A 72,089-nucleotide genomic window follows, 5' to 3' on the forward strand; every position below is an offset into this window, starting at 1 on the left:
AAGCTCTTGTGTCACCCCCCTTCATCCTCATAGACTGTAAGCTCTTGTGTCCCCCCCTTCATCCTCATAGACTGTAAGCTCTTGTGTCCCCCCTTCATCCTCATAGACTGTAAGCTCTTGTGTCCCCCCTTCATCCTCATAGACTGTAAGCTCTTGTGCCCCCCCTTCATCCTCATAGACTGTAAGCTCTTGTGATCAGAACCCTCACTCTTTTTGTTCCATATGACATATAGATTACTATTATTATTTAAAAACAAACCTGGAAATCCCCTTTTACTATGAAGCTAATCCTTCTAGGTGTCTCCCGAAATGTATGCGTTCAGAAACAGATGGACTGAGCTGATGTGCAAATCCATTCGGCAGAAGTCATCAGTGACAATGTAATGACTTAATAACACAACAGAAAAGCATCATCCTAAACAAAAAAAAATACAGAACATGTTTGTTCGCCAAAACAAGATAGAAAACGTATCCTTTTAATGAACTCGGCACACAGATTTAATTGCATTAAATTTACAAAGAACAGAATGTGACAATACAGAAAATTGCTTCTGAGTTCATTCCAGCGCCTGGAGGCAAACTTGTATCTTCTTAAACTTCAAGCCGGATGATTGTGTTGAGTCCTGAGTATCTGTCACTCTGAGATTCCCTCCTAGTAAGAAAGCTCTAATCATATCAGGCAATAGACACTTTAATAAACATTTCACCAACACTCCGAAGATTGTCATCGGCTCTGAAATGTTTACATCGATTTATCACAAAACTTCAGATATTATATCTCATCTTGTCCGTTGTTGTGTCCCTTACAATGTTAGTGGCTGTGTTTACAGGAAAGAAATGCGCAGAAATAGCAAATGAATTAAGGAGATGTCAGGGATATCAAGTTTTTTTTTATTACTGGCCCCAGAGGATGTAAGAATAATATAAACTTCTACTTGGTTCTTACTTCCGATCCAGTGGGGCATCTTCCGTCACTGCCGGGCTCCTGTGAGCTATTGAGCGCGGCAGGTGGTGACAGGAGGCACCACGCTAGACCAGAGGTAAGGACCAAGATGAGTACAGACTCATATTGGCCATCCTTTTATGTCAAGTATCAAAAACTGGTCCTAAATGATAAATAACCCCCATTGGATCAGTGTTTAATGAGACGATTCCAATGATAAATGTAATGTAATGAATTTTTTTGGTTCGGCATGACTAACAATGAAAAATACAAAGTATAAACCTGAAAACATGTGCTGGACATGATACGTAATTTTAGCAACTGAACATTTACTTTCACGCCTCTAAATAGGGATGTTTGTGTAGTACAGGCGGCCCCCTACATAAGAACACCCAACTTACAGACGACCCCTAGTCACAAACGGACCTCTGGATGTTGGTAATTTACTGTACTTTAGCCCTAGGCCAGTGGTGGCGAACCTATGGCACGGGTGCCAGAGGTGGCACTCAGAGCCATTTTTGTGGGCACTCAGACCATCACCCCAGGAAAGAGTTCACCAAATAGGACCAAATCCACCTGCAGTCCCAGGCCACTTAAGCAACACTTCATTGACTGTTTGAAACTGTGGGAAAAGCTTGAAGGTGTTGACAAAACTGCATTACCTTTGGAGCTCATCCTGCTGGATCCATCATTCTTTCTCTACAGAGAGACCCTGGAGAGAAGCTACAACAAGAGTCTGAATTTGCCCTTCTTCTTTTAACTGTATTGGTGGCCTCAGGGGGCGGATACAATTGAAAGATGTGGAAGAACAGGTAGCAATAAATTACTGCTTAAACTGTCATGTTGGCACTTCAGGGTAAATAAGTGGATTTTGGTTGTAGTTTGGGCACTCTGTCTCCAAAAGGTTCGCCATCACGGCCCTAGGCTATAATAATCAGCTGTAGGCGTTATATAAGGTATCTGCAAATAAGCTTTATTGTGGTTATCATGACAAATGAACATTTTTAAAATCCAATTGACACAGAGACCAAAACAAATTCTGTCTGGGATGACAATTATAAACTACACAGTTCCGACTTACATACAAATTCAACTTATGAACAGACCTACGGAACCTATCTTGTACATTACCCGGGGACTTCCTGCATATGTTTTTCTGTGGTGGATTAAAATAAAAGTGTCCCCAGAGAAAGACTCCTTTTTTTTATGTTCGGTACATTTTTAGAAATGTCTGATTCCATGTTATTTTTCATAGTTTTAATTTCCCCTTACCAAAGTCTTTGAATAATTAAACATCTTTTTTACAAAAAAAGTAGACAATGCATTTAAATGGACCATACACTGTACTCGTATATGAGTATAGCATCAATTTCTTGCACTTATCGATCAATTTTTTAGATCAGTTTTAAAGAGGATTGTTATATTGTTATTTGTACTGAGGTGCTATAACTATTACATTCTAATAGAAAAACCTTATCTTACCATGTTGTTTTAACTTTCAAAAGTATGCTAATCAGACAGATGGGCTCTGGAGTGGCCATTACCAGATCTGCCCCATGCTGCAGCTTCACTGATGTTATACTGTCTCCCCTCCTCCTTCTGTTCTCTCAGCAATCCCCCTTCCTCTGCCTGATATAATCTTACTGCAGCAATGACGTTTCAGCATACAATGGGAGGGGGAAGAGCTAATTGCATAGTTTAGCAGCCTCTGAACCTGCAACATAGAGGGGCTCTGGTAACACTGACTTATTAGCATAATTTTAAAAGTTGATATTAGAAGAAAGGAGACCCTGGATAACCAATATAAGAAGATTACCACAGTCGCAGTGCCTGGATCTATGAGTGAATGCCCCTGGTTTATCATTCTTGATTTTTATAGTAGATTTCCTGTAAGATAGCATGGCCTGACAAAGCCCTCTTACCTATTCAAACATCTAAAGCCAATTATAACTTATTGTTGGTAGAAAATATTAGAAAAATATGAAATATTAAACATATTTGAAAAATTAAATCTAAAAATATTGTTTTCTGTACTTTTTTGTAATAAAGTAAAGAGAAAATGTGTCATAATTTCCCTTTTTTGTGAACACCTTGCCCTCAGATCACATGATGCTTGATTGAATACACTATTTATTACGTTATTGCCATTTCTTCAAAATCTTAGGATTTAAAGGGATCTTGTCACCGCATTTTTCACAAATACAGCTAGGGGCAGGTTCCCATAGAGCCCTAATAATTAGCCCTAACCCTGTAACAGACACACTTCTTTTAACTAAAAATGGTTAAACTCCCATTTATTTAAATTGATAATTTTACCTAGTTTCCAAGGATGTCTATAGTGAGTCCAAGTGGGCGTGGTCTCCTCAGGCTGAATCCAGCAGCTCCTCCCTTTGCTTTAGCTGCATGCTGCAGTACTGTCTTGTGACCAGGGTGATCTCATTGCAGCCCATTGGCTTCTAACATTAGCAAACTGCACACCAAGCATATATCTCATAAAATCACACAAAATCATATTACATGAAATCACAGCATCCTGGATGGAGAGGAATAGCAGTCCATGCAAGCAAGCTGTGATTTTTTTATGTGGTCAGATATGTACATGGGGTACAGTTTGCTAAGGGTTAAGAGGCTAAACGACCTGTGATTATGTCACCTTGGTCCCATGACATTAGGCCATGCCCTTAGACTTGCTCTATAGATCGGTAGAAACCAGGAAAGTTTATAACTTTGATTTTATGAGGTTGTGAGGGAATCAACTTTAAGCTAAAAGAAGGGGGTCAGGTAGTTACTAGGGCTCTATATTTGGGAAAAATGTGGTGACAGGTTCCATTTAAAATGTTTCCCCGTTGCAGCATATTGCAAAGTAAATTATGTGCACCCTGCATAATAAATATATACAATAAGTGCTCATAATTTGTTGTGTATATTTTTTCCCCATGTAAGAGAAATTCTACTCTTTTCTCACCTTTACATTACAATCTCATTTATTCCACATTTAATTGGGCTTATTATTTGATTGATGAATGGATACTTATTTTTCAATACATCTCATTTAGGGGTCAATCTAAACCTAATCTTACCAGGACAGAACCTTCTGGGCCTCTAATTCCAACTCCATCTACATAATAATCCTGTAGGAGTCTATTTATGCAAACAATATGCATATAGTGACTATAACCACCAGAAGGGTGAACAGCATGCAAATGACTGGTTAGTCGAGACCTGAATTCATGAAAGTAGCAAAACTGACTAATTGATTAAACATCTCAACAGGTCTCGAAGCAAAAGATTCGATTAGGATAATTTATAGTGATTGTATCTTTTGTCATCATTTGTCTTCGAAAACACAGAACAGAAATGAGTGTAGAGCTGTCAGCGTGAACTATAGCGAGCACTAGATCATCCGTAAGATCACAACGCCTAATTCCAGGCCGCATCCTGCAGCATAAACAATATAAAAAAAAAAATTTAAAAAACCCCTTTAAAATATATTTGTACTAACTTGTCGATATCAGCTTATTAATATAGTTCATGTTCCTCATGTCGTTGCCTTCTCTACCAAAAACATTTATTTAAATGTGGATGTCTTGGCTGTAATGAAGAATGAAGGCAAAACAATGGTCTGAGTTTGACAAATTAACTTGTGATTTGGAGAGTCAGTGAAGCGGAGAACAGACAATCCTAACTATACTAATTAAATGAGCTTGCAACATTTATTTTAATGCAATGGAGCCAGCCATATGAAGATGAACATTTTAATTTATTTCACGTTGACACTATGAAAAATTTCTTTTCTGACGATTATCTTCAAGAACAAATCTCATCAGCCTCCAGCCTGTGCATGAAATTTACATGTTTAATACAGTTTGAGCTTCCCAGGAGAAAGCCAGGAGCTTTGTTTTTTAGAGATTGTAATAAGGATGTATTGGGGAAGTCTTGAATACAACTATTTATAGCTGTATGGAGGATTTGGTACGTCCATGTAGATGCGATCGGTATAAGATTTAGAGGTCATTGGTAGAGAACAGTTAACACCAGGGAGGCTGATCATAAGATTGGAATCACTGATGGCTAAACTATCAGTTATTTCTGATGAGACTCAACATAGAGGAGGAAATTGGCTTTCACTAGAACCTTTTCTCATGGGAACAAGGAAATGGAAATTTTAAAATTCAAGGAAGGATCATGAATAGTAGGACACTGCAATGGAGTCACGTGCTGAGTAAGTAAGGTGCAATGGGATGACCTACCAGATTGTAGGGTAGCCATATGAATGAAAATGAAAAGTTGGATCCCAACAACATCAGTAAAATCCAAAATGTCTTCACTGAATTCAAAATCATTGCAAGAAGTGGTATACAATGGGCCTATGCATTTCGAGCAATAAGGCTCTTAGCCATGGCAGCAATGTACAGACCCAAAATTTAACACTCCTTGCAATGATTTTAACCCCTTTTTCGTTTTTTGCGTTTTCATTTTTCACTCCCCAAATTCAAAAATTCGTAACTTTTTTATTTTTCCATATACAGAGCTGTGTGATGGCTTATTTTCTGCGTAACAAATTACACTTCATAATGATGGTATTTAATATTCCATGCCGTGTACTGGGAAGCGTGAAAAATATTCCAAATGCAGTGAAATTGGTAAAAAAACGCATTTGTGCCGTATTCTTGTGGGCTTGGATTTTACGGCTTTCACTGTGCGCCCCAAATGACATCTCTACTTTATTCTTTGGGTCGGTACGATTACGAGGATACCAAATTTGTATAGGTTTTATAATGTTTTCATACATTTAAAAAAATTAAATTTTTGCTGATTTTGATGACATTTACAATGTTATCATTTTTAGGATTGTATGACCTTTTGACCTTTTGACCTTTTTTATAGAATTTTAAATTTTTTTAAAAATGGCAAAAAAGTGCCATATTCGATTTTCCGTTAAACGCAGTTAAAAACTGTTATCATATTTTGATAGACCGGGCTTTTGCGAACGCAGCGATACCTAATGTGCTTATGATTTTTACAGTTTATTTATATTTATATCAGTTATATCAGTTTTATTTTTACTATTTTTCAGACTCCCTAGGGTACTTTAACCCTAGGGTGTCTGTACGATCCTATCATATACAGCCATACTACAGTATGGCAGTATATGTGTATTTTACTACTCATACACTACAATGTGCTGATAGAACATTGTAATTAATGGGTTAACCCGAAGTAGCTTCGGTAGCTACCATGGCTACGGATCGCTGCTCCACGATGACGTCACGGGGAGCGACGATCCTCAGAAAGATGGCAGCGCCTTTGCCGGCGGTGATCTGCAGGAAAACAATATGCAGCAAAGAATTACAAGCTATGGAGAGGGCTCGGCCAGCGAGCCCTCTCCATGCACCGGGACCCGACATGTGACGTACTATCACGTGTGACATACTATTACATGTGACATACTATTACTATTTATTGATTTTCAATAAAGACATATTAGATTTTACTTATAATACAAGAATCAATAGTCAAATTTATCTGATCCTGGTGAAATTGGCTAGATTTTGCCTTATTGTATGGTGTTAGGCACTTATCATAATGTTTTAAAAGTACTTTAGCACTAGAGATAACATTCACAGAAGCCTAGCAAATTTGGTCAAAAGATTCCATTTGGGTCTGAATCGATGTTGCTCCAGTTATCCTAGAAGTTGTTATATATCAACTTCTTGTCCTCTTTTTCATAAAATGCTCCTATACTGCTTCATAAATTTTTGGTAAATTTTTCATTTTTACGTGTTCCAAGCTTTGAGATGAAGCTTTTTGAAGGATTCCTCATTCATCATTCTGATTCGGTGCCTGAAAAATGCCAGATTTATTCTAAAAGATGATCTGTCAATACAATTTGGGACCCTAAACCAGCTACAGGTCCGTATGGCTTAACTGCACAAGTGCCGTACCTACAGTGCTTGAACAGTGATGCCGGGGTGTACAATGTACGCAACGCACAGACGCTGGGAGCTCTGGACAGAGGAAAGTATAAATGTAAATATATTCTCTTTCTTGTTAAGTGGCAATTTGCATACTTTTACCCCGAAATTATTGGGGCACATTTACTAAGAATATTGCAAACTGCACTAAATGCAGTTTTCCTGTGTATAGTGCAGATTGTTTTGGTGCACTTCTAACATAGGGCTAGCGACACAAATCTGTCAGACTTTGCATGTTAAATCTGGTGCATTGTCCAACTGAGCACCGGAACGCCCCCTAATTTGTTTTGCGTGGAGAATAGTGGCATGAGCCTGCTGAAACTGTAACTTCAATAACCATGAAATTGTGGCATTTTGCTGAAATTAATATTTAAAAAATATATAAATTGGGCTCAGGGGTTACTGTGTATGTCAGTGGTGGTACGTTTTCTTGGTAGCTTGTTGTTTATTGATTTTGTGGTGAGCATGAGTTACTGGAAAACTGAATCCATCCCACAAGGCTTTATACTTTTTCACTTATTCGCCTTGGCCAACAGATTTCCTTTAATTGTGACCCAGGAGATTTACTATGACCCATTAGGATTTGGTATGGTCCAGACTAGTTTACCAACCTAACAACTAAAAAGATATCAAGAATAACAATAATGTCCATCCAACTGATTAAAATTTGAAAGATAAATTGACTAACAAATTTTACCTGTCCTTACACTGAAAACTCAAAATTAGTTTTTTGTGCCCCTTTTGCAACTGTGTCAGTAACAGTGGCCCTGTTATACATTGAGCCACGATGATAAAAAAAAAAGTGGCAGCCACAGTGGTCCAGTGTGAGCCTCTGTCCAAAAAACAACGTCAGGAACAATGGTTTTGTGTCAACCACACTTCCCCATAACATAAGGGAATGATTTTGAATGGCCAAGGGTTGTTGTATAATATAGTAACAAAACAAAATGGGCAGAATTCATAAATTTTAGGCAGAAATGTTTTTTGGTGCATGACTTAGTGTGGTTTTTCAGTATGTTTTTATATTGTGGTGCGCTCAGCCATTATTTATTTGGTGCACCACAAGTAAAATAAATGAGCATCAAAAATGAAACTCCAAATTCAGGATGAGGAGTTGAAGTTTATAGAACTGCTTTTTAATGGTTTCAATAAGCACCAAAAATTAGGCCCAAAAAAAATCCAGTAAAACAGTAATGAAGCTGTCGGTAAACCAAAGCCTTGCCCAGACTAGAAGCCAAAACGTGTGAGAGTTGGGTAATCAAGCTTATTCTGTCCATCAGTAAATCCGCCAAAACGGATGTAACAATAATTCCTTCATTTATATAAAGCACACAGATTACGCAGCTCTGCACAGATTGCCAAATTTGCCAAATTGGTCCCTGTCCCCAATGGGGCTCATAATCTAATCAACCTACCAGTATGTTTAAGTCCAGAGGACCCGGTAGAAACCCACCCAAACACGGAGACAACATACAAACTCTTTACAGATGTTGACCCCGGGACTTGAGTGCTGCAAGGCCGTAATGCTAGCCACTAAGCCACTGTGCCACCCCCTAACAAAAAAAAGATATAAAAGTGGGGTCACCCACCAAAATACAGGCACTAAAGCAATAATACATTCCCCTAATATCTTTTAACCTATCTGGAAAGTTCATAGAGTAAATATATATAAGAAAACACTAGCTGGCACAGGACCACATGTTACCAGCTCATACATTAGCCAGTCTCGGCACGTCTAGCGCTACATATTTAATCCCTATTTGTCTGCAGTAATATAAACTAGAGGCAATGAGAAGAAAGTAGTGACATATTAAAGTTGTGTATGACTGACCTATTTGTGTCATGTCATATGGTTAATAGGAGAATTATCTACTTGGACTTCTCCAGAGCCACATACCCAAAGAAGTGGTGATAAATGAGAATATTGATCAGGGAACTATAACATTGTGCTACATGGTGCTCGATAAAGTAACAGCTATGGAGACGAGATATGTCACTGGGATTTTTTCAGTTCTTAAAAGTCTGTCTGTGGTGCTTTTATTAGGCTATGATTATCGATATTGAGGTTCTGCTGTGTATGTCGTGTATCAGCCATTGACAGATGAGACTAAAGAATTATTCTTAAATCAATAAAGTGAACGTTGAAAAGAAATCAGGTTGCAGACACATGTAGACAACTATGTGCACAGTGGTGAAAAATAAAATGTGAAAATTATTTTTTCACTTAAATATGCTTTTAAAAAATATTAAATGAAATCTACCATCAAAATCAAGCTTAGATAAACCAGGGACACTTACTCATAGATCCAGGCACCGTGACTTTGGTAATTTTCTTAAATTTTTTATCCATGACCTCCTTTCTTCTAAAATAAACTTTTCCAATTATGCTAATGAGCCGCTTTGGTAGGTGTATCCAGAGCCCCTCAGTGCTTCAGCGTCACAGAGTGTTACATTAAGCAGAACATGTCTCTCCCTCCTTCCTCTGCCTTTGTGATCCAGCAGCAGCAGGGAGTGCAGGGGGAGGGGAGACCTGCTCTGCTTATTGTAAGAACCAGTGAAAATACATCACTGGTTCATTAGCATAATTTTAAAAGTTTATTTTAGCAGGAAGGAGGCCATAGATAACAGTTATAAGGAGATTACCGCTGTCACGGTGCCTGGATCTATGAGTAAGTAGTTTATCATGATGGATTTTGATGGCAGTAGAAAACTATGCAAATATTCTTGCCTCAAAATCTTTTAAAACACAACTGATGTGTTTGCCGCCACTATGTAACTCTATGTTACTCCATTTTTATAGGCTATGGTGATTGAATCCCTTTTACTATTACTATCAGTGTTTGTTACACATGATTATCTATGGGATTGGTGGAGGGTACTGGGGTCTGTACTATTTTCAGCCCATAGTTCCATAGAAGCATGTGGTAGTGCTGATGTGACAGCAGCTGCTCTATTCATTTGTGATCGGTGGAGGTCCAATCTGTGTGGCCACCACCAATCTATAGAATAGGGAATAAATTACAATAACTGGATTAATTCTGTTGTTTGTGTGACAATGTGAATGTCAACACACTATAAATGCAGACTATTGCAATACCACCATAATATGGCCTGCCCTTGAGGATAGTGGTCAATTTTTCAGGGCTATCCTTTTGTGTCAAGTTGCAAAAACTCATCCTAAATGATAAATAATCCCCATTGGATCAGTGTTTAATGAGACGATTCCAAAGATAAATGTAATGTAATTAATTTACATTGAACATGGTTGGGCATGAATAACAATGAAAAATACAAAGTATAAAGCTGAAAACATGTGCTGGACGTGAAACATAATTTTAGCAACTGAACATTTACGTTAACGCCTCTAAGGAATGTTTTAGCAGTACAGGGGGTCCCCTACTTAAGAACACCCGACTTACAGAGGACCCCTAGTTACAAACAGACCTCTGGATGTTGGTAATTTACTGTACTTTAGCCCTAGGCTACAACGATCAGCTGTAAGAGTTATCAGAGGCGTCTGCAATTAAATATATAGTTCTGACTTACATACAAATTCAACTTAAGAACGAACCTATCCTGTATGTAACCAAGGATTAACCAACTTCAGTTGAATAAGAGTCATAGAAATTTCTGTAACAAATCTTTCACATATGAATCTGACCCAAGGCACACGTCAGTTATCTATCCTTCTATGTTCCGGCGTTCCCTAATAGTGAGATGTGTCTTGGAGGAATCACCCGGCTGGAGTTTTAGAGCCATTGGCAGTCATCTTTGATTACCATAAGCTCATAAATGACTCTTAATATGCTTTTAAATTGAGATGAAGCGCATAGAATTTCTCCCCTTGGTCAACGGCATTTTGCCGAAACGAAATATTCAAACATTTACATTTCTGACGCCGTTTGTGATCCCTAATGTGAGCGCTCCTGGGTCTACGCCTGCAGGACAATTGCAGAAATGTCATCTGAATGGCACTTCCAAATCCATCAATCCTACTATATTTAATAGGTATATAATATGACCATTAGTGCGCTCATCTATACATTCCCTTCATTCTATTCCAGGAAAATCATCCTGCTGTTCCATTTAAATAACGTTGGGAATGGTCATAGTTGTCCTCTATAACTTATATTATATATATATATATTTTTCTGTCACCATCACGTGGAACTTGGTGCTTCCTTTACGCAACTTTTCTTGTGCAACTTATCAAGTTACCTGACCTGATTAATGATGTGTACAGATCTGTGGGAAAAAAAATCCTACTTTTTTGGAGTATTTTCTCTCCATTCATTCCCTGCCTTCACACCCTGCGGGAAGATGGTTCTGACGTGATGAATGTAAAGTTTGTATAAGCCATGTAACAGCAGGACAGCCTATTATCACCGTACATTTTCCATGACTGCGAAACCCTCGGTAGGCTCTTTTATTGCTAATAGATCCATGGAGAAACAAGTAGCAATTTTATGAGTCTTTTTAAAATGGAAATTCATGTTTGAAAAATGCAACTGGGAGAAAACAGATGTAGAGCACTTAAGCCTTTGCAGAACATTGAGATGCACAGCCTTATTTACAGAGCTACAAAGCCTCTCTCCGTTTCTCTGGTTTTAAAATTAAAGCTAGTAATCCCTTTACCATGGGAAAAAACCAGCAAATTGCTATCTATGTGTCCAAAGGCAGGAAAGAAATGGAACAGCATCTGCCTTACTGCAAGGCTTTAATTGTCCTAATGGAAAAATGAGGAAGATTCCGGAGAGTTTATTTCTCGGAATGTGGGGAAATCTATTCATGGTTCCCATAGGGAAAAGAATTTGAATAGACACATGAAATAATTCGTTATAATTTACCTATTTTACTAATTTATTTATTACATACATATTCCACTGTGTTGTACAGAGATTACTCACATAAGTTTCAAATCCAAATTCCAAATTAGTTTGTGATCATGTTACTGGAGTGTGGGAGAAAATCCACATGAATATAAGTTTAATGTTCAAAATGTCTATGTTTTCTCGATGGTCAGATTTGCCCTGGACTGCAGGGCAGCTGTATAAAGCAATGATAATTGTATTGTAAATTATTAATTCATTTCTTCTAGTCACCTCAACTTTTTCTATTCTATATTTACAGTATATTTGGTTTTTTGTCCTTAATCAAAATAAATTTTACAAATTTTGTTCTAGTGAATTTCCTGTTTATATGTAGACTCGATCATTTATTAGGGATGATGACTGGTGTGAATCTACAGAGCAAGTTCAAAGCTCCTGCTCTGACAATCTAGCAGGAACAGGTTGGGTGCCCAGCTGTCAGAGATAACCGGGGACCCGGAGGAGAAGACAGAAGCAGTGTATGTTGTAGCTGCTTCTGTCTTCTATTTCCAGCCTGCATAACGATCAATAGATGGAGTTTATGAAGACAGACATCATATTCCACACAAAGTACACCCAAATAAAATTTATACCTGATTCTGCCAGGAATAGGTTACAGCTATAGCCTCCGGCAGTATCCTGGTGCAGGCTATAGTAAATTTCGCAGTTTGTGGTGCCCCCCAAACCACTCGCTGTGCCCTGCCCTGCAACACCCACTTTTCAAAAAAAGTGGCATGAGGATGGCAAAAGGGGAAAAAGTGTTAGTTACCTGTTTGTGTGTCAGGAATTGTGACTTTTTAATGTCCTCCATGCTAGAAAACTAGCATAAAAGGCATGATAAATTCCCCCTAATGAGCCCTGTGAAAGGTATAGAAAAGGTTAAATTGTTGTTGCCTCTACTGATGCCAATAATCATGTGACCCTGATCAGCTCTGCCCATGACCATTGTCAGAATATGGGTCTGCCAAAAAAATTAAATATTAGTATTCCTAAGGTTCTTTTATGACCTAATGAAAGACAAATTATGCAACAAAAATGTCTACAAATACAAGTATAAAATTGATAAAAAAAGAACCATTTTTACATATGTAACACCCCTTCAGGCCTACCTCTGCAGGAAGGGTGTATGGTGACTTCAAACTCAATATGGCGCAGAGCCTCTTGCTTGAAGCTCTGTAGGTAAGCAGGAGGGCTTTCCTCTTCTGCCAGGGGTTGACTCGGGAAACCCCTGCCTAAGCTTAGCACACACTCACAATAGGTAAGGGTAAAACAACTTGGCAGGTTTATTGTGAGGGAAGGAATTAGGGATGAGCCAAGTGCAATGAATGCAAACAGGGAAAAACATAAACAGGAATAAAATATTTACAGTGGCAGATTTTCTACTAAAATGTACTGTTAGTGGCAATAAAGGGTAACTGCACTCCCCAGGCCTGGGAGGGATAATGGTGCAGACGGGTCCCTTTAACTAATGAGCTTTGTGAGCAACAGAGGGGATAAATCAGAACACAACACAAATGACACGTGTCACTATCACACACTCTGCAGATGACAACACACTCTCTCTACCTGCACAGGTTACACTATTATGCTGCAGCTATGCACATTACACAGTCCAATCGTTGGGGCCCAGTTGCCGCGGACGTTGGCGCGCTTTGTGTAACGTTGGTGCACTTAATACTTTCAGTACTCTTGGAAATTATTTCCCTGCAAACTCCTTACTAACAATAAAGTCTACTCACAACTCTGAGTAACTGCACCCAGGCTTCTGCTTGTGGCTGCAGGGTTCAGGCACCTGGATGGTAATGGAGGGGCAGTCAGGAACCTCCTGTGTGGTGGATGTGGAGACCTCGTGGGGATCAGGCTGTGGTGCAGAGGTGGAGCTTCTCCAGCAGGTCTTCTCCTCTGGGGCTGAGCTGCTGGGCTGTCTCTAGTCCTCTGCTGTGTCACTCTCAGCGCAGGACTCTCTACACTCTGCCATGTGCTGTCAGTCCTCTCTGCTGCACATGAGGTCTCTCTCCCTTCTCCTCCCCACAATCCCTTGTTTTTCCCATCAGCCCTTTCTCCAGCAACTCCTCCTATCAGTGTCAGTGGCACAGAGCAGCAGTGATTGCTGGGAGATGTAGTCCAGTCTGCTCCTGAGGAGTAGGTGCTGCTAGCTGCTGGTCTTAACCCCTGCTGCCCAGCAATTACATTGTCCTGTTCACGTGTTGTGCTCTTAGCAGGGGTTACACATAAAACCTATACTTTTACCCAAACTTTTTTGTACTTATCTCAGTGCTACTATGCATAAACCTGATTGTCCTTAAAACACTGCAATTTTAACATCTGTGTTGGCATCATCCTCTTTCTATAAAAGTATGGCTTTGGATTCCCTAATTTGGAGACTAGCCCTCTTAATTTGTATTTACTTGTCTTTGACTCTGTGTTTTTGCTTTTACGCAGGAACGGAACGTCAAATAGTTAACTACCAACCATCTTGGGTGGGCCTGGCAATTAGGCAGGGACAACTGAGAAGGATTGCTGTCTATCACTGGCCTGGTCCCTGGCCCTTCATAAAAACAATGCTTCTGTATTGTAGTGATCTTGGATGGCATCCTCTGGTAGTGTCCAATAGCTGTTGAAAATACAGAAGCCCTGGAGGCCATTGGTAGGATCATGGATGCTCTAGTAGCTCTCCAGTAGCCTGCTCTTGCATTGGGTATGTGGGAGAGGAAGTTTCATTTACCACCTAAGGAATCAGCTTTGGTACAGCTTCCTCTGCGCTGCCTACAGATATTCCCCTGTGTGTATGAGAATGTGTGGCCAAACCTCTAACCTCCAACACCAGCAACCAGTATAAAAAACAAGCACACAAACTATACAAAAAGCATTATGAAAATTCTTAGGCCTCAGTACAAGCCTTTGTATACCACAATCAACAATGATATCATAAAGGCCCATAGACATTCACAGCACATAAAATTGTTCTTACCTTGCTTTATTTCATTGTGAATTTTTTAATAAAATTTTGCATTATTGATTTGAAAAGTAAGGACTATGTGGTATTATGACTAATCCAATTGCACCGCTGAAGCCATACTAAATTCCTCTGATGAATTGTAAAGTTGCTTAGTATAGAAAATATATTCTGCTTCTATGGATATAAAGCAAAAAAAAAGCAAGTAGCTAATCAATAACTTTCATTAAATGTAAAGTCAGCTGAGAGGGGATGGGACGAAATAATAAGCCAATAAATTTGAAATGTTCTCAGCTTTGAAATTCATTCCGGTTCTGAACCGAAAGCTAATCACAGTGTAGTCTCCGTAAATCATATTGTGCATATTCATTGACAAATTATCTAGAACACGATTGAAGATATAGGATTGTGCTGGCCAGAAAATCTTTCCTCGCTTCTGTATTATTTATGTGGCAGGCAGCACAAGATCTCTTTTACTTTAACAAAGACAAGAAGGTAAATAATAGAATAGGGGGGTATCATGGACAGTACCTCCAGTTTATGGGGGTTTTCTGAGCTAAAATATCAATAATATATTCATAGATTATATCCTCAATATCGGATTGTTAGGAGGGCAACACCCAGCACCCCCACAGATTCACTGTTCTCAAAAGCTAAAACATGGGAGCTGATCTGCAGTTACTTGTTTCAGCCACTATCCTATGAACTGCGCTGTCTGCTTCCTGTTTAGATGTTTAGAAGCCATGTGGGTGGCATGAGTGTGAATACATATATCTGTCTATCAGTAAGGAGGAACAGACACATGATTCTGAAGTCCAGCAAACAAAGAAGTTATATGGAATTAATACAGTAAATAATTCTAGACTTAAGAATTTTCATTGCAACAAAACTATATTTCGATCTACTCAGCTCCTCCTTTTCCATAGAACACTGTGTACGGATAGGAGACTATGTAGAATCTAACACATACTGCCAGCTGATTGTGTACAATCTGCTCAGCTCCTACTGCTCTATAACATGCTGCCTGCAGATAGGTCACTATGTACAATGCACTCAGCTTCTCCTGCTCTATACCATGCTGACTGTAGATAGGACACTATGTACAAACCACTCAGCTTCTCCTGCTCTATACCATGCTGACTGTAGATAGGACACTATGTACAAACCAATCAGCTTCTCCTGCTCTATACCATGCTGACTGTAGATAAAATACTTTGTGCAATCCACTCAGTTTCTCCTCCTCCATAACATGCTGTCTGCAGATAGGTCACTATGTACAATGCACTCAGCCTCTCCTGCTCTATAACATGCCAAAGATTGAAAGGAAATTATGTACAATTTGCTTAGATCTGCCTTCTCTACAACATACCACCTACTGAGAATATGTAAAGTATATTCAGATCCTCCTGCTGTATAACATGCTGTCTACGCGTAGGACATTGTGTACATTTTGCTCAGGTGCTCCTATATTGCTTAAATGGAGATGAGGTGGCACTACGATGCACTATGGGATACAGATTAGATCACAAAGTTTCTTGTAGTGATTTGATATATGCAAAGTTTGATGAAAAGTCAGTGATCACTTCACATCTTGGTGCCAGATAACAGAGAACATTCCTTTTAACCATTTCTTTGTTAACAGTGCAGCACCTGTCAAAGCCTTTGTGGTATGTGTCACTTTGAATATAGAATTTGGCACATACCTGAAATATTTACAAGCATCCAGATTAGTAACAAATAGAAAAAAATAATAAAAAAAAAATTGAATAAAATACCATAGAAATAGAAAAAAACAACAAAGTCCCTAAGGGCTATTATGATAAGACATCACACAGCTAGTTCTTGGGCACTTATCGTGCCCCCCTTCAGGGCCAGTGCATACAAAATGCTCAACAGGTGCACTGCAATAAGGCATCTGGGGTATGCAACAGAATAACAATGCTCTTCAGGGGCTTCTTGGTTGATGGTACCCATGGAGCCCCTGCGGCCATAACTAGCATTTGGTATTGAGGAGCGCACATTTCTATAAACTATTTGATTGGAACTTAGTACAACAACACTTAAACACTAAAGTCAATTATGGAGTGTTCCCGATCTTAATGAATTTTTATCTACTTTGTGTTCTTTGTGCCAATTCTTCCTGGTTATTCATAGCGGGATCTACATCTGAGTCTCTTGTGCCTCACATAGTAAATGACTGTTTGCTCTTCTTAATTACTAGATGACAGTGGGATGGCAAAATAGTTTCTTCTCACGAACTGCTCATTTTCCTAAATGTTTTTTCCTCAATGTAATTATATGGACTGAAAATAGCGGGTAAAGCATTTACCCATGAATATTCAACTTACCTACAGGTGTCATAAAAGAACTTTACCTAACATAGTAATTCAATTATCCTTTGTCAGAAACATGGGAATAGACCATCTGGGCATCTCTGGAGTGTTCAAAGAAATTAAGTTGTAATGTTTAAATATAGGATGTGACAGTATGTAGAAAAAAAAGTCCTTAAAATATTATAAGATTTTTTAAATTAGAGCTAAACAGTAGGTTATAACCAAACAGAAGATCTCATTAGCAGAAGTTAGAATATATATAAATCTTAAAAGGGGTTGTCACTCTTTTACATAAGTTGCCCATGTGCTGCCTTAATAATAATCCCTAAATGTTCATCAAGTGATTCAGCATTCCTGCTACTTACTTTACTTCTCTGTGCAAACTCTCCATGGAGATTTATTTACACATCTGAGTTCTGATGAATAGGATGAGCTGTAGTGGTAAACTATGACCCATCCTGCTCTACTTACTCCTCTCTCCCTGTGTTTGTCAGTGAGATGTACTAAGAGAGAAAAAGGCACATTGGGTGACACCATTAAGACAGAATAGAGTGAGAAACATGAAGTTGTGTATATATGCAGAGGCCGGCATGGTGACAACAGGGAAAGACTGAAGCCCTCAAAGGAGTAAAAGGTACAAGTACATATACCTCAAGAGACATTTCTAATGGAACAGATTTATTGAAAAGTGGTCAACCCCTTTTACCAGTGCTATTAGTGGTGTGAATCATACTGTACACCTTCATGGGTAACATTGTGGGTGAACTGTGGCATTTAAAAAAGGAGTTGTATGTCCCTACCGGCTTAACTATATCAGGATCTTTACAAAGAACATCATTATTTAAAGAATGTGTTACTTAATTTGGTTCTTAAACTGTCGAGAGAAGCAGCTAAATGGATTTTCCATGGTTAATATTATTAGCATATCTATAGAATATGACCTAAGTAGTAGATCGGTCGGGGGCCAACACCTAGCACCCCAGTCGCTTGGCACCAACGGATGAAAACCAAAGGGAAAAGGACCACTATGGGGCCAGCAGGCCTTATAGGTATGGCCTATAAAAAATACATACCTGGCAAAAATCCATTGGCAGATTCTTTCTTGAAAAAAAAATGAATAGGATCGGCATAGAATTTTTCTGTGTGTGCCCTCAGCACAGGCAGCACAGTGATGTCAACATTCCACATTTGACCTTCCTCAAAGGAAAGGGTAGAAGAGGCAGTCTATAGTACACCATGGGATCGCTGGGAGGAAAGTAACTTTTTATCACATTGTCATAAGTATTCAACCACTTTGCTCATTATTGAGTAGAAGCACCTGGATTTGGGGATCCTCTGCCTCTTACTTGCCAATCCTCTCCAACTCCTTCAGGTTGGATGGTGAATGTTGGTGGAAGCCATTTTCAAGTCTCTCCACAAATGATCAATTGGGTTTACATCAGGGCTCTGGCTGGGCCAGTCAAGAATGGTGAGAGAGTTGTTCTGAAGCCTCTGCTTTGTTATTTTAGCTGTGTGCTTAGTGTCATTGTCTTGTTGGAAGGTAAACCTTTGGCCCAGTCTGAGGTCCAGAGCATTCTGAAAGAGGTTTTTATCCAGGATATCTCTGTACTTGACCGCATTCATCTTCTCCCACAATTGCTTAGTTTGGGTCGAAGAAGAGTTGCAGTCTTCTTAAACTTCTTCCATCTAAGGTTTATGGAGGCCATTGTGCTCTTAGGAACCTTGAGTGCTGCAGAAATTCTTTTGTAACGTTGGCCAGATCTGTGCGTGTAGACAGGCGTGTGACTTTCCCAATTAAGTGCAGTCAGTTTAAATACACAGCTGGACTCCAATGAAGGAGTAGAACTATCTCAAGGAGGATCAGAAGGAAATGGACATCATGTGAGTTAAACATGAGTGTCCCAGCAAAGGGTCTGAATACTTATAACTATCTGATATTTCAGTTTTTCTTTTTTTCTTGTTGAATAAATTAGCAAAAATATCTCTGTTTGTGTCGAGAAAGGGTACAGAATGTACATTAATTAGCAAAAAAAAGAACGTTTTGGATTTTACCAATTGGCTGCTTTAAAACAAAGAGTAAAAAATTTAAAGGGGTCTGAATACTTTCCATACTCATTGTATATGAGTATACACACAGAATCCTGACTTAGGTCAGGAGGCTAAATCTTGCAGATGCAAGTTGATTGTGGAGCTGGCGTCCGCCAAGATGTCATTATTCATCAAAAATGGTAAAAGAACAGAAGAAACATTACAGAGAACATTTCTTAATGTCCTAATACATTGGGCAAAATGACAAATTCCAGTCGCTCTTAGCATTAAAATTATTATGCTGATTATTATTAATGTAATTACGTAGATAAAACAATCACAATACTGAGGTGAAAACTTTAATGATAACTTTAAACAAAGTGAAATCCATAGAGTTACAATATCTGTAATCCAATCAATCATCAGACAACGGCCATCAGTCCTGTCTTCTCCATAAATATCTTCTAAACGTCTTCTCCTACATCACTTATATTGGAAAAACAATAGGATAAGAAGGTTTCCCTTGACAGGTGAAATTCAAGGACCATAAGACATTAAATTGTCAGTGGAGAAAACTATCTGGCCTATGAGCTGACATTTTGGGGGGATTTTCATATTCGTCTCTGCAAAGGAAGCAGAAAACATTAGGCACCTAGTAAAAGTAACTATATAATCTTGCTATCTTGTATCTAATCATTATTAATTGTCCTTATCGGTGGACATTAATTTCCCCATTGCAGAAACATGCTTCATGCATTTGGGCATATCCTAATACATCAAGCAGGACAGGTGATATAATTCAGATGGTCACAGCGGGATAGAAGACAGCCACCCACATACAAGCCGTCTGTCACTATTAGTCACTCTTCAATAAAAGTACTGTGCTCTTACTTCAACACTTAATGCAAAAGAAAACATTTTACATCCGTCAAATCACCGCTGGTCACTTCACACAAACCAATGGCTTTCCCTGCAGAATATCATTCCTCCGCTCAATGTACTGGAAAAAAATGGTTGACTCAAATAAAACTACGAACAGACATACTCATAATGTGTACGAATAGGTTCAACACAACACATTTTAATGTCTATAGGATAATGATGTAACATGTTTCTTATGGAAATAATACCATATACAGTACCATATAAAAATCATTGCTATACAATGGCCACACAGTACAATCATACACGTGTGCCATAAAGTCACTTACAGTGACTGAATAATACCGCAATACAATAACTATATAATACATTTATATGCTAAGTATCCCATACATTAACAGACTACAAAAAAATATTATCACCATGGGTCCGGGCTGTATGAATATTATAGCCCCTACAAGTCTGGAATTCACTTCGTACATATGGTACTAGAATAATGATTCTTGGGGAATAGAGAATGTATTCCTTCTGTCTGCTTTCATCCTGTGGCTTCAGGACTGTTGGAGGATCTTCAAAGGTCCTGAAATGGCTCTTGTGAACATATGTATGGGAATTTCCTTCTTGGTATAAAATTTGGTGGGTGGTTTGGGTGACCATGGGTGACCATTGAAGGCCTGGGCCCTGGTCTACTGCCCAAACCACCTATATTATAATCCACTGCTGCTTACCACCATATATTGATCAAATAATAGAATAGGTACGGTGGCTGAGTGGGTATCACTTCTGCCTTGCAGCGCTGGAGTCCTGAGTTCTAGTCCCACCCAGGTCAACATCTGCAAAGAGTTTGTATGTTCTCTTCGTGTTTGCGTGGGTTTCCTCTGAGTCCTCCGGTTTCCTCCCACACTCCAAAACATACTGGTAGGTTGTTTAGATTGTGAGCCCCATGGGGACAGGGACCAATTTGGCATGCATTGTGCAGCGCTGCGTAATCTGTAGGCGCTATATAAACAAAGAATTATTATTATTGATAATACTACCATGAAGTGAACAAGATTATTCAACCTTAAAGGGGACAATAAGAGTCATAGGCTTGTGTAAGCCCAGACTCTGAATATACTATCTGTCAGTACCTGTCCAGCAAACCGCGCAACCACAACCAGGCTTGGCACTAGCTGTCAGACTAGGTAGGTGGTGGCGAACTCACCCGGTGATGTCCCTGCGGGCTAAGCCCCTGCCTAAAGCAGATAAACCGCCCTGGAAAGGGTGAACCCACTATAAGGAACCTAACTGATGGTCCCTGAGTGACCCTACAAGATGACGGGAAAACCTACTTCGTCTGGCAGCTGCTGGATGGTGGAACGGACAGTTAACCGGAATACAGATATAGGACAGTGTTCACACTGGTAACAGAAACTGACACAAGACAGACAGGAAGGTGGGGGTCACACTAGGAGATAAACAATACTGAGGGACAAACAACAGATACAGACAGACAAGCGGAGTCAAACAAACCAGGTCAAAACCAAGATGGCGGTAAAGGTACAGAATCATATAGCAAACAGAATGGTCAGTAGGCAAAGCAGAAGTCAATACACAGAGAAGCAAGAAACGCAATGACAAGAGCACTAGATACACAGATAGACTGCAATAACCAGCACCAAATGAAGGGGCAGGGCAGAATATAAGGCAGTAATGGACACTGCCTCCAGCTCTGACTGGCTCAGCCATCCATCACTCAAACCGCAGCTGCAGGCAAAACGAGTACAAAGACACACCCAGCTTTCCCAGGATCAGAAATGCAGCTGTCAATCACAGACAGCACTGGGTGTGGATTTCCAGCAAGAAGCCTGAAACCTGATCCCATCAGTACAATTTGCGAGTTCTGACACTATCGATCAAGCTCTTAGACCCCATAAATAACAATTATTTCAACCAACTTACTATAATTCCACTCTATGAGGCCCAAACAAATAAAGAAAACATTTTTTTTACTGAAGATTTGGTCACCATTTTATACTTTATTTCCCACCAGATTATTTGCCCTTTATAGCAAAACAACTCCACCTCCTTGACACATTATGCCATTCCTTTGCCGAGGACCCATATTAACTTCCTTTCATGCAAATATAACGATCCACTTACTTTCTCTTGTAATTCTGGCAATTGGACAGCAGCCAATCAATGATTAGCTTTAGGCCACTCCCTTCTTCTTGATGCATCCTGTGACTGGGCGATCCATATGATCATAGGTCCCCTAACAGAGTAGGTATAATTAAAGGCACTTGTTATAATGAGATCGCAGGGACTCAAGGCATTCAAGACCCCAATAAATTCTAAAATACAGAATAAATGTAAAACATATTGTTTATTTCAGTGTAAAAAATGATCATTTCAAGTCTTATACAGTTACTTCTACCTTTCTCTCCTGGCCAGACTAAAGCTCATAGTTGGACGTGAGGACTTCAATATAAACATTCAGATCTTGATAAATGGAGATGTCAGCCAGCCCGCTGAGCTGTGGATGATTATTAAAGACAGTAAAAATGCTTATGTTGTAAAAGTTTTACAAGTCCCTGAGTAAAGTACTAAACATTAGACTCACAGATTAAAAGGAAAATGTATCTGAAAATCTTCTACTAAAATGTCAAAGTGATATGTCAAAAAGGCAAGGAAAATCTGTGAATCGGGGCCCCATGAGTCCACAATTGTAAGGGCTACAGAACTTTATATGGTTGTCAACCACCAGTATTATAATATTTTCTTCGTTTTTTATGACCAGGTATCAATCGCTTACATAATGAAAATGGCAATTCCTGCTCTTCCTCTACTACAGGTATGAAGTACCAGTCTCAGGTCGGTCCAACGCTTGTACATATATAAGGTGGCTCCTCTCTCGACAAGCAAGAGAAAGTAGCCTGAGGCCATACGAGGGATGGAAAGTGCAGTGACTAGGCCTCTGGGTCCCATGATAACAGTTCCCAAATAATAAGGGTTTATTTTTATATTTTTTTTATCTTGGACTCATTTCTTTGAAATATGGCTCTGACACATTCCAACATGATTGAAGGTTTCTGGAACACTAAATAAATGATTCTACTGTGTAGATCACCAAACTGGATGGTCGATAAAAATAAAGATTTATTATTATTATACTATTTCCTTCTTACACAATAATGAAATATCCACAAGGAAAACTGGGGTCCTTGGACACAGATTGCCAATTATATTATCACTGTATAATGTAAAGAACTCTATGGTCTATGTATGTTATGTAACCATATTTATAAATCCACTGTTAGACTACACCTTGAAGATGATATTACATTTGGGATTTGATATTTTAAAAATAATATACTATGTAGGAAGAAAGACCTATCTTATAATGAGAGTCTGGAAAATTGGGCTTTTTCACCTTGAAATAAAGAAACCTTAAAGGGGTTTTCCAAGGCCTTAAGAAAATGATAAGTGGACAGGAGGGAGCTGCTCAAAAAAACCATTTACTTACTTTTGCGGTTCCTCTGTTTTGATTCCATGGGAATGGAACCTGTGCCGTGAACGGCTTCCGGCTTGCCACTCCCACCCATCCCAATATCTCAGTGCTGTATCATGCGCTGAGATATGGGGACAGGTGGGTGTGGCTGACCACCTTTGCTGTCCAGAAGCATAACTCAACAGTTTATTTACAAGGGCACAGACCCGCAAGGGGAACCAGGAGGGACAGCCGAGGTAAATACACTTTTTTTTAAGCAGCCCCATTCCAGCCACTTATGATTTTTTGTGCATTTACTGTCTCAATGATAATCCCTGAATGTTCATCAAATGATACTTACTCCTGATACTTACTTTTGTGCTGTGTGCAGACCCGCTGTGATTCTTTGTTTGCATATTTGAACCCCTCTTCCTGTGTCAGTGAAAAGAGAGACACAATGAGTGACACCATGAGGATGGCCTAGATCAGCGAGAGAGAGGAAAATGTGTATAAATGCAGAGGGAGCATGGTGAAAACATGGAAAGGATCAAGATATCAAATGAAGTAAAGTCACAGGTACATATACATATATATATGCAGAGACATGTCAAATGGAAGTGATTTATTGGAAAGTGGGCAACCCCTTTAAGGGCTGTGGGTCTACATATACAAATAAATGCAAAAATTGGGTGGACTGGGTGTGCTGAGCGGTTGGGAATAGGAATTAGCATGAGGATGCCATTTTGCATATGTGGGCGGAGCATAAGGGGTAATTTGCAAGGTTCCCTGGCATAAGTGCACCCTGTGATTGGACTGTGGTGCGCACGGGGGGGGGCTTTTCATGACAGATTTGTTCATCTCTAGTGAAATCATACACCATGCCAGCTCATGACCTTATTCTTCTGAAGCCCCTCTGCTGGTTACCTCCTTCCCACATGGGGCAGGACTTGCCAGTAAAAACAACTCATGTGATCAAGTATAAGAATATTTGACATCATAGGAGCCTCGACCTTGTTTTTGTTAAGGGGCAGAAGAACACAGCACAGCCAAATATTTAAATATACTCCTATGAACATATACTTTGTTTCTATTTTTTTTTTTTTGTAGATAACCAATTGAAGTTGTCACTCTGTTGGGGCTCCTACTGTTTAAAACCAGCATTCCCCTGGTGGCTCCTTTATGAGAGGTGTGGTCTCATTGGAGAAATAAAACTAATATTGTTAACCATTGGAAAACATCTGTCTATTTGAGAAAATAAGACCATTGGTGGACCAAGGCAGTTTGACTAAAACATATGGAGTCTTTTTGAAAAGACTAGTGTTTGACCATCTTGGCTTCTGTTTACATAGAGGAAATTCCTCTCTTCATGGGCCGCTCTTATTTTGGCAGCTAGATAATTCATGCCCTGAATGCTTAACCTATCTTGAGTTCCAACTGATTTGCCTAAGTGCTAAATGATAATCCAGACTTTTACAAGTCATCTCTCCTCGACCTATGGCCAGAAAGGTCTGGCTCTCTGAATGTATTGTATTTTTATTTTATTCTCAAGAGTTTGCGATTTATTACCTGCCACTCATACAAAGGCTGAACTCTTCTTCGAGGGAAATGCTTCCAGGGGATAAAAACAATTACTGGTTGGCTGGAATGTTGTCAGGAGATTTTACAAGACGTTATCTTTAAGTCTAGGAGAATGTTTAGGTTAAGTGCCACCACGTTACAGATTTCTTGTCGGGTCCTTGATAAAGACCTAGGCAGACAGTTTTTCCTAAATGGCCGAGGTTTGAATAAAAGTTTCTTTATCAACGCTACACAAATAATCTCTTTGTTAGATGAATTCATTGTATACAGTACATAGTAATGACCGCCACTTAAGTTCATTGAAATAACTAATGTTTTTCTTGTATTTAGTTGTAAGAAAAGTAATCTATTAATATTTTCCAGCTTTATATTTCACTCGTAATATTCGGTACATTTTCTGTATTTAATGGACATTTAGTATATGAGAACACAAAGCAAAGCAACTAGAAAAGAAAGTACCGTAATATGTAAGCATTTTCCTTATTAATCATTTACATTATAAGTATTTTAGTTCCTTCCAACAATTTTTTCCATTTTAAATACACACTTTGATTTTTAGTTTAAACAAATAGTTGAACAAATGTTGTGTATTTTGTACCCTCTTTGTTGTAAAAGTATTTTCATATATTTTTTAGTTTTGTATATTTTGTACCCTTTGTGTTATAACAGTATTTTCTTACTTTTTCTGTAAAAACGGTATATAGGTAGAATGCTGCATGAACAACCCGCCAACCCCTATCCCCATTGCGTCTACTTTTGGAGAGAATGCAACTTGAGTTGGGAAAGTGACAAACGGTCCTAACTCCTGGCCATGAGTCAGGAATTGTGACTTTTTTAATGTCTTGTGCATCAAAAATTGTCGGACAAGGCATAATAAATGTCCTCCTTATGTTCACTTCTAGTAGCTCCCGTAAATTAGATTTTTCTAGAAACACAGACAGAAGCTCAATGAGATTACAAAAAAATTATGCAGAGGAGCAAAAACATAGTCACGGCAGTTAGGTCTCCACCCAGCGGCTAAAAGTAACTGCAAATTACAGATAGAAGCTACAGAGGTGAAAGTATAGAAAATGCAGAATACAAGTTACATACTGAGCAAAAAGATAACAGTGTTATTTCTCATGTATGCACATTCCACTTTCAAAGTTTGTTGCAAGGTAAAGTACACCTAAAACTATACATTGTAGAGCTGTGTTTCCCTAGAGGGGTGGTCTGGGAAAATGTTTACTAATAAAGCAGCTTGCTGCTACATAAACATGTTGCTTAGAGCAGTGATTTTCAACCTGTGTGCCGCGGCACACTAGTGTGCCGCAACACAAGGTTGAGTGTGCCGCTGGGAAAGTTCCCCGAACTACGCTGCCCCTGTGTAGAGCTGCCCCGTATTTCTGTGCCCATACTTACCTCCAAGCCCCGCGTCGGTGATCCGCCCATCTTCTGTAGCTCCTGCACCGCGCGGCCCATGTCACGTGACTGACGCGACCTGACGTCAGGTCGCGTAAGTCATGTGACCAGAGGCGCACGGTGCAGGAGCTACAGAAGGTGGGCGGATCGCCATTAGGAGTGAAGGTACGTGGAAGAAGACATCAAGGGTAAGTATATAGGGTTATTATTTGTATAGGGAAGGCAGCTAGGGTCTTTTTTTTTATTAGTAAAGGTAGGCTGGGGCTTTTTATTTAGAAAAGGGAGGCCTCTGGGGCCTTTTAATTAGTAAAGGGGGGCTCTAGGACCTTTTAATTAGTAAAGGGGGGGCTCTAGGGCCTTTTAACTAGTAAAGAGAGGCCGCTACGGGCTCTTAATTTGTAAAGGGAGGCCTCTAGGGGCTCTTTATTAGTAAAGGGAGGCCGCTAGGGTCTTTTAATTAGTAAAGGGAGGCCGCTAGAGGTTTTTATTAGTAAAGGGAGGCAGCTAGGGCCTTTTTATTAGTAAAGGGGGGCCGCTAGGGGCTTTTTATTAGTAAAGGGAGGCAGCTAGGGCCTTTTTATTAGTAAAGGGAGGCCGCTAGGGCCTTTTTATTAGTAAAGGGAGGCCGCTAGGGCCTTTTTATTAGTAAAGGCAGGCCGCTAGGGGCTTTTTATTAGTAAAGGGAGGCCGCTAGGGGCTTTTTATTAGTAAAGTGAGGCAGCTAGGGACTTTTTATTAGTAAAGGGAGGTCGCTAGGGTCTCTTAATTAGTAAAGGGAGGCCGCTAGGGTCTCTTAATTAGTAAAGGGAGGCCGCTAGGGGCTCTTAATTAGTAAAGGGAGGCCGCTAGGGTCTTTTAATTAGTAAAGGGAGGCCGCTCGGGTCTTTTAATTAGTAAAGGGAGGCCGCTAGAGGTTTTTATTAGTAAAGGGAGGCCGCTAGGGGTTTTTTATTAGTAAAGGGAGGCCTTTTATGACTGTTTTAGTGTAATTTTGTGCTATTTTAGTTGGTGGTGTGCCCCAGGATTTTCTAAGTATAAAAAGTGTGCCGCAGCTCAAAAAAGGTTTAAAATCACTGGCTTAAGAGTGTTTATTTGGCGTCTTTGTCATTGGTGTTTTAACCCAAACACTGGACAAGCCCTTTAATTTTCATAAAGACATAAATGATTGTCCATGTTCTTGCTTTTTCTCTGGAATGATCTTCCCAGGACTATCTCACTAATACCCAACCTCCTAAGTTTCAAGCATGCTCTTAAAACCTATCTCGATTTGCCATGCTTTGTGCAACGCTGCGTAATCTGTGTGCGCAATATAAATAAAGAATTATTATTATCTCTATAGAAAAGCCGCACTCACACTCTAACCCATCCTGTGTCCTCCTCCTGTCTGTTATCCGGCAACACCAGGTACCAAGCTCCAGGCTTCTCTGCAGTCCCATTTACCTTGGACTCTGTATATAAGATGGCGGCTGATGGCTGGTTCAAGCAGCAGCATTTTTATTTATTAAATTCTTTTTTTCTGTTCTCTTATTTAATGGCTGGACCATTATACAAGCTCTTATACCTCATGTCACCCCCTCATCCTCCCAGACTGTAAGCTCTTGTGTCCCCCCCTCATCCTCATAGACTGTAAGCTCTTGTGTCACCTCCTCATCCTCACAGAATGTAAGCTTTTGCATCACCCTTTCATCCTCATAGACTGTAAGCTCTTGTGTCACCCCCCTCATCCTCATAGACTGTAACCTCTTGTGTCACCCCCTCATCCTCACAGACTGTAAGCTCCTGTGTCACCCCCTCATCCTCATAGACTGTAAACTCTTGTGTCACCCCCTCATCCTCATAGTCTGTAAGCTCTTGTGTCATCCCCTCATCCTCCTAGACTTTAAGCTGTAATGTAATATTATATTTCTATATGTGTTCTATATTTGTAAAGCTCTATGGAATATGATGGCGCAATATAAAAAAAGATTATTATTATTATTATATATGGGGACCAGAATCCACAATATTTGGCACAGATTGCATATGTGCAAGTAACACTTTAAATTTGCATCAGAAGTAGAGTGTCCTCCTGCTGTGATAAGCCTTTAATTTCCCTGCAGTGCCCCCACAGGAAGAATGTACCATTACACGGTATAAAAGAAAAGTGATCATCTGGATCATCACACCTTATAGCCAATCTTTATTGTCGCTGATACATGAGTATCCGGAAAAGAGCAATCCACCTTTATTAGTCCCCAAATCCCCAGAAGGTTATGGGTTTTCTAAATTAGACAACATTTAATGATGAAAAGCAATTACACAAGAAAAGTATCATTCTCAACTAAGTTCAACTAAGTAGAAAAATAATTGAAAATATAGCTTTCTCTAATAACTGACCTTACCGTGGCTGAAATATTCCCTCTTCTCCGTAAAGTACTATCTTCTCTTGTTTTCATAGTTTATCTCAATTCTGTCAAACTGGGAAGAAATGATATTGAAGAAGCCTTTTCCCTCCTACACATATATCTTCTTATTTCTCAGGAGTAACTTAAATCATGTCTCCTAGATCACTGTTCACTAAGACTTTTATTTGAACTTGTGTAAACTGAGTCTCACATAAATCACAGGCCTCAGGAAAATTCCTTCATTTACTGTTCCAGGAACCCAGGGGCTGCCAAGAATTCCAGTGCTCACATAACAGAAGTAGTTTGTAAAATAAAGATTTCACCATTGTTTTTGTAAATCCTGATAATGAGCATATGACAGTAGCGAAAACTAGTGAAACGCGTGACCTACGATCGGAATCCTCTGTAATACATAGCGGCTTTTGTGGACTAAAAGTCTTTTTGTCTCTTCCTTTAATGTACTTAGTAGTAATGTGTTTATTAAGGGGATCAGTCATGCCCCACAAATCCACAAAACAAGAAGACAATATAATGAAAAACCTTCTGTTATACCAGATCTCCTGCACCAGTCATGAATACATTCCTTAGTCTGGGATTTCGGACCATCACTTTTTCTGTTTTGCACTATGACTATATCCAATTCCAGAAAGGCTGCGGCTGCTTTGTTTTTAATTTTCACTGGAGAAGTGAAAAATTATTGAGAAAATGTGCAGGGCGATACACATCTTTAAGGTTGAACAAATTCTTTCACTTAGAGCGCTGTGCTAATTATGGGTAGCATTTATCACTATTTTTGGCTTGTTCAGTGCTTTATTTTGAGTGCACTTCACTGAAATGTCAGATAAATACCTGCAAAAACCCCCAAAATACATCAGTAAACCAGCTGATAAATTCCCTTCCCATGTCTGATCAATGTGTGTTTGATTGTTATAAACCCCCGGAGAACAGGAACTGCCTGGTGGTCTATGGAGCCATAGCAGATGGCTATCCTGAAAGGTCTAACCATTGAGCTTTGGATAAGGGTAAATTAACATAGGCCCAAATTTTTTAATGCGTTTTTGCCGTTGAGTTTGCACCAAAAAGAACATGCAAACTGCTGGCACATGTATTTATGAAGTGTTTGCACCAGTATTGCGTCGTGGCTGCACTTTGTGCCACAAAATTCTGTGCCTAATGGGGCGTTCGGGTGCAGAGTAGGAACGTGCACCACATTTCTTATAGCAACTCACTCTGCACATTAGCGAGACAAACTGCACCAAGTGCAGTTAGCACTACTTTTGTGAATCTGGGCCATTCACAGTGTCTGTCAATAGCTGATGCTCACACAATATTGGCAAAGTTGGAATTTTTTTCTCTATCCCTACCACTAGTCCTAAACAATATGGCCACATTTATCAAATGTAGTGCAAACTGTACTATGTGCAGTTTGCCTCACTAATGTGGCAGATAATTGCGCACAGGTCTTCATTAATCTGGCACCCCCTGCACTGCTCGGGAAGTTTTCACCAACTTTTTTTGGGTGCACCATTAACATAGAGCGTGTGACACAATTTTGTCATGTCGCAGTAATAAATGTTACAAATGGTCTGACCAAAACGTCCCTTTATGTGCAGAATTGTGTGGCGTAGTGGACACAGTGCAGCCGCGACACAAAACTGGAGCAAAGAATTCTTAAATACATGTACAAGCAGTTTGCAGGTTTTTATCAGTGCACAGTCAAACAGAAAACTGTCACTTTAATAAATGTGGGCCAATGTGTCTTTAGTTTTACACCTAATGTTTCAATTTCACCCTTTATTGTCAGTTGAATGGTCCAGGAGACAACCTGGTACGGCATGGTACGGCCCACCTGACCATAGACAGATATTAGCATATAGGTTGACAAATCTATTGGTTCTCCGGAACAATGGAGACTAGATTTAAAGAGAACCTACCATCAGGAATCTACCTAATATTAAATAATGAATAAGGAAAGTGTTTTCCGAAACGCGTAGGCAATTGTGGTCTCCTCGCTACTCTATGCTCATACCTTTGTCCAAACTATGTGTCACAAGCTGTTTTTAGCTGTTCCAATAGCCGAGGATTGTCTGTGCTCGCTGCATACACGTGAACGCACTAAGTCCTCTACGTCGAGGTGAGCTGACTATTTTATCTATATTGTAAGGTAGATCTGATGGTAGGTTCCTCCTAACATTCTGAGCCCTCTACTAACTTTGTCTAATGCTTTAATATTAACTAACATGATCTAAACTAATTATCCAATTAATATGCAAAATTCAGCAGAGATTACTTGGGTGGTGAGTAGCCTCTCTGGGCTGTGGGAAAAAAGGATATTTCATGCCCCAGTAGCCTCTGCCGAAAATGTGCATATTAGTTGGATAGAGTTTAGATCAGGCTAGGAAGTTTTAAAGAATTAGACAAAGGTAGTTTATGTCTTAGGATGTCAGGAGGAACATTCAATAGGATCTACCTTAATAGGTAGATTCCCAATGGTAGGTTTCCTTTAAATGTTAGTGAAGTGCCACATGTTAAAAAGAGTTATAGTAGGTGAAGGAAGTGAAAGCTCATTGTTATGCCCACAATTAAAGTACATAGGTCCCACAATACTGGAAAACTCGTGCAAAATACTAAGGAGGGTGAGAAATTACTGTCAGAAGATGCATCAAAAAGTTCCTCATAGCATATCTATAAATACCCCTCTAAATAGACGTAATTGTTTTTATGATGTTTGATTGTTCATGAAACCCTTGGACCACAGCCCAGTCTCCATCTCTTCAGAGTTTACTTTCTGAGAGGGCACTTGGAGAATAGACACGCTACACTCAGTCCAGAACCTTCTGTGTATAATAATAGATGGGTACACATGTATGTAACCTCTAGCTCTGTTTATGTGTGGCCTCGCTGAGATGAAGGTGTTTCCTTTTTTATTGTCATGTTCTGTGAGTTAGGGAAATACAACTAGAAGTAGAGGGTCAGTATCGGGACACAAGTGTCAAAATTATACAACAATAGATGCTTTTATGGCCAAATACTGTACCTCATTGTGCTCAAATTATCTCATTGTGCAAATCTTCTTACTGGAAGTTTATATACCTTCTCACTGTATTTATGTGCTGCTATGCCTAAAATAGGCCCCTCAGTATCAGAGCTTTGTAATGGAATTTGTTACATTGGAATAGTTTGGATGTTAAAGATTGTTAATAATAGGTAACTTAACCAAGTTACTATGTTATAGCTTAATTTGTAAAAAAAATACTATGTACTGTATCTGCTGTATCATATATCTACTTACCCATCAAACCCAGTAAGATAGTATTGAGAATTAAGAAGACTCTTAGAGGAAACTTTGCCATTTAAAGCTTCCTCTACAGGTGAGTGGAGACTTACACACTTTGCACTTGCACATGTTGGTTTGGACACTGGGGGGGGGGAGCCTAGTCATGTGAACAGCCCACTACCCATGGACACTTAATCCGCCACTGATCAGCCCAAAATGCAAAAAATATAACAAGTTTTGTTAGATTAGTAAATAAGAACTCTAACAAATACAGCTCTTCATGCAAATAACAAGTCCTCATTCAGTGTCAAAGGGAAAAAAAGAGTCAGCCAATTGAAAAAAACTCCTGTGCATGAAGAAGTTTGAAAAATATCAGTAATCCTTGATTGCACTATATTTATCTTTGTATTTCGCCTCCTGAAAAGTATTTCACACCTGAAAAGTTGCAAAAAAGGTGTAGGTCCCCTCTTTGTGTAGGCTAACAATAATCTGCAAAAGAAGTCGCAAATACACTACAGATGATATGCAAAATGATATATATTAAGAATTGTATGCCTGTATGATTAATCTGACATACTAAAAGCTCCCAAGACAGGAACAAGAACCCCACTTAGTGATATTGTATAATATTGTCAACCAAAATAAGCAGAGCAAGTATGTTTTCCATAGCTGGTTTCTTCTTTGCTTTATGGTTGGAAGTTCCAATCAGTAGTGACACCCATATGAGGGGATCTAGATATGGCTTATCCTGAGAATACAACTCCATTAACGTAAGGTGGCTCCAACTAATGCACTTCTGAAATTGGACAACCCCAACTTAAAGGGGCTGTCCATTGTCAGAAATTCTACAATTTTTCAATAACATTTCTGTATCAATTGCTCAAGCTTTTCTAGGCCTGCGCTTGCTGTCATTTAACAGGAAGCTTTATTGTTTTAGTGTGGACAAAAGGCGATCCCTGGTCATATGATGTCACACAGATGCACAACTCATTATTCAAGAGCCGGTTTTTATCCACAGGAAGTAAACAACGAGGCTTCCTGTTGAATGACACCAAACAGAGATCTTGAAAAACCATGAGGAATTGATACAGAAAGTATATTGGAAAATTGTATAAATTTATGCAAACAATATCAATTATTGGATGAAAATGGACGACCTGTTTAAGGAACTTGAAAAAAAGATTAACTGTTCAAACTTAATATTAAAATTAAGATAAAAACACAAATTATGGGGACAAAAACTTCTCCAAAGTCCTACAAATCAACTTATTTTTCCTTCTTGCACATTTTCAGTCAACATGTTTGTCCAATCTCAGCTACAATATTGTATAATGAAACAATCCCATTAAATCAATGAAGCACAGCTAGAGAAGCAATAGCTATGAATATCAAAATACCTGACAGAGATTTTTTATTTTTTTTACTTTGTCTGTAACCATTTTTTTCCTATACCTCTCAAACCCCTTCTATTTTATGAAACCTCTTATGTTTGAAAATGTAGCCATCAATTATATTTAATGTACTCGTCATTTCCTCAGAACTCAGAGCAAGCAAAAGATATATCACAAAGTTTTCTTGGAAAAGCAAGGTGCAAAATCAATATGTGATTATATAACCCCTGCACAGAGGAAGTGTAACGCTGCATTAATTTTCTAACACCGCAAACTAACTACTGTCAAATCAAATATTGTATCTGCTGTCCTTTCAGGAGTCCATAATTTAACCAGATGAAGAATTACTGCCATGACAGTTGCCATATGGTTTCATATTTTAACAAGCAAAATAAAAAAGAAGCTTCAACTATAAAGGGCAGTGAATGATATAAAAGGAATAAAATCTCCAGCCGTGCACAGAGCGGAGGGATATGCTGAGATTGTATGGAGGTTTAACGATTTTTATCGGTAATCCAATCATATTGTTACCGAGGTGATATGTTATCAATATTAATAACATTACATGTACTATAATTGAATTATAGGATTGTAAATTATTGGATCATTCCAATTACAGGTGGTCCCCGACTTAAGAACACTCGACTTACATACGACCCCTAATTACAAATGGACCTCTGGATGTTGGTAATTTACTGTACTTTAGCCTTAGGCTACAATAAACAGCTATAACAGCTATTAAAGGTGTCTGCAATTAAACTTTATTGTTAATCCTGGTTTTTATGACAACCCAAAATTTTTTAAATCCAATTGTCACTGAGACCAAAAAAATTTTGGCTGAGGGTTACAATGATAAAATATACTGTTCCAACTTACATACAAAAACAACTTAAGAACAAACCTCCAGAACCTATCTTGTACGTAACCTGGGGACTTCCTGTATACAGATGAACAATTTGGCCCATTTGTATTTTTGAATACTGGGAATTATTTATTTTAATTTATTTTAAAAAATGTTTTCTATTTCACTTATTTTTTGTCTGCTGTGTATTTACAGTGGGCAGTCGAGGTCCCTAAAACCTGTGGTTATTTATGGGTCTGGCTTTATGCGGCTGCCCAAGCGATTTGGCAGCTAATCATTGGGTCCCCCACTACCAACATCTGCATGGAACCCGCAAAAAGAAGAAAGAAGCGGTAGAAGAGGTAGCAACTGGAGCATTGCCTCTATATGACCCAGCGTTCACATGACTGAACAGGGGATCACCGGGATCCTGGTACTGAAACACTGCTGCTGAGTCTAGACCCAGCAAACCCCAAATACTCACAATTAAAAATGTTAGGTCATCACAAAACACATGGTAGGCAACATATGTTATGGGTTTTTTTACTACTGCTGGTGCATCATGACTAAATAACATTATGTGGCAATACTGAAGCAACATCTCAAGAAATCAGCCAGGAAGTTAAAGCTTCGGCACAAATGGGTTTCACATGAATCAAATGACCCAAAACTACTGCCAAACTGGTTACAAAGCGGCTTCAGGATAACAAATTGAATGTTTTGGAGTGGCCATCACAAAGCCCTAATATCAATCCTATTGAACATTTATGGCCAAAGCTGTAAAGGCTGGTGCAAGCAAGGCGGCTACAAACGTGGCTCGGTTACACCTGTTTTGTCAGGAAGAATTGGCCCAAAATCCTACCAACTATTGCTAGAAGTGTGTGCAGGGGGGCGCCAGATTCATGCAGAACAGCCAACACAATTCATAAATCGGTCTCACAATTGACCCACATTTACTAAAACCAGTGCAAACCGCACTATGTACGGTTTGCCTGTGCAGGGTGCATAAGACTCTGCCCCCAGCACTGCTCCGACAGTTTGTACCAACTTTTTTAGGTGCACCTTTAACACTATTCTGACTTCTGTTGCATGTTAAATGTGGCACATGGTCCAACTGAGCACTGGAACGCCCATTTCAGTGCAGACATTTGTGTCACGTCAGGTATAGTGCAGCTGTGACACAAAAATGGGACGAGTGCGACACATAAAAAATCAGGCAAAGTCCGAAAGACGAAAGTCAGACTTTCCAATGTTTTCGGGTTTTGTATGGCTGTGACAGGTACTGAACAATATGACACAATATGATTGTGTCATATGTGATCGGATTGTGGCACAGCTGCGCAGGCTTTCATGCGACAGAAATCAGGGGATGGGCGCAGCGAACGGTCCGACGGATTTGGACTGAGCGCGAGATTTAACTTTCAAATTGCGTCACAAGATCAAGCACTTACATGCACCAGGAAGAAGGTGGACTCTTTCGGACCTGAGTGGGGAAGCGACACATGCAGGATATCGGGCGCACGATCTTAGTGCATGATCATTGGATAACGCACTTTCTGTGAACTCCTCCGGACGGGTAAGTAAATGTGCCCCCCTGTCTCTACAATCTTTTGTTGAATTATGTTAGCAAGCTTGTTTTTTTGTATGTATAGAATTTTATTCCTGTATAATACAAATCGCTAACTTCATTTACAACATAAAAAAGGACAGTCCCCCCCAACAGTTTCCCACATCAGGTCATTTTAGGGAAGAGCGGTAAGAAACATAAAAATAACCAATTTTTACATTTTATTTTATGACTTTTAACATGTGAACTAAACATTGTGCTAAACATGTAGGGCAGGCTTTAACCAACGTGGCAATAACCAAAATGTTTTCATAACATTCAAAAGTTCTTATAGTAGATAACTAGGCAGTGCATTAGAAAGAGCAAGTGTATTAGCTTCCGGTGGCCGCTGTTACATGAAGAGAGAATATGGATTATTCTGTCCATTAAAACCTCTGCATCCCACAATTGTAAGGACAATGTTAAGGCATTCTATTGATACATAATACAGAAATTAAAGTTTTCCACCAACATCATAAATTACGCATACATTATATAAATAATAATATACTGTGATGTAAGTATATTGTACAACCACATAATAAGTGTTTTTTATACTGTTCATTTTCTCTCTTCTCCAGTCTCTACCAGGAGAGCTTTACAAGCAGGCACCAGGTATTCTCTGCTATCATTATGTATGAGACTTGCTATTTAAATTCATAACATCCCTCAATGTTTGACATGTAATACCCACGTTTTGCATTAAGATATGAAATAGGAGATTTTTGTATCTTGTTCAACAAATTTAATGCATGTCCATGAACATGCCGAATTCGGCGGATAGCTCGTGTGCTTTATCTCTGGCCTACAGCACTTTCCCTGAATTCAATACTGCAGGCACAATTTAATGCAAACCCAATTTATGACTTAATGCTCCAGGGACCATACTGTGAGATTGTTACATTATTCTTTTCTAATCCTATTTGTGTTTTAATTTGCAAAGCCTGTAATGAAGTACATGCCCTGAATAGATTCAAGATCTTTCACTTTGTCTGTGGCTCTGTTTAATATAATGTGTTATACAGTTCTCATTCCATACCCCGGTGGTCAGGTCGGGATTAGATCTTCAATTCAACAAGTGGAGTCATTCAGATTGCACTATTATAAGAAATGTTTCATTGCCAATTTCACAACACAGTTTTTAAGTCACTTGAGTTTGGATTCTAAATATATTGCACTGTGGATAAAAATGAAATACATACTAGAGGTCCTATGAGTATATTCACAACTGACTGACAATGAATGATTTCTGCTATAAAACATTCAGATTACATCGATAGGTAGATAGACAGATATTACTAGATACATGGATAAATAAATAGATATTACTAGATAGATAGATAGATAGATAGATAGATAGATAGGGGATAGATAAGGAGATGGTAAGCAGCTCCTGGAGCCGTTTTTTTGAGGGTGACAGGTCTTCTTTAAGAAAAGCTCACACAGTTGTCCCCCCCTATTTGCTCATCCTACCCTAAGCGCTACATGAGCAGATGCCATGAACCGCTAATATTCCCTTACTGCACTGAAGTGAAAACACAGAGACAAAAACATGGCAATACAAATACGGAACAGTTGTACAGATACAAGTCAAAACCAAGAAGATAATGCTGTACAAAATGAAGAGGCAAACTGACGGTCAGAAAACAGGCAAAGGGTAAAAGAAATGAAAATACAGAAGTCCAGGAAATGTTAGTAGTCTCAAAAAAATACTTATAGCAAGCACTGCAATGTGGACAGACAAACCTCTTATCAGATATCAGAGTACTTGGATGAGGCATCTGTCCAGGAGAAGTGAAAAGAGGAGACATTTGTCTATCACAGCTAACTTAACTGTCTGCAGCCCAGAGCAAAGTCAACAGGATTCAGATGATGGAAATCAATTATAGGGGTTGTCCACTTTCAGCAAATAATTGATATACTAAACATGTGTAAGGAAAAGCTATGCAATTTTTCAATATACATTCTGTATCAATTCCTTACAGTTTTCCAGATCTCTGCTTTCTGTCCTGCTGTAGAAAGCTTCTTTGTTTACTTCCAGTGGATAGAAACCTGTCCATGGTCTTGAGATGGAGACACAGGTGCACGGCTCATTATAACTCACAGCACTGTTTACTCTCTTTAATACTAAAGGCTCATGTGCCTGTGTGACATCACATGACCATGGACAGGTTTCAATCCACTGGAAGTAAACAGCTTTCTATAGCAGGACAACAAGCAGAGATCTAGAAAACCATGTGGAATTGATACATAAAGCAGATTGGATTGTATTGAATTGTATAACTTTTCCTTACATAAACCATATCAATTATTTGCTAATAGTGGACAACCCCTTTAAGACAGCCAGGAATAAGGCAGTGTTCAGGCTAGCGCAGGACAGATTGAAAAAGAAGTACAAAAATAGAGCAGCACACTGCATCTTCTGCTGTACGTTAGAAGGAGAGGATGATTCTGTAGCCCAAATGGGCACACATGTTATAGATAGATAGATGGATACATTTTTCATAGATAAATAGACAAATATCCATTTTTCTAATAGCAAATAAGCTATTTTGTTTTTTCTTTTACTCTCTGTCGGTAAGAGGGAGGGGGGATAAGGGGATTGGGGGGAAAGGGGAGAAACGGTGATAAATTGATGGTAACGGGGATTAATCCATTGAAAGAGGATTTGTAAAAGGAATAAGAAGGGCAAGAGAAAGTAAATGGTGAAAGGAAGTTAGAAAAGAAAAGGGAAAGAAAAAAGAAAGAAAAGAAATAAAGGAAATACGTAATTGTAATTGTTACTGTTGCCATGGATATTAATACAAGGATATATAACAAAAATCGAAGAAGAAGGGGAAGGGAAAAGAGAGGGGGTGGGTTATACAGGCGGTCCCCTACTTAAGAACACTCGACTTGAATATGACCCCTAGTTACAAACGGACCTTTGGATATTGGTAATTTATTGTACTTTAGTCCTAGGCTACAATGATCAACTGTAACAGTTATCACTGGTGTCTGTAATGAAGCTTTAGTGTTACTCCTGATTCTTATGACAACCCAACATTTTTAAAATCCAATTGTCACAGAGACCAAAAAAGTTCTGGCTGGGATTACAATGATAAAATATACAGTTCCGACTTACATACAAATTCAACTTAAGAACAAACCTACAGACCCTATCTTGTATGTAACCCGGGGACTGCCTGTATACTGAAGGTTGTGCACTTATATGTATTGTATATGTATTATTGGAATTATTCTATTCTGTGATTTTATGTGCAAATAAAAATTTTCTAATCTAAAAAAAAAAAACATTCTGCTCGTTTGTTTCCTTCCTAAAATGAAATTTTCACTCTGATTATTAAAAAGGCCTAAAATAAATAATTACAAGTACATATTGCTCCATTTTAGTACAATACGATATCATAAAGATATCACTATCTAATGCAGTGCTTCCCAAACCTGGGCAAGTGTTTTCTTTATTTTGGTAATGGCATATGAATCACAACTTGGACAACAAAGACAAGTAAATGGACTGAAATATTGCTATGTGTGCTAAACAATATTCTGAAATTTCCTAAAGGACCTGAATTAATACAAAAATTAATGGGGGAGATTTGTCATTTGTCTCTTAGGGCATAACTATTCTAGTTGCCCATGGCAACCAATCAGAGCTCAGTTTTCATTTTCCCACAGCTGTTTATAAAATTAAAGCTGTCCTCTGATTGGTTTCCATGGTTAAGTAGAACTTTACCTCAGAAGCTTGATGATAAATCTCCCCCAATGACTTTTTCATCAAGAACATATGAATGTTTAAAGAGAACCTGTCACCAGATTTTACCCCACTAACCTACAACCCCCTAAAGTAGGGTATGAAATGTCCTTTCTAAAATTCTCTCTTTTATGTGAAAACTCAAGCGTTTACCTATGATAAATCTCTTCATTTTCACTTAAGTTTAGTGAAGTTTCATGGTTGAGAGATTACAGTTCTGCCAGCAGAAGAACTGGACATACAGGCAGTTAAAACTGGATCTTTATCTGCAGCTTGTATTTCCAACTATGTTTTTAGCTGCCTGTATCTTTGGATCTGTATCTGTGGATGACAAAGCCATAAGCCTGATGTGATCCGAAAGATGAGTTCTTCTTCTTTATCTTTAATGTGACACAAAAAGTGTTTCAAGTTGTTATAGAACAGAAGATAAGGGCCTCTGAAGTGGCACTACCGCTGCAACCAATAAACGGAAAATGAGGTGAGAAGAGTCACATTTGCCTGACTTTGGGGGAGAATTTTTGGGGGAGAATTTTTGGGGGAGAATTTTTTCTGTGAAATTGGCAGAGATTTTACATAAAAGAGGGAATTCTAGAAAGGACATTTCATACCCTACCTGAAGGGGATGGTAATTTAACAGGGTAAAACCTGGTGTCGGGTTCTCTTTAACATAAAGGCATTGGGGCACATTTACTTACCCAGTCCTGTCGCAATCCCCAATCCGGATCCTACGACAAAGATGAAGTCCGGTGCGATTCACCAACATGGTGCACCCGAGATCCTGTATCTGTCGCTTCCTCGCTGAGGTCCGCCGGAGCTTCTTCCCTGTGCTTGTAGGTGCATGTCTTGCAACACAATTTACGATGTTAAATTCTGCGCGTTGTCTGAATCCGTCGGATCGTCCGACAACCACGCCCTCCGATTTGTGGCACGTGAAAGCCGGCGCCGATGCGCCAAAATACGATCGCGTGCGCCGAAAACCCCTGTTAAATGTCGCACTAATCGGAAATCATGGGGAAACCCGAGGAAAATGCGGTCTGCGGACCCTTAGTAAATGAGCCCTATTGCATCATTTATTTCGATTCTTACTGATACAGATGAGTGAATCTCCTGTATGTTCAGCTCTGCAGAAGTGTTGGGTCTTATAAACCATGAACACCTAATTAGGAATTCTGGTAAAATTATATGAGGCAATGGGTAGAAGTAATTCTTTTGCTTGGTGTCAACGCCAGATCCAATAGACGTATTAAAAACTTATGGTATTATATTTTTAAATATTATTAAAAATCTATATTCAATAAAAAATACCTCACAAACGCATTTCAAGCCTGCACAGGACTCTTCATCAGTTACATAAGTATATGTATATCCATATTCCTAGAAGGAAATATTGTATGTTTGTAGCACATTTTGGAAGGCAGCTCTGTATAAATCAACACCAGACTTTGAAGAAGCCTTGTCCCATAATTTTTATTGTCATTGAGTCAAACCAAATTTTTTTCTCAATATTCGTATCAGAGCATGCCTGGCCAAGGAGACGCCACCTGTAAAGGTTGCCTCTTGGACAAACACCCCCTCCAGAGTTAGCTGCACATAGTATGGGGTTAATAAAGTTAGAATTTGAGAACCCCATCCACTACAGGTTGATAAAGGTTGGCAAAACATGATGACCCACTTATAGGGGTAAGCAAAGTCCTTTCCATTTCTGATCCGCCACTAAACTTTCTTTTACTGTCTTGTCCTTTCCGTAAGTTAATTACCAAAACTGTTTGAGCCTTCCTGGGATTAAACCTTTTCGGTTGATTTGAGGTGAATTGCATTTTAATTTTGGCTACTAAATTACTGTGACTGCACTATTAAATGTGCTCTTAAAAACGTTTCTGCGTGTTTCTCAATTACCCACCTACCACATTTGCCTTCCGGTGATTAGGTTTTTTAAGAGCCTGTTTTCTAATGAATTACAAGGTCTTCAATGGCCTAATAAGTAACAAATCTAGCTCAAGAAGTGACTTTGGCCTACAGCGTGTTTTAGAAGTTTAAAGGTGCCTCCATCATGTTCAGTTTATTATCAAGTCTATTTTTACATGTGGAGAATTAAGGGTATGTTTAAAAAGGTAAAAAACTCTCTTAAGCATTAAGTAATCCAAGAAGGGCATGTGTATGAGGTTTATATGCCGGGCTCCTGGATTTCTCTCAATACTCCGGAGAAATCAGAACTTCATAGTAATTCTGAGGTGTGGAGCACCATGTGTGCCCATTATTAAGAGTTGTGCACAATTCCCCAGCCTTCAATTTGCAATCTGCTCCTCCCCTTCTATAACATTGTCTCCAGATAGGATTCTATGTACAGTGTGCACAGTTCATCCTGCTCTGTAACATGCTGTCTGTAGGTTACACTGCATTTTATGGTGACAGTTTCACCATGTGCAGCCATGGCTCTTCAAGGAACGGCCTGCACTGCCTGTTTGCTTCGACAACTGGGAAGCCTAAGTCTTCACCAATGGCTCCATGTACAATGCATTATCTGTAGTAACCAGCCATCAGTCAAGCTGGGTATCTTTGGAGATATCTACATTGTCTGTATATCAAGGTGTTTTTACTGGATCCTGACCTTAATCTTGCTTTTGTTTCCCCATTAAACTCCTGTCACTCCAATTGGATTTGTTGCCTCCCATTGGATTTGGTACCTCCTGATCTTTGCCTAGCCTGGCCCTTGTCCTCCAGTTTTCTACTTTGTTATTTATGTTGGCAATATTTTGCTCCATTGTTGACTATGCTACAACTTCCCTTCCTGCACCTTAAAATTAGCGACTATTATTGTTTAAAGCAGGGAATCGCACCTCTAAAGCCAACACCTTCAAAGAGTTGGATGGTGAAGAATCAAGAGATTCCTTAGACTCTGAACAACTACAACAGGATGGAGTACAAAAAAATGTATTTTTGTTAGTTGTCCCGTTTGGTGGTCACTGTACTGTATGTTTTGTTTCCAATTTATGGCAATGGTACTGTATAGCATAACTATTTAAAAAAAACTTTATTGAAGTGTTATTTAGGATGAGGTATTGTTTTATAGAATTATTTGTACATCACATATAACAGTAATTATAATAATTCCTTTATATAGCGCAAACAGATTCCACAGTGCTGCACAGAGCTTTGCACATCAGTCCCTGTTCCCAATGGGGCTCACAATCTAATCAACCTACCAGTATGTTTTGGAGTGTCGGAGGAAACCGGAGGACCTGGAGGAAACCCACGCAAACATGGAGAGAACATACAAGTTTTTTGCAGATGTTGACCTGGATACACTATGGGGCTGCTATATTAGGCTGGCAAATTGTGTGCAACTCTCAATAATGGGCACACATGGTGCTCAACATCGCAGAATTACTATGAAGCTCTGACTTCTTAGTAATTCCAGTACAGCACTTGCGCTCCGTGATTAAAATCTATACTATTGTTTTGAAACAGATTATAGTAAATTTGGTTGGCCATAGTGACCCTTTTCCCCGCCTTGCCACATCCAAGCAATTTTTTAAGTGGCGCACAGCATACAATGGAACTACACAGCAGCAAACGCCATGACGTTGCATGATAAGTCAGCCCTCATATCAGGAGGCCAACAGGTAGACTTTCTACAGCAGACACAGTTTGTGGGCAAGCACTGGCATCCAAGTGCCTAGGTAAACCCAAAATGTAATATTGACCAAAAAATGTAATTTAGGTAATGAGGTTCATAAATTTTACAAAGCCAAAAATATTGATAAAAACTAATATGCAATAAGAGAACATTTGGAAGGGTAAATTTGTTGGATACTTTTTCTCAAAACTAAAAAGAGTGCATTGAGTTATGTTTCCTCTCCATCAAAGAAGATGTAACTGGGGTTAATGGTTACAACAATTCATAGCTCAGATTAAGAAATACACTGGAAAGTCTTTTAATCTTGGTTTTTGGGTGCATTATGTATGCGTCTCAAGCCGCAGCCTGGTCATTACTTATTCTGACAGTAAATAGGGGCAGCTGTATATGCAAAGTACTTGCTCGAAACAGGTGCAGCTATAAAAGTTACAGATGGCATCAGTGAAGATGACTAACCTTTAGCTGTGATGACAGCGTATCTCTTGTTTTTTATGCAGGAGACGTACAGGAGAGGTGACAGTACAACAACACAGGCAATGTCAAATCTGCAGAGCCCATACTTCACATAACCCAAGAATTAGAAGACCTTTTTACCTTAGCCAGGAAGCTGAAGAACATTTTCGGAGACATTTCTTTTGGAATCTATTTATCTGGATTTATCTATCCAATCCGACACAGTATATTTTTAACTATATTTTTAGCATTGTAACTTGTTGCTTAGAAATATGTAGAGATCAATAGACATGGATAATGGTAATAATGCAAATCTACACCCAGCAAGAGGGGTCGGGCTTTCATCATCCCCCTCCTTAACAGCCACAATCATGTTTCTTACAGGCAAAGGATGTCAAACCGTATGTCTAGGTCACTACTATGCTCCTTCACCTAGTGCTTCCATCTACCCTCCCATATAGATTGTGAGGCCTCACTGCTGGGTTCTCCTTCCGCCTGTGCCATTTCAATCTTTTGTACTTCTACCTTTTCTTATCTTATGTAAAGTATGTAAACCCCTAACTGAATGTGCAGCACCATGGACTTAAAGGGAAATTATCACCACATTTTCACATATACAGCTAGTGACAAGTTCCTATCGATCCCTATTAACTAACTGACACCCTTCTTTTAGCAAAACATTGTTTTTGCTCAAATCCCCATAAATAAAAGTTATCTTATATTACCTGGCATTAGAGGGGGCATGTCCTGCTCAACTGGCCCCTCTTATCTTCTCCTCCCCATGCCTTATGCCTCCTTACTATGCAGCAGATCATGTCATTTGACCAGGGTGATATCATCTAAGGTCCTATACCCTTTATATTTGCAAATAGTACCACATGTATGTATCTGATCACATTAAATCACAGCAAGCCTGTATGGACTTCTGCTCCTCCCCATCCTCCATGGAGGTTGGTGGGATTTTATGTGATCAGATACATACATGGGGTACAGTTTGCTAATGTTAGGAGGCTAAAGGACCATAGATGATGTCACCCTGGTCACATGACAAGAATGTAACACAATGCACTGTGTAAAAAAAATTACACAATATTTCCCAACTTGAGAATATTTCCCTTGATGATTAATCTATCTGCAGAAAGGATATGATTGGACTTAACACAACTTTAAATCATAACTAAAACTCTGAAGCTGAGACTTTGTGCAGAAAACAATAATAATCTTTGTGGTATACCTCATTAACATCTGCATGATGCTGTGTACAGGACATCAGATTTACTGCTCACTTCAGTAGAAAGAAGGAGGTAAACTAAATGTTCAGACAAGCAGGCAAAAACTAAAGGGCTTGTCTTCTTGATAAAACATCTAGGACACGGGCTTGAGAGGTCTTGTTTAAAAAGTAAACATGTACTACTCCACGCTCCACGGTCTATCAGGGCCCACCCTTTACCATGTCCCAGTGCCTGTTACATCGCTGGCACAGGGGACAGGTGGGCGTGACCAGCCTCACAGAAGTAGTCGGAGCGAAGCTTTCGTGGCCCTGTAAGCACACAGGTACACAGCTCCAATGGACCGTGGCATGGGACACCAGGAGCGCCGGTTGAGTCTAGTACATGCTTGTTTTTTCACAAGCCCTCCCCAGCCCTACATTTTTTTTTAACAACGGACAACTTCTTTAATTCTTTCCATACCTAAAGAACATTTACCTTGATGTTTAAACTCTGTAAGGATTTTGGATATCCTGTCTGTCTGTAAAGAGATAAGTTATTAGACACTTTATCAGGTTCCATTATCTCTCAGCTCTCAGTGGATAAAGGTCAGAAAGCTGATTTCCACAAACTGCTTAAATAAGGAAGAAAGGCTGGGGGGAAAAAAGGACATAGAAACAGATGTCTTTAATAAAGTATATTACAAAGTTTTCTATTACCATTAGCACTATTTATTCATGCAATCTTGTCAAAAATTTAATTACGCTTTAAAGCAAGGGGAACATTGAATTAGGTTGACTTGTTGTAAAAGGAACTTACTGCAGTAAATGACTAAAACATATGTACCACAACTACCAGCAGGTATAGAGAGTTGTAATAAAGCAAGCTGGGTTACAACAACTCTACCAAGAATGGAAAAAATATCAGAGGAAAATAATAATTCGGGAGTTTTAGGAAAAGCTTTTGGAATGGTGATTTCTTCTGTAAAATATGGTTTATATCGCATGTATATAAACTATAAGACCTCAAAGTGATAAGATTTTATGACTCATTTAAATATCAAAAGACATTGGGTTATGCATTGGGTAACATAGGATGGTATTATCAGACAAAGAAAACTATATAAGTGGCTTATTCACACTACAAGCACATTTCTAAATTGTGGATGAGTTCAACATTCGGTCATCGCATCCCAATTTACAATGCACTACAAGAAACTTCCAGGGGTCATTTAACCTCCCTGCAGGAAAAGTCCCTACACTGATAACAGAACATCCATGGCATTTTCAAATGATGGAAAATTGTTATATTTTTAGCTGAGGGAAGGGACACACTGAAATGGTAAATCTGAACAATATAAGGAACAATAATGTATTTCAACTACAGGTACAAAATCCCATCTAGTGAGAATGTGGCTATATAATATATTTATAAGATGTCTATGTTGCCCCAGGCAAACAATCAAAGCGCAGCTTTCACTTCATATGCTTCTCTTAAAATATTAAAGAAGTGCTATGATTGGATGGAAGGTACAACAAGACAGATTTGAGACATTTTCAGAGGGAAAAGATGAAGGTAAGACCAAGACCAAGATATCATCAGTTATTACACATGGTCATTAAAGAACATTAGCATATACCAAGCCGTTCTCTCGCTGGGGGAGATTTTGGAAGCATTCTTAGGAAGAGGTTTCCATATAACAGATTGTCATTCTTTGGGGAACCCTAGAAGATAGATTCATCGTTTATTTCAGCTTTCCCACGCAGCCGAAGTTCATTTAAATTCACTTTTCTATCCATTTTATTTTTATCAAACTGGAATTTTTGTATTTTATGTATATATCTGTTTATTTTGTTACCCTTTTTATAACTCCTTTGTCTGTACACACTGTCCTCTTTAATATTAAAACTTTTTTGTGTTCTAACAATTCCAATTCCAAGTTAAGTAATTGCTTAACTTGTTAATGTTATAGTGTAATAATTTGTCTTGCCAGCCTCATATATGACAAGTGGTGGCAGCTAGATTCACTCAGGTTCTGGAGAGCGGAGAGCTGTCAGAGCACGGTCCAGTGTGACCCAGTAGACTCCCTTCCTGAACCTAAATCTGTGATCCTGACATCGCCTAATCTAAAATTTTTGTTAAATTCTTTCTTGATAGCAAGACAAACAGATGTTCACTTTGAAATGAGTTCTAAGGGGAGTTGGCGCTGTAGGTCTCGGCAGCTAGGTCTCCACTTAGTAGTTCAGAGATAACTACAAACTAAAGATAAAGGTTGCAAAGTTAAAAAGAACAAGCTTACAGATCACATAATAACATAATGATAGTAATGCATACACCATGCACTACTGATTTCTACAAAGTTGATATACTGTTTAACAACATAAATGCTAAATATGGCACTTGAACTGTATACCTGACAGGTACCTTATATAAGTCCTTCAATTTTTGTATTCAAGATTAATTAATGGATGTTTAGTTACTGTATAATGAATTACAATGGGGCATTCTAAGGGGTTGTCCAGGGAATCAAAAACATGGCATGGTATTGTAACTAAGCTCCATTCATCTCTTTACGACTGAGTTGCAGCACATACCATGGTCAGGTGTCAGCCATGTTTTCATCAGGGAAAGCCCCTTTAAAGGAGTTACTCAGGCTCAAAAAGTTAGTCTGTAACCACAGAACGGGCCACAAGAAGAGCAGTTTGTTGTACCCCATATGATCTGAGGGGCAAGTTGAGTATGCACACTGTTGCTCCATTCACTGTCTATGCCACTAACAGAAGTAGCTGAAGACTACGCTCAGCAATCTCGTTCACGAATAACTGGTTGTGACTGAACAACCCCTGTAATTGCAAACCAAGATATCCACTCTGTCTCCTCATGCTCACTTATTCCTCATCATACACAGAAGCCCCTGTAGATCTTTTATTTTATATAAAAGTAAAAAAACATAATAATATAGAACACAAACCAAACATAATATACAACATATACATTAACTTACCTGCTGGTCCAGCCCCATTCACACCTAGCAAAAACAATAACTTAAAATACACCAAAATAAATAAACACTAAATACCACAACCCCCACCCAACCGATTATCACATCCTAAACCAAACCAATAAACAAAGACAAGCCACACCCACAAATAAACATAAATGACCATAAATAGACATAAACCCACCCCCTCCAATAACAAACCACCCCACACAGATCACATCCTAAACCAAACCAATAAACAAAGACAAGCCACACCCACAAATAAACATAAATAACCATAAAGTTGGAACTGTATACTTGGTTTCTGTGACAATTGGATTTAAAAAATGTTGGGTTGTCATAAGAACCAGGATTAACAATAAAGCTTCATTACAGACACCTGTGATAACTGTTATAGCTGTTTATTGTAGCCTAGGCTAAAGTACAATAAATTACCAACATCCAGAGGTTCGTTTGTAACTTAGGGTTGTCTGTAAATCGGGTGTCCTTAAGTAGGGAACTGCCTGTATATATATATATATATATATATATATATATATATATATATGTATTGTACCTATACATCCAAGAAATCTAACCATAGGCAAGCGCTTAGCAATGCTTTATAGAGACTCCCGTCTAAATGAGGTGACATCTACAGCTTTAAAGAATGATAATTGTTTCATCATAAATATTTTAATGTATTCAGGAGCTCGTAGCATTCAATGACCGTGTTAAATGACAGTAATTACCGCAGTTTTATTACAGTAGTAATTCAGCAGCTTCTCTTTGCTTTTTCTTCTCTTATTATACACACTTTGCTACTTTCAAGGACATTTATGGCTCTAATATTTTAGAAGGGCTTGTTTATTTGTGTAGGAACGGTTCCAGAGAACGTCAACAAAATGGGAAGGGGTGGGAATAAATGGGCTGCTTTCCTATTAAATGAGGAATATTACCCTCTTAACTAAAGCAAACAGAAAATATCCATTATACGTCACCTCTTCACTGGAAACGTTCTGAAAATGCTGGGAGCGATGGAGTATTTATGGGAAAACACTTGTTATATACCAGCGTCTCTTATATGCCGGAGCATCATACATTTACCTCATGTCAATATTAGCTGGAAAATAGTAGCATTTGTCACTTCACTTAGTTTGTAGTGATATAATATACTTATTTCTATGACAAATGTTGAAGCAATAGGTTACATAAGTCGTGTAAAGGGAAATTTAGTCACATTATTGTAATAGCTGAGTCTGTTCAGGCTGCAATGATCTGTAAAGTACAGCTGAGGAGGTGCCAATGATTGTGATTTGGTTCTTAGGTTAAGTTATATCCTTACTAGTCTGACCACTGCTTTACTCTTTCCTGGCTTTCTTAACTCCTTAACAGCCAAGCCCTTTTTCATTTTGGGTTTTTATTTTTCACTCCCCACCATCACAAATCTATCACTTTTTTATTTATCCATGTAAAGAGCTATGTGATGACTTGTATTGTGTGAGGAAAGTATTGGAAGGTTGGGGACAGAATGACACATTTTGGTAGAGAGTACCTAAATATGGGGGTGCACGGGGGGAAATCCAGTATACGGTTGTGAAAAGAGCCGATAGTAACAGAGGTTACAAACTGAAGATCCTGTGAGGAATGGAGATTACTTAGGGGACGGTATTGGCTGATCAGAGATATATGGAGGGGACAGGTTGTGGGTGGCTTTATAAGTCATGGTAAGTATTTTAGATTGAGTTCGCTGTGTAAAGGGTAACAAGTGGAGAGAGCGGCAGAAAGGATAGGCAGAGGAGAAGCAACAATGCAGATAGATGAGCCGGGCAGCAGAGTTAAGGATACATTGGTCGGGTGTTAGAGAGTTAGCTGGGAGACTACAGAGAAGAATCTTGGAATAGTCCAAGAGGAATATGATTCGGATATGGATTAGTAATTAGGTAGATTCAGATCTGAGAGATGTTCTTGAGATGGAGGCGACAGGTTTTAGAAGGGCTTGTATGTGAGGATAAAAGGATAAGGCATAGTCAAAGATGACTCCAAGGCAGTGGACTTTAGGAACCGGGAAGAGTGTGGAGCTATGAATTGTGATGGTTAGGTCAAGAAGGGGTCTGGAGGAAAAAGTATGAGTTCTGTTTTTTCCATTTTAAGTTTTAGAAAACGTGAAGAAAAGAGGGTATGGCTGATAGACACTCTGGAATTCTGGGCCAAAAATATAGATCTGTGTGTCATAGGAGTGGTATTGAAAGCCATGGGACTTAATGAGCTGTCCTAGGCCAGAGGTGTGGATGGAAAAGAGTAGGGGTCCCAGGATAGAACCTTGCGGGATGCCAACAGAGAGGAGACGAGATAAAAGGTGGTATGAGAGTGATAGACACTGAATTTCAGGTCAGTGATGCCAAGAGAATGTAGTGTTTGTCGAAGGAGAGAATAGTAGACAGCGTCAAAGGAAGCGGACAGATGAAGGAGGAGGAGAATAGAGTAGCGGTGTTTTGCCTTGGCAGACAAGAGGTCATTGAATACTTTGGTCAGGGCAGTTGCAGTGGAGTGATTTGGTCAGAAAGCAGATTGTAGTTTGTCAAAGAGGGAGTTGGAGGAAAGGTAGGAGGATAGTTCCAGATGGACATGTTGTTCCAGAAATAATCGCAAATGCTATCTTTTGCGATTATTTGCCACGATCCGCCACCTTAATGCCAGTGGGGGGTGAAGGGGGTGAAGGGCGTGAAGGGGGGGCGCGGCCGGCCGAGCGGAGGGCTCGGCCGGAGTGGGCGTTACTGTCCCCGCGCCTGCGCACTTGCTGCTGCCGGCGACTTTTCATATGTGAAAAGTAGCCGGCTGCGCTTTTTTCTACGCCAGGCCCTGCTTCGCAGCCTCCCACCCCGATACATCAAGAGGCAGAAGCCTCTTGATGTATAGGGCTGCGAATTTGCAGCGCACGAGCGCCAGCGTATGATAAATATCCCCCTATACATGTATTTTGCATGGTTTAGTACGAATACAGGATTTTACTTATACAAATTAGAATCACATTTTCCTATTGTTTTGTCCCTGCAGCTATAGAAGAACAAGGTTAATTAATAGCTCAGGGAGATCCAACATATTGCAGTACTTACCTTATTTGCATTATAATAATGAGATGTAAAATGTCTTATTCATATGATTACATTGTAAAGTGCTTAAGCCTTTGATTTATAAAGTTAAAAATATAAAATAATGTTGTATAATCACACAAGACACCAATTAATTGCTATAAAGTAAATGATTATCAATTCAGCTAAATATCCGGCTCTGCTGAGTCAGGACGATGCTCTGTTCTGTTCATCTGGGGCTTATTCTCTGCTGTCTCCTGACAACACATAGCCTTGAACATAAGGTAAATTTTGCTTTTGCATCTGAAAATTGCGAATGTTCCTGACTACAAGAAAAAAAAGATATAATTTGCCACAAGAGGCCATGCAATGCTTATGATGTTAAAATATATAATGATTGAACTTTACACTGATGATGAATACAACAAAATAGTTATTATTGTTGGTCTTTCTCGAAGTCGTGTGCATTGGTGCTGTGTGGTCATGACTTGTTGGCAAACATAACTACCGTATATCACTGTGCAATGCCAAGAACTTCAGGGTTACACATCGAATGGAACACGGCACAATTACATATAAATACAGCAAATAATTTTAAAAATTGGCGCAGGAAGGGAATGTGGAAAGGAAATGTCTAGGGAGGCGATGATTGTGTTTGGGCTTAGACTTATATTTGTTTTTGTTCTATCAATACCCTAAACTATGTATTCAGCCTGCAAGGTGCTGAGGCAATGGTACATGGGAACTGCTCATAGCTAAAGATATAGCGGTCTATTCCCTCCTAGGGTTTAAAAACTGCAGTCAATAGGCTTTCACTTTCCTTGCTCTACTATTTTATTCCCAACTATGTATTGTTCCTCCTGGTATCTTCTATTTTTTGGAACCAATCTCTTTGCACCAATGCTACAAATTAATCTATTTTACTTGAACTTATAGAGCTGTTTTCAACGTAGACAAGAAAACCTAAACTAATAATATTACAGCATATTATAGAACATTTCTGGCCATTAAATGACGTGCATTGAACATTTTGCAGTATCTATCTATCTAACTATCTCTATTTCTCAGCTTTCTCAGAGCCTTTCAGGGGGAACCTAGTTGCTCTAACAGCTACTGCTCACTCCTCTCCTTTCTGCTGAGCTACTTTTCTATACTTTTCTTTTTAATCCAGAGTTGAAAATACATCTCACAACTGCACTGACCTCCTTTGGACTTGTTTGAACATCTTAAAGGGGTTGTCCAACTATTAGAAAAAAAAGAAGGGTTGGGGGGGGCTTTTAAAAAATAAAGCTTTACTCACCTCCACCGGCACTCCCGGTGTCCTGGGCTTTGGTTTGTTTACAGGGGCATGAAGCTCTGCTCCGGAAACTGCCAGGGCCCAAAAGCAGTCGGAGCGGAACTCCCATGCCCCTGTAAACAAACAGGGCCTGGCTCCAACGGACCATGACGCGGGACACAAGGAGCGCTGGAGGAGGTGATTAAAGCTTTTTTTTCTAAAAAAACAAAGCCCTCCCAGTTCGTCTGCTAAATTTTTCTAATAGTCGGACAATCCCTTTAGGAAAAAAAATCTGAGTTTATGTTATTATTTAGCAGAAATAAAAGAATAAAGAAATATTACATAGGGCAGGACTCAAAGGAGTCAATTAGACACCTTGTCCTATGTGAATACCCAAGTATGATAAATCACATGTTATGGTTAAGGGCTCTCTATAGATGGCACAGGTTAGTCAATAGGGAAGATTTACCATTGGTTTTGATGGTCTTTTTTGGCGTACAAAAAAACACAAGAAAGTTGTATAGTCATGCCAGTCCCCTGATGGACTATGTGCTGTGTGTGCTTTTTATGCATTTTGCGCCTTATTGCACCTTTTGAAAGAAAAATCCCAGACACAAGTAGAGCAAAAGAACATTTATTAAAGGGCCAAAGCCACTTTAATGAATCTGACGGCCAACGAAGCTTCAAAGACAGAGATAGAACAGTCCCAAGGAGCCGCCTAATGATAAATCTCCCCAATGTGTTGGATACTTTTTCATGGCTTTAACTTTTGCTGATTTGATTCCATTTGATTAAAGTAGTCACAAAATATGACCTTGATATAAAATTAACAAACCATGATCTGTATTATAGGTTATCGGTTCCTTACCATTAGTTTCTATACATTGCAGGGAACATCCTTGGTAGATTAAGCCCCAGGGAATAAGCAGCAGCGAAATATGATACAAAACAAATTCCCCTTCATTATGCATTCTTGTGGCACGTACCCAACAAGTAATCTAATTGTCCAAAGTTGAAGTTGCGCGCTGTCACTGGCTGACCTTTAAACAATACTGTTCATTAATCCTGCCTTTGATATTCATCCAATGAATTAATATACATTACTGCAGCTGAGTTACGGGCTCAATGGAATATTGCTACTTCTTACAGAAATCAGAAAGGATTAGTAAAGCAGAGGGTCATCCATTGTAGAAGCATTTTATAAAAGATATTAACAATAGACAGTCCAAAAATTATATATTTCCAGTAGCAATAATAAAAAGACAGAGATTTATTAGACAAAGGGATATAACATAAATCTGAAAAATCATACAATGATCAGAGTACTCAAAAATTTTACATTTTAGGGTTGATTCAATGACAGAACACGGGTTAACGGGCTCGGTAAGATTCCAGTCACCCCCTTCTTTCTCTTCTTTCTGATTTTTTGAAGTTGGGGCTTTCCAGGTGATTTTTTATAACTAATGATAGCTATATTGATTCTCTGGTCCTGCATTGTTTTCTTCCTGTTTCGCATTGGTTCTGTTTGTATACAGATCAATAGTGACAACTAGAGATGAGCGGATTCAACTTTCAGGGTTCGGTTTGGCCAAATGACCCAGACATATTGCCTGATTGGCAGCTAAAAAGTCAATCCATTAAATTGACCTCCCTAGCAACAAACTATGGCTACAATGGCCCAGGGGTGTCCGCTCATCTTTAGTGACAACCTGTTGATAAATAAAAATGAAAAAATCCCTGACAACCCCTTTAATCCCAGTGTCCTCCCTAGAAAAATTTAAAAATGTTGTCTTCACAAAGGTAATGAAAGTTTATGTCGATCAAATTCCTGAGCCCGAACTGTGATTGGCTTCTGCTGAGTAACATAACTGTTGTTATATGGACAGTTACAGTGACTACAGAAAGTATTTAGACCCTTCATTAATGTACACTCTGCACCCCATCTTGAGAGAAAAAAATTGAAATGTAGATAATTTAGCTAATTTATTAAACAAAAGAAAACTGACATATCACATGGAAAAGGTATTCAAACCCTTTGCTCAGTATTGAGTAGATTCATCTATTGAGCTAGTACAGACATGAGTCTCCTTTGGCGTGATGCAACCCCTGGATTTAGGGATCCTCTGCCAATCTTCCTTGCAGATCCTCTTCAGTTCCCTCAAGTTGGATGGTGAACATTGGTGGAGGCCATTTTCAAGTCTCTCCAGAGATGCTCGGGTTTAGGCCAGGGTTCTGACTGGGTCAGTCAAGAATGGCCACTTAGTTGTTCTGAAGCCGCTGCTTTGTTATTTTAGCTGCGTGATTTCCATTGTGCAATTGTCTTGTTGGATGGTGAACCTTTGGCCCAATCTGAGGTCTAGAGCACTCTGGAAGAGGTTTTCATCAAGGATATCTGTGTACTTGGCCCCATTCATCTTTTCTGTTCCTGTAGCTGAAAAACACTACCATAGCATGATGCCACCACCATATTTTACTGTTAGGATTGTATTTGGCAGGTGATGAGCAGTGCATGGTTTGCTCCGCTTAGAGTTAACACTTAAAAGTTATTTATCATAGTCTCAAAGTCCTTCATGTGTTTTTGCACCGAGGAGAGCTTCGGTTCGCACACTCTGCCATGCAGCCCCGACTGGTGGAGGGCTGCAGTTATAGTTGACTTTGTGGAACTTTCTCCCATCTTCTGACTGCATTCCTGGAGCTGAGCCACAATGATCTTGGGGTTCTTCTCTACCTCTTCCACCAGGGTTTTTCTCCCACAATTGCTTGGCTGGATGGCCAGGTCCTGAACCTCTTCCATTTTAGAATTATGGAAGCCACTGTGCTCTTAGGAACCTTGAGTGCTGCAGAAATTATTTTGTAATTTTGGCCAGATCTGTACCTTGCCACAATTCTGTCTGTGAGCATCCTGGGCAGTTCATTAGATTTCATGATTCTTTTGTGCTCTGACATGCACTGTGAGGTCTTATATAGACTGTTGTGTTCCTTTCCTAATCATGTCCAATCAGTTTAATTAAACCAAACTGGACTCCAATATATCGTAGAACTATCTCAAGGAGGATTAGAAGGAAATGGACAGCATGTGAGTTAAATATGAGTTTCGTGGCAAATGGTCTGAATACTTATGACCATGTGATATTTCAGCTTTTCTTGTTTAGTAAATAAGCAAAAATATCTACATTTTTTGCTTTATTCTGTCCAGATGGGGTGCAGAGTGTACGTTAATGAACAAAAAAAAACTTTTTTGATCTTACCAATTGCCTGCAATGAAACAAAGAGTGGAAAATTTAAAGGGATCTGAAAACATTCTGTACCCACTGTACATCTCTAGCAACTTCCCTGAGGGGATGCTCAGCGGAGGCCAGGGATTGATGTAATACTATTGCATCTGTCACCCATAGGCGGAACCATGACATCATGTGTTCCCCAAGCTATACACACTGGGGGGATTGATTTCACCTCCTATTGGCTGTGATTGGCTTTTTCTGGGCAGCCATATTGTTGACACTGTTGATATCCTAGCAATGCCAGGACGGGACAAGGCATTGTCCGGATATTTTTGTTAGACCTGCTCACATAATTCTAATCCCCCAGTAGTGTTAGTTATGTTAAAACAAATACAGGTAGAGGGAGGGAGTGGTCCACGGCCAGGACAGGGGGTCCAAGATAGGATCGATGAGCACATTTGATTTATAAAGTATATTAAAAATTAATTTTATGTTACATTTCAATAAAACAATCCCTTTGACAAGAAATGTTATATTCAAGGAGTTCACCTGAACATATTCTTGTCTTCTGAAGTACTCTATGAGGCTCGGTAATAACATCATTCTTAGTGGCAGCAACAAGTGAAGCCATATATTACATTTCTGCATGGCAGGTAGTATAATTTCTATTTGTTGAGACCAATTAGTCATTTCCAGTCTCACACATCATTTACACATTGTGATTCTGCGTAATTCATGACCGGGGAAGTCGGTATCCTATTATATATTTCCATTAAAATAGGTGAGCTGCCATAAAAGAAGAAAGGTGTAATGTATTCTACGCCTTAATATTTTATTTGTCAGCGCCTTGGTACATTTCCTTTCAGTGGTTTCATTCTGTCCAGGTTTGTTTCCGCTAAGCATGTCCATAAAATACCACGCCTTGTATATGATCGGCGGAGACATATTTCATGGGCAATAGCACACCGTCGTGAATTTCTTCATGCTTAATTCCATTTAAAACACTCCCGTTCGTCGCCTTACAACCGCAATATCTAAGTTCAACCAATTTATGGATAGTAAATCTGGTACGAGACAGGCTAATGCTGGCGAGGGCCATGGGGCATTTATATGAAACAACACAACTTCCTATGTGTGTGTTTTAACCGTTTTTTATGCCTTCCTAATAAGCCCTGTTTACACCAATTTCCTAAGGAAACCGGGACTTTGTCATTGACGGTTAAGAGCTTGGGTATAAACAATTCAAACACACCCCTGAATTTGAGAGAATGTCATGCGAATTTAGACTGATCATAAAAGAATTCTCAGGGACTGTATTTCAATATGACACTTTTATGGTTCTTTATTTTCTAGCCCATTGCAGCCTGTACGCCTCAGTATGATTTATACAACCTGGCAGTGCATAATCTTTTGTATAAGATATACAAGCCTCCGGAGGTTTAATTTCTTTCCTCACTGCCACTGACAGCATTTGTGCTTTCCCTTCTCCTTTATTTTCATTTTCTAATGAGATATTGGACTTTGCTCAGTGAGAGGTGATATTTCCACATTTGCAGCCTGACAGACTAAATAACCAGAATCCCACTGCCGAGGATACAAACCCATTTAAACAGTGTCAAAATATTCATGGAGCGCCATTGATTTGGGCAACAGTTATTAAGAAGCTATTTGGAAAGTTCACGTTTAATTTTTGGAGCTTTCTGCTGCAAAAATCACTCAGTTACATCACAGAGGAGGGAGAGAACACCATCACAGGCGCAGCGACGCTTGTAATGTTCCGTGTAGCGACCACTGTATTACTGTCTTGTGCCGTGTTCCAAGATGTAACGTTCACCGAATAATGCCCCCTCGCTACATCTCCGTCATAAAGAATGAAAAAAGGGCAATTCCAGTTGGGTGTGACAGTATAGGTTCAAAGGGGGAGATTTATCATAAGTCTCTTTGAGTAGAACTGTTCTAGTTACCCATTACAACCAATCGGAGCTCAGCTTTCATTTTCCCACAGCTGATTATAAAATTAAAGCTGATCTCTGATTGGTTTTCATGGGCAACTAAAACAGTTTTACCTCAGAAACTTTAGGATGAATCTTCCCCATACACTGTATCACTACTTTGTACCTTTGACCTTGCTCCTAAATTTATCTGACAAAGGCACTGGGATGAAAAAAGGTTACCTTAGAAATCATTAAATCATTTCACAGCAATGGTTAATGTTATATATTACGAAAAAAGGAAAACACTATAGAAATAAGGAAATTCAAGAAGAACCCAAGAGGAGCCGGTAACCTCCTAGTGATAAGAAATAATATAGAGTACAGGGGACAAATGTGCAGCAAGACATCTGGTAACTTTCAGAATTACTGTTCCATGAAATCTCTGCTGACCTTTTCCATTGGAGTAGTTCCCATCTACTGGGACAGAAAATAGCAGTGACTGCAGCAAGGAATACTGACAAGTATACTAATAACTACTCAACTGCAAGAGCCTTTATCTCTCCTATCTGCGGTTACTATGAAATAGAATATGATGGCAGCTTGTGTATACCATAGATAGATGTAGATCAGGAAGGAATTAATTATACTGATGGAGATTGGCTTTACAGCCTATACTGTATTGATGAGTTGTAAGGTTATTGAAACAGCGCTGTCCACAGTTGGGAGTCTGTTACTTCTGGAAAAGACTTCCTGGTTTGGCCATTATGCTGCATCATGTCACTAGGCTTCTTAAAAGTCAGACATTCATGTAGAGGACTGCTGACATATTATAGATTGCACGGCAGTTTTGTTTTTCTACCTTTGGAAAACGTACTTACCGTATATACTCGAGTATAAGCCAAGTTTTTCAGCACAAAAATTCCTCACTCGGCTTATACTCGGGTATATAAAAAACTGAGTACTCACCATTCCGATGGCCCGGGCAGCTCCTCTTCTATCTCCATGTTCATGGTGGGTCCACAACAGCGCCTCTTCTTTCTTCAGGCCGAGGCAGGGTCTGCGACACCTCCATGCGCATGGCCCGGCCGGCGCACTCTGTGATGTCAGCGGACCCACCGCAACATGGAGATAGAACAGGAGTTTATTTTTTTAAGGGCTGGCTATATACTACAGGGGGCTGGCTGGCTATATACTACAGTGGGCTGGCAGGCTAAATACTACAGGGAGCAGGCAGGATATTTACTACAGGGGCTGGCAGGCTATATACTACAGGGGGCTGGCAAGCTATATACCATAGGGGGCTGTCTGGCAGGCTATATACTACAGGGGGCAGGCAGGTTATACACTTAATGGGCTGGCTGGCTATATACTACAGGGGGCAGGCAGGCTATATACTACAGGGGCTGGCAGGCTATATACTACAGGGGGCTGGCAAGCTATATACAACAGGGGGCAGGCAGGCTATATACTACAGGCGGCTGGCAGGCTATATACTACAGGGGAGGCAGGCAGACTATATACTACAGGGGGGAGGCAGGCTTTACACTACATGGGCTAGCTGGCTATATACTGCAGGGGGCTAGCAGGCTATATACTAAGGGGACTTTTCAGACGCAATAAGAAAGCATTGGGGCTTATTTACTAAGGGTAATTTGAAGGGGATTGTGTCGCACGCGATCAGATTGTGTTGCAATCGCACCGGCTTTCATGCAACACAAATCGGGGGACGGGACGTCGGCTGATCCGACGGATTCAGACAAACTGTGGGATTTAACTTCATTATGTTGCAAGCTAAGCACTTACATGCACTGGGGGAAGATGGTGAACTACGGCGGACCTGAGCGGAGAGCGACACATGTAGGATATCGGGTGCACGACTGCCTGATCGTCGGACACTCCGGACCTTGTAGGTGGACCCCAAGAATCAATTTCACTGGTGGTTCCTAAGCCCCCCAGTTCGACCCTGTTTTGGTGTGCTGCCTATTTTTTATATAATATATACATATATTTATATTTAGTACTTTAGATAACCCCTAGTGTGGGTCCCATAGTATAACGCTGATTGTTAGACTCTCCCTGCTGACCATGCAATAAGTTAATAACCTTGCAAGAACACAGTATTTTAGTACTACTTGACTGGTCCATTGATTTCAAAAGAGGCTAATGGTACTCCAGAGTAGAGCCGAACTTGATGTGGCTGTCAGCTCCGGCTAATAGAGGTAGGTCCCGACAGGCCTTAATAGTTTATATGGAAAGTGATTGTCTAAAATAGGTAGCTCCCTTGAAGGAAAGACATTAGTAGTCTAAATTGAAAATACTTATTACTTACCAAAGTAAAATTCTTGAATCTATCAGCATTTTGCGGTAGAATTAAATATAGCAACTAGATAAGATATAAGTAAGAGCAATGTGCTCATTATGAGAGCCAATCATTATGAGAGCCACCAAATAGTTAATAACATAATATTATTAATGTTTTCATTTAATTCGTTTTTTTAATATGACTTTTTTACCGCTATTTTTGTGTTGTTTTTTGGCTACATAGAAAGAGAGGTACCATAGCACAATATAAAACATCCTAGGAGAATTTACATTTCTCCCCGATTCACAGGATTAGGAGATAAGAATTAGAATATTTGCTGCACTCCATTGACTCCCTGGTGGATCAGACTTGTATCCCTTATCCTATAGAGATGATAAATGTATTTCATGACCAAACCTTTTTAATTTTGTTACCAAGAATAATTATACAGGGAAAAGTGAGGTAAGAGGGTAAGCATTTGGACACCCCATATAGGGCCATTGCATTATTTGAGTTTGCTCAATGACAGCAAAAGAAGGCCTCTCACTTCCTTGCTTGTGTGTTTTAGTAATTCTATACCACTATACATATTAGACCTGGGCGAAGTGGTTCAATAAAAGAGAATCCCATTGCCTAAGAGCTTCATCTGTATTCTGAGCTCCCACAATACTTGAAGTTTAGAAAAAGCATTTAGATGACTATTAGGGATGAGCGGACTCAGTTGGGTTCAGAATCTGCAAGTTTGGCCACACCTTGAACAAAGATTTCAGTTTTGGAATCCAAAACTCCTAGCTGAAGTCCTGGTTCAGGTTCAGGTTTGTGGTTTGGGTCTGCTCATTGCTTTTGACTAGCCACATGTGGACAATACCTGGTTGATAGGGTTGATTGTTTTACATATGATGACATAATAAGAACAAATAGACTTATGGTCCCTAGAAGTCCCTAAAATAAAGTATATATAACCTTCAATAAGCAAACAACAAATGTCAAACTTTGCTGTGTAGTTATTTATTTTAAAACTAGGCCAAACATGTTTTACTGTTCAATATACAATTATACTTTTTGTTTTCCATACCAAAGTGCATTACCTTACTTTTTGTCTCCCAGAATGACTCTCAATTCCTAAAATCCCTCTGTAATGTGATACTATCCTCTGCTGTGTTGATTACTCTACAGAGCTTAGTATTATCCACAAATATTGAAATTTATTACATACTTCCTCTTCCTGTCTGGATGAAGGTACTAACACAGGCCATCTGAGAAAAAAATCCACAAGTTCACTGATAGTTTAGACAAATCTCACAGATAACTTTTTGATTATTATATATATTTTTATATATAAATTATTGATTATTATTTATTTTCAACTAACCATGTGACTGTAGGCTACAACTTCTTCCATGGTAATATTTTTCCAGTTGGCATGAAATAAGGCAGGGCTGTTTATAAAGTCATGTTTGTTGACCCAAAAGGGAACATTACGATGCTTTATTTCATGTTCATATTTCCCTTTTTTCTTTGGCCCTGCTTTCCCAGGGCAATTCCTGTGTCTACTCAAATGAACCATGAACACTTAATCTGTTTTAGATGCCCAAAGCTCCACTTAGCTCATAGAGTTTGTCAATGACAAAATAATGAATGAACTGAAATGTGCATTACTAAGGGTGTCTCCAGCTAAGTGCGCAACATTTATTCTTATTTGTAATTAATTGATAAAATTGCTGTTTTCCAATGTTCTAAATGGAGAAAGATGGCGACAGCCGCTCTCCAATGGTGTCACATATATCAGTCATTTGGCATGGTTGAATGGGATTCAACTATCAAACTCAACCTCTTTTCAACCAATATGCTTGTATAATGCGTGTGAAAAGTATAGTGACAGAAGTGCATGTCCAAGCACTGTGGTCTCTTCTACAGTTGATCGGTGGAGGTCAGACCCATTGATCTATAGGATCAATAATCAATATTTGCATCCACAAAAAATTCTTAAATATTATTGACACAGTTCTTTCCTATCAATGCATACAGGTAGAGAACCAGGTGCTTAATTGTTTACTTTTAAGGCTCCTATTGATGACTGTTTTGACCAAACAAACCTTCAGCTGACACCTATTTTTCCTAACTCTTTCATACATATGGGCCCACATTTATCAAAAATGGTGCAAACTGCTCCAGGTGCAGAGTGCCTGTGAAGTGTGCAGGGGGCGCCAGATTCATGAACTTTGGCACATGTTCTTCGTGATTCTGGCTGCCCTGCACTGCCCCGACAGAGTGCCCCAACTTTTTTGAAGCACCTTTAACATAGGGCATACATTAAAATTCTGTTGGATACTGCATCATAAATATGACCCATGGTCCATCGCACCGGAACACCCCTTTCAGTGCAGAATTTTGTGTTGCATCGGTTATAGTGCAGTGTGTCGTGGATACTTTATAATTACATGTTCAAGCAAATTGTACGGAAAAGAACACGCAAAGTCAGATCAATAACTGGTGCAGGGGTTTTAATAAATGTGGGTCATACACTGGAAAGACAAAAGGTCATGTATAGTGAAAGAAGAAAATTGCTTTTCAACTTGCCCAATCCCCAACTCCCCCAACATCTGCCGCTGAAAAAAGTCAGGATATCTTTCTATTCTGTTATAGGAGGAAAAAAAACGAAACTAGAAAATGATATATTTATCATGTGATGGATACAGCTGGATCCCAATGGTTCATTGGGTTGTTGTGCTTTCCCATCCGAGATGAAGGGTCCTAATAATGACTCCAAAGAACATATAGCCTTAAAATGTTTATCAGATATTACATATTGTTAATTCTGATAAATCGGCTTTGTATGAGAACATTTTACAATCACAACAATTAGCAATTGTGTTTTTTATTACAGCATTTGAGGCAAAATGCTGTGACCTCAGGGGCAAATTATTCTTGGCAAGTTTGAACTTAGTACTTTGCTCAAATGCCACATAAAAATCAGCAAAAAAAACAACATTGACAAAACAATTGCAAAAAAAATCTGAGAACTAACCAAAACCACTGATAACCCCATATAATTTCGCAGTGAAGACTTTCAAATAAGTCTTTGATCTACCATCAGTTGCCGATAACCGAAACATACCAGTTGTAACCAACCATATATAGCTCACTCCAAACAAGATTTTGGCTAATAAAATGTACATAGGTACAATAATAAAGCTATTATATTCAGCAGCGCTGTACAGATCATGAGATACATACACAAATATTACAGATTAATACCATGATCAGATAACACAATTGGAGTGAGGGTCCTGCTCACTAACTGTACATTGTAACATTGGCTTTAAGTTTGTCAAAAATCATTATTACAAGCAGTGATAAAAAAAACCTTTTTAATATATTTTATTACAGAAAAAGTGTCTTCTTCTCCACATTTTCCCCTGCCCCCCCCCCTCCATTCCCCTAAGTGCACTGATCAGTAAATCTGAGTCTGATGACTCCTTCAGTCTGTTTTCATCTCTACCTCTCTGAAGAAGGGCAGTAGGATGAAGAGTGACGTGCTTGGTCACGCTCATCTAGCTCTATTATGGACAGGAGTGAAGGGAAACAGCCCTTTTATTTTTGGTGATCTGGCTTAAGGATAAATATTGAAGGTGCAGAGATAGTAATATAGATAAATATATTTTTATCATTTTCACAGGATATTGGGTAACAATTTTATGGAGCAGAAATTATTCATCCCATGGGTATCATTTAAAAAAAGGTTGACTTACTTGATATGGTTGGAATCTTTGAAGGTGACATTCTAGTAGATAACAATCTCCCCGTGTGAAAGGAATAGTCCAGTTTTTAAGGACCTATCTTTGGTATGGGAGATCAATTACAGATCACTGGGACAGGGGTGTAACTAGGAGAGGCTGCGCCCCGTAGCAGATTTGTGAATTGGGACCCACTTTCCCACTTAAAACATATACATAGAATACATTCATATAAAAACATATTAATATACTCATATATATATTATATAGACATAACACATAAACATAGATACAGTATACACAAACCAAATATACATATATATATATATATATATATATATATATATATATATATACAGCATTTACACACACATACATACAGTACCATATACACCCATGCAGCATATACACATCACGTGTACACACATGCATAAAATACCATATACAGATATGCAGATATACACCCATACATATACACACCACACACACCCAATACCCCATATGCTGGGACACCCTTACACTGTGGGCCCTATAGCAGCAGCTGTGGCTGCTACCGAGGTAGTTACGACCCCAGCTCTGGGATTTGACAATGGGCACCTCGCTGATAAACTTTCTATATTGGCTATAGCACTCTAATGAGTGCTAGCCCCACTTCACAGACCAGTTGTATGGTGTTCTTTTGTCACTTGGATGCTTTACAACTCAGCCTTCTTTAAAGGAAATCTTCCACCAAAATCAAGCAAGATAAACTAGAGGCACTTACTCAAAGATACAGGCAATGTGACTGTGGTAATCTTCTTATATTTGTTATTCAACTATTACAATTATGCTAATGAACCAGAAGAGCTCTGGGGTGTTACCAAAGGCCCTACAAGTTGCAGCTTCACAGACTGTTACACTGTATTACCATTTCCCCTGCTCCTTCAGCAATTCCACCCTCCCTCTGCTTGCTGTAATCTTACTGCAGCAAAGAAGGTTTCAAAACACAGTGGGAGGGGGAAAGTGCTCCAGTAATGGCTGTGAAACTACAACGACTCTGGTAATGTCCCCCCAGAGCCCTTCTGGCTCATTAGCATAATTCTCACATATAATTTTAGAGGGAAGGAAGCCATGGATAACAAATATAAGAAGATAACCACAACCACAGTGCCTGGATATTTGTGTAAACGCCTCTAGTTTATTATGGTTGATTCTTATGTATGGTAGTATTCTTTGTAGAAAATGGAGAAACCGCAGCAGTCACAATAGCTCAATCCTGGACAACCCCTTTAAAACAGGTGTAACAGCAGTGTCCTGTCCTATGGAACTTGCTGGGTATGGGCAAGTGCTCTTTGTATATGTAAATGTTTTTTGCAATGGTGAAGGGAAAGCTCCAGGAGGAAGGAGGCGGGTAACAAATGTCCAGATCTTATGATAAATAAAAAGTAAGAGCATGCCATTAAAAAATAATAAATAATAATTCCTTTATTTCTATAGTATACACAGATTACGCAGCGCTACACAGAGCTTGCCAAATCAGTCCCGGTCCCCATGGGGCTCACAATCTAATCAACCTGCCAGTATGTTTTGGAGTGTGGGAGGAAACCGGAGGAAACCAACGCAAACACAGCGAGAACATACAAACCCTTTGCAGATGTTGACCTGGATGGGACTTGAATCCAGGACCCCAGCACTGCAAGGCTGTAGTGACTGAGCCGCAGTGGTATACTCTTTTAGTTCAGACATAACCCATGCCACAGAACTTTTTCTAAGAGAAAGGTAAAATTTTTCTACATCCATAGAAAATAAGCACAGACATGAAAAAAAATCTAAAATGTATACAAATAACTCTTTCATACTTAAAAAAGACTTTAATGCTAAGCATACAATAGATATTATTGTGGGTCCAGTATGACCCATTGTCCGGTGCAGAAGCCAGATGAATGGTGCGATGTATGAATCCTGCTGGGCACCATAGAAGGAACACATGCTGGAGGATTTACCTGTATATTGCCACTATTTCTTTATGACAACCCTGGCAGCACACACACAGCATGGCGGCACTTTACTATTCACTATAAATAATTACTCAGGTGGTTCCTCTGGTATTTGTAGTAATAACATTTATCACCGCTACCTCATTAGGTATTAATGTGACTATAATTTGTGTGCAGAAAATCCACAGCAATTTAACACTGGGAAATGTAACACTTGTAAAGTGATACCGAGAAATCTTTACTATCCATTAATTGGCAAATTGCAATTTTTCATATTAATTCGACTTAAGGAAACTCCTACACCCATAAACCTTCAGCCTTTGCAGTCTATCCACTGATAGGACTATTTCATTGATAGTCAGCTGACGTCTCAGAAGAGGGACACTTCCATATTTCTTTATTACTGCATTGTTATATTGTGCATTGCATTGGTAATATATCACGTCATAAATACTGCTCTATATTTACCTCTATACACTATAATACATTATACATTACATTTACCTCTATTCACTATAATACAAAATACATTATAACTCAAACTACCGTTCAAACCTCCGTTCAGTGCCCCTGGTTTATCATGCTTGATTTTGATGGTAGATTTCCTTTAATGAGAACTTGTCACCAATTATTATTATAATTAGATTCCCACAGATAAAATACTGTATATCTCACACATGTTTTAAAAAATATGTGCCTCATATCATTATTGAAATAAACAATATGTAACTTTACCTGGCTCCCTGCCAGATTCCTCAGCTGAGTCCCGGGGGAGCGGTCATATCAAATCATAACCTTCATCTGCTCCTGGATGCCGCGGCCCATCAGCGTCACTCCTCCAGCCCCTCTCACTGCCCACTGCCCCCTGCCACATGCTTTCTCCTTCCTCCCCCTGATGTCAGCTCACAGCGGCAAGCCATTCTAGCCGTTCAGCTGCACCTGCGGCGTTTGTGTACCAGCCATGGCACACTATCTAGCAAGGGCTTCGACATCAGGGGGAGGGAGGAGGAGAGAGAAAGGATGCGGGAGGGGCTGTTGGATAGATGCTTAAAGCCTGAGGCATCCAGGAGCAGATGAACTTTATGATTTGAAATGCCCCCCTCCTTCCTCTCGGACTTGGCAGAGGTATCTGAAGGGAGTCAGTTAAAGTTTCATATGGTTTATATTAATAATGATATAAGGAACACATATTTTAAATGTTAAACATGTGTGGGATATAGAGTACTGTTTCTATGGGAACAGATGCTGTGTGCTGACAATGTGCTTAGATTATCTTGGGTTTAATTTAGCTTCTGAACATTCTACTAGTATCTGACACATATGAAAAAAAGAGAAAGATCAGAGTCATGAGATGGATATAAAACACAATGATACACTTCATCTCTGCTATATGCACATTCCCATCAAATAAAGACCTTAACTGTCTGTAGCTAGTAGAGTTAGTCTCTGGACACTGCTTGCTGGCAGGAAGTGCCTGTGTCTGAGCTGTTCTTGTGATGCAGGGGAGAGGGGCAGGAGGCAGAAAGCACTGAAGTGTGCGGAAAAGAGAAGCTATTCATGAGAAGCATCCGACCTTATTCAGAAGATTTACGATCATATCCAGGGACAACCAAAATTGTAATCAAAAGGACTGATAGAGATAGGTTGGAATTATATCTGTGAAATGCTGTATTCTTGTTAATAACAATAAAGTAGAGAATGTGATATTGTTATCCTGAGTATATTTCAGAATTTTGTCTTCGTGGGAATACCCCTTTAACTCTACATAATACTATTATAAGTTCATTCCTCAACAGTAAAGTGTAAAAAAGACAAAGGAACAAAAAAACAAATAGTAAAACCAATACACTGTTATTATACTTACCAGGAGGGTGGGAACTCTACAGTACTTAATATCCAATTTTGGTGGTCAGTTCTTTTAATATTTTGATCCTCCATGTGAATACTTATTTATCTTAATAAGAAAATCAATATGCTCCCTGTACATATTTTACCCTAGAAATAGCTATAATACACCACCAAGAGAATGTTAATAACATAATGTCATATTCTATTCCTCTGTACTTGTATATGATTACCTCTCATACAGTAGCTGCTGTGCCTGAACTTTATTAGCTAACTTCCCCCAGTGGGCGGACAAAGTATTTTTGATTTAAAATCCATTGGAATTTTTCATAATAATGTTATTTTGAAGTAGATTGACAGCCTTTTTAATATGAAATAAATCAAGCAGGGAGAGAAGTGTCATGGAGAACATGCAGAATGAGAGGTGATTGGCAGAGCTTTTCTAAAACATGTGCTGTTTGTATTTGGTTTTATGGCAAGTGGCTTGAGAAGATGTCAGCCACTTTGAAAAGCTTTGAACCTGGAAAACTCTGTATCATAGAATGCATGTATTGAAAGTGAAGATGATGAGAAGAGCAAAGAATTCATTTCATTCGCAAATCAGCTATATTTCTATGCTGAACGAACTGCAGTTCAGATGCGCTACAAAATGTATCGAAGAAAAGTAGGATAATAAGATATTTTAGTCACAGCCAGATAATAAAGGAACACTTCATTATGGAACTATTTGTCTAACTATTTAAGGAAATGTAACTCCCCGGAATACTCAAACAAAGTAACATGACATAGTAAAATAGCATAATAATGTAAGTCCATCCTGTCTAGTCTAATATTTGGCAATATTCATCCAATAGGATCTAAAAAAAAAATTCACCTAAGGAAAAGCATACATCTCCCACTCCAAAGCTCTAAATCAGAATAAAACCCTGGATCCATGACTCATCTTCATATTGAGTAAATGTAACCTCTAATAGTGATTAGTATCCTTTGCCCAGTAAGAGAATGGTCCTGACCAGAAAATGTATTGTAGATGTAGTGAAAGAGGAAAGCAGTTGTGAAAGGAGGTTTTTAGACGACCGGCCTTCTTGATGGTACCCTTGCTAAACATGACCAGCCAAAACACTAAACAATGAATGCAACCAAGGGCAAGCACTGAGTCATAGCACATCCAAACTGGGAGACCTAAATGATGTTCCCTGTATACAGTGGTCATGGGTATCTAAGCCCTGTGACTTTACTGGCTACTGTGGGGCCCCTGTGACTAAATTGACTACTGTGGGGGCCCTGTGACTATATTGGTTACTGTGGGGGCCCTGTAACTATAGTGGCTACTGTCGGAGCAATGTTACTATATTGGCTACAGTAGGTGGGCATTGTTTATATATTGGCTACTGTGGGGGCCCTGTGACTATATTGGTTACTGTGGGGGCCCTGTGACTATAGTGGCTACTGTGGGAGCAATGTTACTATATTGGCTACAGTAGGTGGACATTGTTTATATATTGGCTACTGTGGGGGCCCTGTGACTATATTGGTTACTGCAGAACAGCATTAAGTTTGTGTTAAGAAGACAAGTTGTGAGACAAGTTGCGAAACAAGTTATGACTAAAAGAAATGGACATGGCGGCCTGGTAGAAGAAGAAAATGAAAGAGACTCCACTAATCAAAGACATTGTGGGTCATTTATTTTATTTATCTTATTTTCCCCTTCACTGAGCATTTTTGTGCCTTTTGTAAGCCTATTTTTTGCACCTCATTTGTCTTTTGTGTTTTGGCAGGGTTTTTTTTAGCCTTATTAGGCACAAATTTTAAGAAAAGTCGTAATTTTGTTGCGCAAATCATACCATTGCCTTTCCTAAACATGGTCAGGACTGGCGTGATTTTGCATAATTATTTGCGCCCATGTAGGCACAGATCAATGTTAAATAAAGCACAAACATCTGGAAGCAGGAGAAATATAAGACAAATTATTATATTAGGCACAAACCAGGAAGCTGCTACATGGCAAACTGTTGGAAAAAGGCGCAGAAAATTATGTAACTATCCCAATGTGCTCAAAAAGGGAATAAAATACAACAAAAAAAGGTGCATCAGACTAAGATAAATCTGCCCCATATTGTGTGTGTCACCAGATGTACAGGAAATGCTTGTATTGCTCTGCACAATTCTGTACCTTGTCCTTTATTCTGTGTTATCTATGTTATCTTCTCCTATAAGGGTGACCTACATAGAGAGTCTTATATTACGTCTTGTTTTCTAGCTTGTTTATGGGATTCTATCTATGTAGTAATCAAGGTCCTGTATCTGTATAGTATTCTATATAGTACTCTTGGATCTGATAACGTATCTATATATTCATCTTGGTTCTGGTGACATGTCTATGACTCTTGACCATTGAGGGCACAACAATATGTTTACATCCGGTAGCCCCCGAAAGTCTTAAATTTATATTACTACATGGGAAACTAATACGCATGGGGAAGGGATAGGGCAAAATTTGCATCAAGGGCTCCATAATTCCTAGTGGCAGCCTTGCTCCCAAACAGGTTAATGTAGAGTGAGCACGTAATAATAATTATGTATTTATATAGAGCCTACAGATTATGCAGTGCTGCACAGAGTTTGCCAAATTGGTCCTTGTCCCCATGGGGATCTAATCAACCTACCAGTGTGTTTCGAAGTGTGGGAGGAAACTGGAGGAAACCCACACAAACATGGAGAGAACATACAAACTCTTTGTGGATGTTGACCTGGGTGGGACTTGAACCCAGGACACCAGTGCTGCAAGGCTGTAGTGCTACCCACTCAGCCACCATGCTGCCCTATGTGCAGTGTACACTCTGTTCAGCCTGGCTGCAGAAAGGGGGCCATCTGGATCTATGATCTGCAGCTATGATCCATTTATGACATTGATCCATTTATTCTGTGGATATGTCATAAATAGTCTAGATGGGAAAGCCCCTTTAAATCCATCGCCTTCTTCCCCACCTCTGGCACTTTTCCACCAATCCCGCTGATGCATTTTCCCGCACTCTATGTAACCCTGGTAGTCCCCTGCACCTTTGTATCGCTCTGTGCTACATACAAAAGCACAAATTGATCGATAAATAACTAATATTAGTCCTGTGGAGTCCATGACCTGTTCCATTGCTTATTCCCTAGCCTGTGCTGTACATTGCCTAAGCAGTAAGGGCACGGTGAAATAACCGATAAAACTGTACAACTCTTACCCTACTTTTCACTGTAATTATATCTTTCCATGTATTTTAATATATACACATACAGGTTTTTTTCTAAAATCTACATTTTTTATTTAGTACCGTATTTTAGATGGGTAAATGAGTGAATAATAGAATTTTTAGCCATTGAACACTATTTGATTTACAGGAATTACAACCCAATACAAAAACGATAATTACATATATATTACATTACTTCTAAATAAGATGAGTTTAGCTGCGGATCACAATCAATAGCAGAAATAATGGAAGACATTGGAATCTACCAAACTGCACCAGACACTAAATTATGAAGAGGAGCAGCAGACAAAAATCTATTTTCAGCTGAAATTAAATTATCCTAGACATTAACAATAAAATTATCTATCATTCCCTGCCGTGCGTCTGTATAATAAAAAGGTTTGGCGTATGTGAAAGACGGAATTAGTTGCAATTTTAATAATTGGAAACATAAGAAAAGCACTTTCAGGGCAAACAGATGCACAATATTTCGGTTGTCTTGGTTTGTGTTGGACTTTTTAATAATAAAATCTACATTTCTCGCCCTCTGCTTTCATTATACAGATTTTAGTGATATTTTGAGATCTGTCCTCATTACAAGAGTTTGCTTGTCACATGTTCTCGGTGTGAACATTCATCACTCAGGTCATGGGGTGAAAATCGTGATCTATTATGCACATAGAAAGCTAATGAAAAGCCAGATAATTATCCAATTTAAAGGGAAGCATGTACAGGGAAATACAGAGGAGGGGCTTTTGCTATCATTTAAATTGTTTTGTTTCCCTGAAGCGAAATTGTGCCCATGATTGACAGCGGGCAATGATAATTCCTATTGATATTGCAATGCTAATTGTGAGCAGACACTTAATACGTTCCGGAGGTAAATGCATGTTTTTAACCTACACCTGAACCTGAGTCTTGATGTGGTGTGAAGATGAGGTACTGATACAGATAACTGAACACAAGTGGATTTTCACTCTTGTGTGGCAGAATAGAAATTGGAATCTTTAGAGTCTATTACTGGAATCGCTCTCTCTGGTTCTTGCTATAACTGTAAATTATGCCCACTGTGATGTAAGGATACAAAGTTATAATATCTGAGATGTCTTGACTATCCAGTGTTTTTTCTATCTCAAAAGGAAAATATTCGATAAGAAAAAGATAAAAATAAATGACAGCACAATATGGGGGGGGGGGGGCAGGGTTCACTGATAACTATCATTGATGGCGTATCCAGACCCCTTACCTTTTGCCTGTTCTGCCATCATGATCAGAAAGGAACAAGCCTTTTAACACACTCTCTTAGGACACACAACATCATATTTCGGAGGTGTGGTAGCTGTTATTTCTACAGCTAGTATAAGTCCCCATTCACTTCTATCGGTTCACGCACAAGTGGTAGATTCCACAGCCTCATGCTTGGACCAACTTACTGTGATGTCAACACGAGCAGAAATAGGAGGGGCTAAACTAACCCCTCTGTGATCTTGCTCTAAAGACTGT

General features: G+C 39.2%; 1 long non-coding RNA gene across 1 annotated transcript; it reads right to left on the bottom strand.

Moving 5' to 3' along the window:
* Nucleotides 1-19,514: 19,514 nt before the first annotated feature.
* On the bottom strand, nt 19,515-28,937 carry LOC140134234 (uncharacterized). Its single transcript, XR_011856142.1, has 5 exons — nt 28,810-28,937; nt 23,829-23,886; nt 22,402-22,500; nt 22,128-22,239; nt 19,515-19,726 (listed from the first exon to the last, which is right to left on the bottom strand). It is a non-coding gene; the product is annotated as an uncharacterized lncRNA (long non-coding RNA).
* Between the last annotated feature and the right edge of the window lie 43,152 nt (nt 28,938-72,089).

Source organism: Engystomops pustulosus, chromosome 5 (assembly GCF_040894005.1).
Source record: "Engystomops pustulosus chromosome 5, aEngPut4.maternal, whole genome shotgun sequence".
Taxonomy (NCBI): domain Eukaryota; kingdom Metazoa; phylum Chordata; class Amphibia; order Anura; family Leptodactylidae; genus Engystomops; species Engystomops pustulosus.